The sequence below is a fragment of the Pinus tabuliformis genome, chromosome X (genome assembly GCF_031772625.1).
Source record: "Pinus tabuliformis cultivar Carrire ecotype Pingquan chromosome X, CPIR1, whole genome shotgun sequence".
NCBI classification, from domain to species: domain Eukaryota; kingdom Viridiplantae; phylum Streptophyta; class Pinopsida; order Pinales; family Pinaceae; genus Pinus; species Pinus tabuliformis.
Window position 1 is genome coordinate 1,198,803,283 of NC_142308.1, and position 72,089 is coordinate 1,198,875,371.

General features: G+C 39.0%; 2 protein-coding genes across 3 annotated transcripts in view; both read left to right on the top strand.

The window, feature by feature from the left end:
• The first annotated feature begins 12,915 nt into the window (after positions 1 to 12,915).
• LOC149144262 (aminopeptidase M1-like) lies at positions 12,916 to 14,835 on the top strand. Its single transcript, XM_089447592.1, has 2 exons — positions 12,916 to 13,372; positions 14,695 to 14,835. Exons 1-2 carry the CDS (start codon positions 13,019 to 13,021, stop codon positions 14,776 to 14,778), a joined length of 438 nt encoding a protein of 145 aa, XP_089303718.1. The 5' UTR covers positions 12,916 to 13,018; the 3' UTR covers positions 14,779 to 14,835.
• Positions 14,836 to 57,977: 43,142 nt separating this feature from the next.
• The window catches only part of LOC149144263 (aminopeptidase M1-like), a 126,639-nt gene continuing 112,527 nt past the window's right edge, over positions 57,978 to 72,089 (top strand). For both annotated transcript variants that reach the window (XM_089447601.1, XM_089447602.1), the window contains exons 1-2: positions 57,978 to 58,300; positions 58,526 to 58,616. In XM_089447601.1, the coding sequence (XP_089303727.1) occupies positions 58,283 to 58,300; positions 58,526 to 58,616 (109 nt within the window). In that variant the 5' untranslated portion in view covers positions 57,978 to 58,282. The remainder of the gene's footprint in view (positions 58,301 to 58,525; positions 58,617 to 72,089) is intronic.

The following is a 72,089-nucleotide window of genomic DNA, read 5'->3' on the forward strand; positions in this document are numbered from 1 at the left end:
TGCAACAACTCCTGAATCTACCTCTTGATCTCATTGTTCTCCAGAACAGAGCATCGATAGATCGGTCCATTGCGTAGCGGCGCACCCAGGGTCAGATCGATGGAGTGATTGACATGACAGTGCATAGGTACCCCTATAGGTGAGGAAAAAATGTCCCTGTACTCCTCCACGACCTTGTCTATCTGCTGCTACTGTGCAGAGGAGCCTTGTCTAGAAGTCGTGGCCACAACCTTCTTCTTGCTTTGAGGGTGAATCATAAGGAAAAAAAATTCCTGGTATGGGAAATGATCTTACTGCATTTCTTTTCAATGATCAAAGAGATGGCAGTGGGCGAGGCTATGTCTGGTATCCTATACAACTTATTGCCCAAAGTAATAATCAAAGAGCGAGGTCTAGATTCATATACAGCATGTCACTTCCACAAGTATGGTTGTCCTAATAATAAATCACAAACTTCAAGAGGAGAAACATCACACAGTAGCTCATCTGTGAAGGGCTTGATGTTGTAGGGAAGGCGACATTGTTGGCTGATGCAGAGATCTTGTACTTGGGGAAGCCACCCGATGGTGTATGGTTGCGGAATTGTTGGCATCGGTAGGCCCAACTGCTTCATGACCTCTGCTGAAATGAGGTTCTTTTGGCTCCCGCTGTCGCAATGAACTGCAGCGCAGAAACTTTCACCCACATCTGTGAGTGGAAGAGGCATTACCCCTCCTCTATATCTTTAGGCTCATTCTTTTGGATCTTGGTGGTGACCACGGTGGCACTGGGCTCCGTGTTAATGATCTGCTTCCCTTTGTCATTCCCCTTGTCAAGTTCCGACTCAGAGTTGGAACATTTGTTTGATTCGGAAGCCTTCAGCTCGGCCACCAGTGACTGCTTGGCACGACACTCACTTGTGTTGTGAGTGTAGCTCTTATGGAACTCACACCATTTTCCTGTGTCCTTCTTTATCTTCGTGGTGTTGTTCTTTGCTTGTGGATTCGACAGGTTGTCCTAGGTCGCCCTGCCTTGGCTTTGGCCTTTGTTCTGTGGTTTGGGGGCACCTTTTCCTTGCTTCGGATTCATAGATCCAAATTATTGTTTCGTCTGTTTAAACTTTTGCTCAATCTTGATAGCGTATTAGTATGTCGTGCCGAGCGAGGAGATGTCTAGGAGCCCCATCTCGTCATGGATGTACTTGTGTAGACAGTCACGGTACTTGAGTACCAAATGCTGCTCAGAATCCTTGATACCCAACTTCGTGCGGAGGGTATGGAAAACATTTGTGAACTCCGACACATCTCAGTCCCTTCCCTGCCGTAGAGTGGTCCAATTTATGTATTTATCTTCATCACTCCTGACAGGGTAATATTGTTCCTTGATGGTGTCTTGGAAAGAATCCTAAGTGGGTGCAGTTGAAAACAGTGAAGATTCCCTCTCGTCCTTTTGTTCACAGTAGGTTTGGCACCAGCACTTGACGTGTGGAGCGGGTTTGTGAAGTGAAAAATTAATCTTTTCTCGATTGGAAAAGTCATGAACTAAAATATCGAAGTTAACTTGTACCTTAAAAGGCGTGGTGCCTCCAAAGTGGCTGCTGGATGAATATGTGTTGCCTATGGGTAGTCGTCGAAGGATCTAGGCAAAGTTATCCATCATCACATTCCTCTGTTGCTCGAGGGCTTCCTCAAGCAATATTTTGAAAGGATTTCTTGCCCCCTTGTCTTTATTTTCTTCGGCCATGGGAGGCCATCAATGTTTGTGAGGTTGGTCTTGCAAAGGTTCAACCAGATCGAGCCCTAACTCCTTATACCCTAACCTCGTTGGGGACATGCAAAGAAAAATAGAGAAAGAGCATACCCTCTCTAATACCACTAATTCGTACCTAAACAGGAACGCAACAAATTACACATATAACCATAAATACAGAAATGCAGCAAAAATAACACTTCATTTCATTAATATTAGAATATTGAAATATACTTACAAACAGAATGCAAATAAACTAGCTTAGGCGATGGTAGCTTGTCTCTAAGAAGAGATGTGGTGGCAACATGCCTCTGAACTACGTTATAATGAGGCTCAAAGGCCTATTTATTATTGAGAAATAATGGACAACCCTAAACATCCAAAAACCTAACCCTAGGAGATGAATCGCTAAAATTGTGGGCCTCGTTTGGGTAAATTGGTACATCCACTTCCCGGGGTCGTAACTTTGGCATACGATTTCCGTTTGGCTATCATAATACCTCATTTTGAAGATCTCAAAGAGGAGACAAAAAGAAAATAGGAAAACTTATTTGGGATGTTTTCAGTCTCTCAGTTTTCCCTAAAAACATCGTTTAGGGCCTCAAAACAACTCTAAAAGTCTAGAACACGAAAAACTGCCAAAAATAGTAAATTGTGCTACAATTAAGGAAACTGAAAAACTGAAACAGACAGTGTTGGGGGTCCAAGTGGAATAGGCGGGTGGCCACCAATATCCATCTGGATCAGTTGTGATGATTTGACATAACCTTTTTCTTAGAGAAATTTGTCAACACCTCCCTAGTTAAGAGGGAGTGTTGAATTTGTAACTATGGTCAGTCTTCATAATGTATATTTGGTCACTTAATGTAATGTTATTTATTATTGTAAAGCATATTTTAAATGCTAGAGTCGAAAGGAAAAATATTTTGAGTCAAAGTCCCATTGCGACTTTTAAAAGAAGAAAATTGTAATTTTTGGCTCCAAAAGTTGTCAAGTCGACCTCCCTCCAAGTTAAGTTGGTCCTTGTAGAAGACACACCCATTCGCCCAAGACATATCACTATATAAAGGCAATTCGACCTCCTCTAGTTGGGCAATTCACATCTCCCACACCAGATAGTTTTTGGGCAAGCGGGGAAAGGACAAGAAGGACAAATAGGACGAAGAAGAATACCAATTGGCTGTCCTTCTCTCTCTCATCAACTTGCACGTGTGGACATAATTTCTCTCTCCTGGTTCACAATTTTTCTGGGAATTTTGTTGTGTAGGGGCTGAAATTTCGGTCAACTACAGGGGCCAAAATTATGGGGCAGCTGGTACCTTCGAGGCCAAAATTTTTGCGTCAAATTAAGCAAAGCATATTTCTGGATTAGATTGGGTGGCTTGACTAGGATGAGAAGACTAGGTTTGACCATAGGTCTAGGTGTGTCTTTTGTTGAACAAAATAATTTCTCTATTGAAAAGGTCGATGGGTTTTCCTAGGGTAAATATTGTCTCTTCTTTGCACATTGGAGTGGGGCGGGGGTGGAGTGGGGGGGCGACTTTTAATATACCTAGGGTGTATTATGACTAGGGCTATAATAAATTAATCATTGTGTATTAAATATAATGAAGATTATTAAGAAAATCATTAATGTGTGATAATGATAAGTTGTGTCGTTTTCTAAGGACAAAACATATCATCCACTATGTCACTATATATACATGTCTATTGTGCTCTCTCTCTCTCTCTCTCTCTCTCTCTCTCTCTCTCTCTCTATATATATATATATATATATATATATATATATATATATATAAATGGATATTAGAGTTATTTGCATATTTATGATATTTCCATGATGTAGAATACCATGTCTGCTTTAGTCAACAATTCAATGGGGGAGAATGCAAGGACCTTACTTTAGGTGCCATTTTTAGTTGAATGATGGAGGGCATGCATGGAAAACTTGGTTAAGGGTGTGTGGTGAGTCTATAAGTTTGATAACCTTGTTGATTAACTCATGGTGATCCATGGGATGGCTAGGATGATGTACAATTTTGTTGTGGACTAGAAGGGCAAAGGATGTCTAGCCTATCAAGGGTGGATGATGGATGAGGCATTGCAATGCAAGCTTGCTGGAAGATGACATGATTTGGAAATATGGTGGACCTTGTGTTATTCATAGAAAGGAAACATCATTGATGAGTGTACCAAAGGTATGTGAATGCTTGTTGCCACGAGGTACATGACCTTTAAAGGACTATGAGGAATTGGCCTAGATGTATGATAACATGATCCTACATATGATAGTTAATTGTTTGAGTGAAAAGGCTCAAGATAGGCATTAGAAGGAATCCCATGGTTGGGCGGTGATAGTGTAGTATCACCTATGGTGAAAGGCACACTCCAACATTTTGCGCACTTTAAGGTGCCTAGTTTGGGTTTGGTCAGACATGTTGGTTAATTGTAATTCAAGTGATACTTGCAGTTGATGGCCATTCCTTCTACCAAGGTCATGCTATTTCCATGCGACGACTAGGGTTCTTTGGTGGTCTAAGATGTTTAAGTGGAACAAAAAATGCAACTGTGTGACAAAATCCTTAAAAACAACTACCTAAATTAACTTTTATTTCACATAAACTAACCACGATATCACCTACCCAACATTGATGTGGGGTGGAATCTCCCCTATAAATTGTTGACACTTAATCTTTGGGATTAGTTAAATCCATGTAAATATTGTAAATAAAAAAATAAAAAGAATCGGAAGACGAAGAGACATTGGGAGATGAAACCCAATAGTCTCCCCCTCCTCTTATATATCCAAGCTTTCTCTTAATGAAAAATAATTGTGGAGTTACTCCTAGCCTGACATGATATCAGAACCAGCTCCCAAACTTAGTTTTTTTCTCCATGTAACTCCTCTCTCCCTTGACAGAAAATCGAGCTTTGATTCCCTGCTCTATGCATTGAATACTCTGTGGATTCTCTGTCTTAGTAGTAGGCTCAGATCAATCTGCATGTTGTTGGCATAGCTTTTTGTTGGACTACATACCACAACGTTGTAATTGATATGTTGTCACTGTACATTGGTTTTCTATGGCCATCGGCTTTGATGGAGCGGATAGACTGGTATGAGTAATGCAGATTTTCACAGAAGGAGCAGTTTGATTTGTGATAATCGGTTGCTGCTCTATAAGATGTTTAATTTCTATGTCGTGGTTATGAATTCAATCTCGCGCTGAATATTTTCTATTACATTTGGTTGGTGCCTCCACGCATTGAGTTGGAGACTCTTCATTTGAACGCTGGTCAAAACTCTTGAATTCTGGTCAAAATTCCTATTGAGTCGTATGGTATGCCGCATTGAAATTTTTAGGGGTTGCATTGAGCTGCGTTGAATAGTTGCATTTTTTTATGTGTTGTGTTATTGGATAAGTCCGTTATGATGTTAAGTTTTTAAATAAAAAAAGGCCATGATGCATGATATAAGGGTCGTTATGTTAGTGATGTTAATTCCTTTTAAATGCTATGATACATGTATAATTGATTTAAAAATAAAAATAAAGGTAGTGGCATATATGGATAAGTAAGTTATGAAAGTATTATGGTTCATGGATACTTAAGTTATGAAAACATTATTTTAAATGAGCATATGTTGTGATGTGATGGCATATAAATTTATTGAGTGTTTTTTAAAAGGGGTATATATAGTTTTTTTAGAATGCATTCACTTATTTCTATAGTTGGAGTGGTTTTCTCCAACAAAGAGAACTACCATGAGTGGTTCAGAAAGATAAAGCACACCTTAATTTTTAATGAGTTGTGGAAAGGAGTTTGTGAAGGAGAAGGAGACAATGCACCTAAAAAACCCACTTCAAACAAGGAGCTTGCCATTTGGGAAAACAAGAACAACAAGGCCTATTCCTTGATTGAAACGTTTGTAAATGAAGAGGTGAGTCATCATATTTCTCCATTTTCAAATTCCTTTGAAGCATTAAAGAAGTTGAAGGAATTGTATGACTCACACTTTGAACTTGAATTTGTTCAATTGATGATTAAGTTGTTCAAAGTTAAGTTGAAAAATGATGACCCTCTTGCCTTAGCATCAGAAATAAGATCCATGATACATGACATAAAGTCCACCGGTGTTGAAATATATGTTCCTATCACAATCTATGTCAAGGAACTATATCCCACTTATTCACATTATCTTGAGTCATTGCAAGCGAGTGGAAAACTTAAGGAGATTTCCTTTGACTCCCTTGAGAAGAAATTTGTTGAAAGAGAGAAGGCTTTTAGAAGAAGACAACTCCTCAGTATTCTAAAGAATTTGTGTGCCTTGCACAGAAAGAGAAGAATCATGCACAAGATTCTTCTAGAGGAAGAGGAAGGAAGAATTTTAGAGGCGGGGGGGTCAAACATTTCCATGGAGAAAGGTTTGATTTTCATTGTATATGGTGTAACAGATATGGACATGATGCTTCCACATGTAAGCTTTCTTGGTACAGAATTGAGCAGGAAAGAAATGAAGAAAAGGGTAAAACACCTTGTAAAGGGAAAGGAAAAGCACTCGAGTCCACTCATTATGTTGTGGCACATTGCAACATTGGAGTAATTGAAGACTTATTCAATGCTTCACATTCTTCATGGAAAGATGCTTGGTTGCTTGATTCAGGAGCAGCTTTCCACATGACTTTCATAGGAGATTTATTTGAAGAATTCACTGACAATGTTGATGGATCAATATACTTTGCAAATAAGTCAACTCTCAAGCCAACAGGCCTTGGCACCATTATGCTCAAACTGCCTAAGCTTCCAAACTTTATTCTACATGATGTTCTATACCTCCCATAGTTGAGGAGAAACTTGTTGTCTTTGGTCCATATCTGCCAACAAGGACACTCCATTCACATATATGATGGCAAGGTTGAGGGCATAAAAACATTAGATCACTCACTTATCGTGAATGGGATAGAGGAAGAAATACTTCTGAAGCTGCAAGGACCTTTGCTTGTGCACAAAACTTTTCATATAGTTCTCACTATGATGAAGGTACACTTCCATCAAGTCTTTTATGGCATGCTAGATTTGGACATCTAAACTATAAAAACCTTCGTTTGTTGAAGAAAAATGGTGTTACTGGTTCGCCAACTATTCCTAGGAAACTTAAACAATTTGGCGCTTGTATCTTAGGAAAGCACAACAAACAATATTTTCATGATTCTCATTCCAGAGCACAACAGAAAGCTTGAACTCATTCATTCTGATTTATGTTCCCCAATGCATGTTCCTTCTACAAAAGGAAATAAATATATGATGACATTTATTAATGACTACACCAGAATGTGTTGGGTTTATTTATTGAAGAACAAATTTGAAGCTTTTGAAACATTAAACAACTTTCGTACATGGATTGAAAATGATGCACAACCTCATATTGGCTCTATTCATACTGATAATGGAAAAGAATATACTTCAAATGAATTTGAAAACTATCTTCGCCAGCATGGGATCAAACATCAAACAACCGTGCCTTATAATCTCCAACAGAATGGAGTAGTTGAAAGAATGTATAGGACAATCTTAAATATGGTACGCCTGATGATGTTTTTCAAGAATCTTAAGCTAATGTTTTGGGTTGATGAAGTTCTATGTGCTGTGTATATAAATAATAGTTGTCCATCTCATGCTATCAAACACAAGACTCCATATGAAATGTGATATGGCTACATTCCTTCGGTGAAGCATCTCAGGGTTTTTGGTTCCACTTGTTATGCCTTGATACCCAAGGAACAAAGAAACAAACTCGGTGCAAGGAGTAACAAATGTATCTTTTTGGGGTACTCAAATACCTCCAAATCATACCGTCTCTATGATGAAGTGACTAAGAAGCTTATAATATCTAGAGATGTGATATTTCTTGAATATTCCAAGACTAACAATGTTTTTGAGCGACAACTTGATCGCTTGGACAGATTCATACATGCAAATTATTTTCGAGAGTTTGATAATGAGATTCCACATCTTGAAGGGGGGTTCCCTGTACTAGATAAATCTGTGTAAACTTCTTCTAAAGCACTCTCCCCCTCGTATGAAGCTCTAGCCATTGATGACACTTTGAGTGATGTGATTGACAAAATTGGGAGACTAAATCTTGATTCAACCCCACTCAGTCAACTAAGCAGTCTAGGCCATCTCAGAAAGGTCCTCCAAAATGGTTGACAAAGACACTTGAAAGAGTTCATCTTGATGAGGTTGGAAAGACAAGAACAAGAAGCTCAACCAGACAGAATGGAGGTGAAGTAGACGATCTTGTTTCACATGTTAATATGAATGTTTGTTATGATTGTGAACTAAATTTGTCTACAAATTTCGAACCAACTTCCTTCAAAGAAGCTACTTCTCATGATGAATGGAAGAAGCGATACATAAATAATATGATGCTTTGATAAAGAATGGCACCTGGAAGCTGGTTGATCCTCCATTGGAAACCAAACCAATTGGCTGCAAGTGGGTCTTCAAGAATAAGTATAAAGCAGATGGCTCACTTGACAAGCACAAAGCTAGGCTTGTGGAAAAATGTTTTGCACAGAAAGAAAGGGTCGATTATGAGGAGACTTTTGCCACCACAACAGAATGGGCTATCATCCGTACACTCTTTTCCTTGACAACTAAAAATGGTTGGAAAGTCCATCAAATGGATGTAAAAACTATTTTCTTGAATGGAGATTTGAAAGTGAATGTTTTTATGTCCCAATCAGAAGGATTTGTTGTGAAAGGTTAGGAACACAAAGTATGCAAGCTTGTAAATCCTTGTATGGCCTCAAGCAAGCACCGTGATTGTGGTACAAGAAATTGACTGAGCATCTTTTGAAACTCAATTTCAAACATTATGATCTTAATGATGCAAATTTGTTTGTCAAGAAAGCTGGAAAAATAGTTGTATATCTTGTGGTGTATGTAGAGGGTCTTATGATGACATGGAACAATGAGAACTACATTGCATCCATAAAGAAAGAATTTAGGAAAGCTTTTGAAATGACATATTTGGTCTATGTTCACTACTATCTTGGTATTGAAGTAACTCAACATCTGAAGTTTATATTCCTCTCTCAGAAGAAGTACATTGGAGATTCATTGAACAAGTTTGGCATGGCTGAGTGCAATCCTTTGACCACTCTAATGGAACAGAACCTAAAACTCACATCCATTGAAAGAAAAGAATTTGAGGATGTAACAAAATATAGAGAACTTGTAGGAAGTCTCAACTACTTGACTACTACCAGATTGAACATTTCATTTATTGTTGGAATCCTCTCCAAGTTTATGCAAAAGCCCTATGAGGGTCATCAGCTTGTTACAAAAAGAGTTCTAAAGTACTTGAAGGGAACTCAAGACTTTGGACTCAGGGATACACAGGTGGATGACTTCAACTTGATTGGATACTTTGATTCAAATTTTGATGGAGATAAAGAAACCAAAGTATCTACTTTGGGTTATGTTATGAGTCTTGGATCAAGAGTTGTCTCTTGGATGTCACTCAAATAATCAGTTCCAACAATTTCCATAATTGAGGCAGAATATGTGGCAGTAGATGAAGCAATAAAGGAAATTGTGTGGCTCAGGAAAATTCTAGAAGATTTGTAGAAGAAACAAGCACATTCAACTCCTCTTTTGATTGACAACACTTCTGCAATAAAGTTGGCAAAGAACCCAAACTTCCATGATTGAACAAAGCACATTATTTCAAAATACCATCAAATTAAACATCATGTTGAGGCCAAGACAATCCACATATGACATTGTTCCACAAATAAGCAAATTACAGACATCTTCACCAAAGCGCTTGGAAGGGAAAAGTTTGAAAGATTCAGAATGATGCTTGGACTCACCAACATCCCTTCATATTAAGGGGGAGAATGTTGACACCTAATCTTTAGGATCAGGTAAATCTATGTAAATAGCAAAATAAAGGGAATTGGAAGATGAAGAGACATTGGGAGATGAAACCCAATAGTCTCCCTCTCCTTGTTTATGTCCAAGCTTTCTCTTAATGCAAAATAATCACATTCTTGGGAGATGAAACCCAATAGTCTCCCTCTCCTTGTACATGTCCAAGCTTTCTCTTAATGCAAAATAATCACATTCATGGAGTTACTCCTAGGCTGGCATAAATAAAGACATCTACCACTTGAATTGTTCATACTCCAAAAAAGAAAGAAGAATATTAATATGAAACTAAATCTTGATAAAAAAATATACAAAAATAAAAAATCATACTAAAACTTAAACATTACCACGTTTATCATTTGTTTTTCCTATGTGGTTCAAGAACCTCAGAAATTGGTGAACACTACGTCCACAAGATATGGTACAATTGGCGGCTGCTACATCCACGAGATATGTGTACCAGGTAGATCCATTTGAAGGGTTCACTTCTTGCCGGTTCAACTATAGAGCCTGACCCAAGAGTGTCGAGAGAATTGAAGCTGTGGTCTTTCAATAGTAAAGGTAATTTAATGGCGAGAACTCGACCAATTGAGCTAACCCTCGAGGTTTTTTACCATATTTACTTAATTATTACAACTTTTTTTAAACAAAATTCTGAATTATGATTGAAAATTATTGATTGGTTGACAAATGTTTTTCCTTGTACCTAAACAAACATGTTAATGGCCTAAATACCCAAAAAAAAATTGCAGAAGTGAAAGCATGTCTTTTTACAAATCAGTTTAAATGACATGTTTTTTTGAAAAAATTATAATAAATCTTGTTAATAATAATTATCCCCACCATCCATTACTTTAAAAAAAAAAAAATTATCATAAAGTCTCAAAAAACCCAAAATGTATTTATTTATTTTCATTTCAAATCATCCATTCTCTTTAATTGATACTAGTCTATATGATAGAAGAACAAATTTCCTAGGCCTTTTTGTTGCGTCATTGTGGATCCTTTAGTCGTAGTCCGTTATATCTATAATAACAAGTGTAAATTAAAATGGCATGTACACAAATATAATTAGTAAAATTATCCTCTCCTTTATTTTGTTTAATGATAACGATTGAACCATGAAAATTAATAACAATTGCTTAAAGTTTATAATTTGTTTAATAGAAATAAATGTTAAAACTATGAGATTTTTATGGTAAGAAGATTGTCACCTAACAATTAATAATTAATATATATACAATTAATTATAACATAAATAATAATTTTTTTAAATATTTTGATATAAATTTATCGAATTATATTTTTTATTTTAATAAATTAAAAATAAATTAATTGATAAATTTGATATTATTTATTAAATTGAATAAAAATAAAAACTTATGATAAGCCAATGACCTTTATTGGATGAGTTTATAACCAAATTAAGTAATGCCGATAGCTAAATAAAATAAAATTTAATTTAATGGAAATGGAAACTTCTATATCATGACTCTCCCACTTCTACACACAATAAACTGCTCGAAACTATAATAATATTACTAGGTTTTGACTTAATTTATATAATATAAATTAGCTCAGATTCTTTGTTTTACAATTTAATATGTAAAACATATGAAAAAACCTTCTATATTATTATATTTTACGGTTAAAAGTGGATTGGAAACATTACCAATATGTAAATTCTAAAGCTGGAAAGTATTTGTCACGGGTTGCAAACTTGTATGTTAATGTAGAGTCATGTTTATCAAATAAAAACAAACCCGACTTTATGAACTTTTAGCCTTTGCATTGTTGTCATGCTTTGATACGATGTGATTCATGACTTACAAACTTGATAGGAGACTTAGGTTCATTATCTAATTATTATTATTATTATTTTTTTTTAATTCCAATTTGTTTCTCCATTCACATATTTTTATACTTATAAGACATGAAGGTTAAATTAAAAATTTATTTGATTTATAACTTATTTTTCCATGTCCAATGTACTAATAAAAATGATTGTGAAAAAAAAAATAAAAATATTTTAAGTGTAAGAAACTAAAAATAATTTATTAGACAAATCGGCCTGGAGTATGCCGTAAAACTGCTTCTGGTTGGCTAAGAATTCATCTTCCTCAGACGTAAGGAAACAGGTTAACGGCCTAAGACCCAGAGGCATCTGGCAGGAGTGAAAGCCGGCTCCCTTAGCGAGTTATTACAGGTGGCATGGTTTTCCTTGATAACGGTGATGAGTCAAACCGACATTCTCGGATAGCAGCGAGAGATGGCTGTCCTCACTGTTGGTTTGACACCTGAGTTTGATATGTTTTGCTACCTTCAGAGAAAAAATAAAAATAAAAAAATAAAATAAAATAATTTACCAGACAAATTGTTCTTGATGAAACACCCCTGCCATCAAAGTCAAATCATCAACCTATTATTGAAAAGCATTAAATTTTAAAAAACACTGAATTCTATAAAATAAAGACAACAACCAGTACTGAGCTTCCTCGAATCTCATTCTTATGCGTATATCAGAAGGTATTAATCAAACATCAGAGATTTTCTTTCATGTTATTGGAACAATTATATTGTCGGGTATAATAATTGGCAATTCCTATTTCCAACCCCATTGAAACATAAATGCAGCCTGACATGCAAGGGATATAGCAGTTGCTTTGTTGCTAAAATGCCAAAGTCAACCCCATTGAAACATAAATACAAGAGAACTGCTATATCCCTTGCATGTCACGCTGCATTTATGTTTCAATGGGGTTGGAAATAGGAATGGCCTTCTTAATTGCGATGGGATGCATCATGCGTTAGTTCCTTCAACCGTTCTTTAGGCAGAATAGGCAACAGCACGTCATGGCCTCCGGCGCCAGCAAAGAGTTTTTTAGGCAGAATAGACAACAGCACGTCATAGCCTCCGGCGCCAGCTATATACAGATCAAGGTTTCACCGTGAAGGATTCCGTTTAACATACTCAACACCCTGGTCTTCCAACAATCGGAGAACATTGTCTGGGAAACATTATCTGGGGAAGATGATAACTCGCTTACATTCATTTTAATTTTGAATTTTCTGAATGCTGGGAGGAATAAAATCTTTTTATCTCTGAAATTTATATTCAAGATCTTTTTATATCTGAAATTTATACTCAAGTACAAGAAATTTTAGTAAATTTTTAAAAGAAATTACAATATCACTGAACCTCTGAACCTCAATCCAAAAGAGCCTCTCAACCCAAACATCACAGAACTGAGTTCGCACCCCCTCTAATGACCTTGATTTTATTGGATTGTCAAACAGATACAGGTCTTCGTCCACATAGGTTTTACCAGCAGTGTATTGTTTGATTTGAAGGTTTATGATTTTGTTTTTTTCTTTTGCACGAATTTGTATAAATGCTGGTTTGGACTGCAGCTGCAGCGGCGTTGTTGGTGATCGGGGAGTTCTTCGTCATAAGATCGCTGCTACGGAAACGCTGGCAAAAAAATCCCAAGCTAACAAGATGTTTAAAGGCTTATCGAGATTGCCTAAGTTTGCAGTTCCGCGGCGTTATGATTTGGAGCTCAGGCCTGATTTGAATGCCTGTAAATTTGACGGCAAATTGACCATCACGTTGAATATCATTCAAGATACGAAGTATCTCGTTCTCAATGCTGCGGATTTGGTGATTGCAAACAACTCCGTCCATTTACGGAACACTGCCTCGTCGATGGTAAATAATAACATCTAATTAAAGCTTTGTCGTTTCATTATGTGGTACCATTGGTGTCATTGTTCAGTAGCGGTGGCGCGTTTTTTTTCCCCCACCAAAATTCAATTATCCCAGAGAAGAATAAAACATAAGTGTTTTAAGCCATGTCCAAGTATTGGGGAACTTGATGGAATAGGAAAGATGCAGGGGCAGTTATGGGGTGAATTTGATGAAATAATAAAGCTGTAGGGGCCGGTAAGGGGTGAATTTGATGGAATATTTCAGCTACAAAGGCACTGTTTTTTATAGAGTTCTCAGTAATGATTCTCTTGAGTGCAGTAATGCTTCTCTTGAGTTTAAAGGAAAATAAAGCAATAGGATTAATTTGTGAAAGAAAAAAAACACAATGTGGTATTTTTATTTTGTCGATATTATTTGACATTCTGTAATGTTGTGATGGATATGGTTTGCAAGGGTTCTTGATTCACTCCTGTAATGGGTGGAGTATCAAGTTCTAAGTTGTGGTTTTATTTTTGTGTGATCTATCACACTGGATAGCATGTTAAAAACTGATGAGCCTGGGTGTAAATATCGTACTATTTTGACATAATAGATGCTCCTGAGCTAGCATTTAAGTCAAAGGAAGTCCACGCGCATTTGTATTTGTAGAAGAAACTTAAAAAGTAAAGGGTAAATATAATGGAAAAAAATATAATTTTATTGTTTGTATTTGTTGAAGAAACTAAAGGCATACTTCTTATTATAGCATTCCTGTGCAAAAGTATGAAAATCAGATTATATTCCAAATGTTGATGGAATTGTGTCAAATTTCTGTTTTAGTTTTCAAACTTGATCCAGTTTCATTTGGCTGAAAAAGAAGAAAAAGGAAAGAGGAAGAGAAATGATTTTCCAACTGTCGCCATCCTGTCTTGGATTCAGTTTGAAATTTGAATTATTGTTTATTGGGCAGAATTATACCTAATCTCTCTTATAGTGTGGAAACTTGATCAAGCGTCCTTTGAGTAAGTGTTGAGCAGTAACCACCTTGGCAGGTAGTTCAACCTATAGTTTAATTTTGTATGGTATCTTTCGTGAGCTCTTTAAAGAATTGGCATTTAACATAGCATTCCAGTCCATGGATTTCCCTTCACCTCAATAACCTTTAATAAGGATTCCCTGCCCTGTAGTATTGAAATGCTGATTTGGACTGCAAGGGAAGTAAAAAACCATTGTCTATATTATTGGGGGTAATTAGGGTTCCGATGTTAGGATATTTATGATTATGTATGAGTGCTATGAACATTGTATTCAGGGACCCTTGCTGATATGTTCTCTTTATGCAGGTGATAAATCCGTCCATTGTCAGTGTTCATGCAGAAGATGAGATTTTGGTGTTGGAGTTCGATGAAACCTTGCCACAAAGATGAGACAATTATGGACATTGAATTTCAGTGTACTCTGAATGATCAGATGAAGGGATTTTATTGAAGGTATATGTGTTGTCTCATTTTTTTCCTTCATATTTTTTGATTTTGCTTTTTTTTCAAAATTGAATTTTTTTTGAAAGATAAACTGTTATTGTTATGAAAATTTAATGTTCAAATTTATTTGAACACATGCTCCTCTCGCAATGTATTATTTTTCCACGTTAGGCTAAGGATGCTACAAACTTCCAACCAAAAGTAGCTTAATTGACTTGTTGACATGAAGACATGCATGCTTCAGTGCATATGTGGTCAATGGTGAGAAGAGGAATATGGCAGTTACTCATTTTGAGCCAGCAGATGCTCGAAGGTGTTTTCCTTGCTGGGATGAACCTTCATACAAGGTATAATATTAAAAATACACATGCTTTTGATATTGAAGTAGTAGTTTTTGTAAGTGCTATTGTGATAAATTTGTTAGCTAAGAAAAGGTACCAGTGGAAATGTAAAGGTGTATGCAACTAAAGTGCAAACATAGTAAATATGAGGTTGGTCTGTACATCGAAGTTGAATAGAGAATCCACTTTTTTGTTCTTGACTTGTATCTTGATATGAAAGAGTTGGTCATTTCCTCCTTTTTTCTATGATAGAGGCTACACATGTTCACCTCACTTTGCATTGTTGTATAAACAATATTTTTGTCTACATTTGATCTTACCTTTTTTTGTTTCTCGTATCTATGCCTACTATGATCTTTTTCTTAGGATCCTTTGACAACCCTCGTTGTTGAAATTCTGATGTTTTATGTTGTAACAATTACTTATTTAAAAAAAAAAAAACTTCTTTGTGCTGCAATATTAGTTAAGCAATTGTAGATAGAACATAAACCAAATGCACAATAGAAGAAATCGAAGAACATAAATGAGATAGAGAAAATTTAGGTTCAATGACCAAGGCAAAACCCACAAGGGGGAAACCCAACCAAATTCTTTTTCTATTAAATATCAATTGTTCAACAAAGATACAAAGTACAATGAGAGATCTAGAGAATGAGTAAGTTCATCCAAATCTGAACAAACTGTAGCATGAAGATCACTGATAGTAGCAACTGATGCAAACACTGAAAAAACCTTCAAGTTCTGCTCTTACTCTCCAAGTCTCTCTTCCTCATAATTTTCTTCAAGTCTCTCCAACTCTCTCTCTCAATTTCGAATCCCTCTCTCGCAATGCACAAATAGTAAGGAGATGAGATAATATGAGATACATATATAGGAGGAGCAACAAATTCTGGTCATAAAGAAGGAGCAATACACATGCCTTGAGGAAGAGTAACATATGCCATTTAGCGAGAGTAACTCATGCCATTAAGGAGAGAAACACATGCCTTAGTAACATATGCCATAAAAGAGATCAACGTATGCCTTAGTAACTTATGATATAAATGAGAGAATGTAACATATCATTAGAGTGCGTAAGAGGAATCTTTTATGATATGTTTTAATGTGTGTAAGAGAAATATGCCATGTTTTTAATGAGTGCATAAGAGAGAGTCTAACGTATCCATTAAGTGAGAGAGAGTAACATATGCATTAATTGAGGGGAGTTACATATGACATGATTGAGTGCCATGATTGAGAGACATGAATTTCCTTTTAATAATAATATAATAGTATCATAAAGGATAATAGTAATAATAATAATATTGATGATTAAGTCAAGATTGAACTATTAGGATTGATTAATGATAAGTTAAGTGATTTTCCATCAACTATACTTGATTACCAATTGATGCAAGGTGATTTACTATTTTTGAAAATTCATACTTGAGATGCTAGACATGACTTTCTATTTTTAGAAAGTCACTCCAAAATTGTCAGAAATGAGATTTTAGATAAGGAAATTCATCCCTGAGCTGCCAATTTTCAACACTCCCTCTTAGCCAAGGAGGAATTTCTTTCTGCATCAAAGATCTCTACTTATCTTTGTTCATCTCTGCTTTGTATAATCTGGAACAATGATGTCTCAATCTACTGAAGAAGAATCATCATAGGGGAGATTCATCTATCACCCAGTTGACCACTACGTGTCAACGACCCCTAGCAGTACCCTCTTTTTTTTCGCAAAGGGGATAGTGCCTGATTGATGTGTTAGTGTCGTCGAGATATCATCATCAGCTTGATCATCATCTTATAATGTAAACCCAGTCTGCATGTGTATAATGTAATCCCGGTCTGCATGTGTCGTGTATGTAATTACCTAGGTAAAGTTACTTTTCTAATGACGATCTACATTCCAGGAGGTTTTTTGTCTCACCAATCCATTCTCGGATGGTCGACAGGGTTTTCTTTTAGCCTTACCCCAAAGCCGGAATGGATTTTGTCACTGGGATCTTAGGGGAGTCCTAGTGTCCTAGATCGAGTCTATGTAAAAGTGATTTGGGTATAATTTTAACTATTTGGTTAGGTTATTTTATTACAAATTGTTTGATCTGTTAGATTATATTTTGTGTCACAGAACTGGGTAGTCTCTGAGGGTCTTCCCCCCTTGAGATGTAAAAATGTAAAAATCATGAGATAAAGTGTCTTGAGGGTTAGAAAAATAATTTATCCCCTCATAGGTTAATTAATTAAATTTTCTGGCCAAAATTAATTAAAATCATAAGTCAGAAATTTAATTAATTCTAGGTCCTAGGTAAATTTAAATTTTCCGAAGGCAAAATTCGTTGGTCCTTAAAAATCAAATTTTAAGAGGTCCAGGGACTAAGGTAAATTGATTATTTTGCTAAATTTTAAGCCTTTGGTCCCTGGGGTTAAGTCAAAGTCAGAATTTTGAGGAAATTAATTCAAATAAATCGTTCAACGGCTAGTTCGAGTGATCCTCTTTAAAACAATATTGACTGTTGATGAGGATCAAAATTTATTTTAATCTCATCCATCGAAATTTTAAATTATTGAGGAAATTCGAATTTTTCAATTAAATGCATTTTAATTAATTCAAAAAAATTTCCTCAATAATTTAAAATTTCGACGGATGAGATTAAAAGAAATTTTGATCTTCATCAACAGTCGAGATTGCTTTGATGAGGATCACTCGAACTAGCCATTGGAGGATTTATCTTTAAATAGGAAGTCATTTGTCAGTCAATTGATCCAATCTCTGGATCGTGTACTAAGCTCTCAAGCTCTCTTGTATACTTTTTTGAATTAATGCAAAAGTCTTTGGGCTTTCAACTTGTCGTAGTGTTCCTCTTCATGAATTTATGGTAACATTATTTTAATTTCTGCTTAATATTATATGAAAACTATCAATCTATAGCTTGATTAGAATAATCTAAATATAGTTATCTTATTCAGTTTGTTGGATCTAGGGTAAGATTTTTTATTTTGATTGAAGTAGCAGTTATCTCTATTCTTTCAGAATTTTATTGTTATTCTATTTCTCTACTTGATTTGATGGTTGATCTAGTGTTTGCAGAATATCTCTCAAGTTCTTATTGAGCGTTTGGGGATAGTTCTCGTTTGGACCAACCAACTCTCAACACATATTTTCTCAAGAACTTACTTCATATAAGCCTCGAGATTTATCTAATGATAATATTTTTTCTGTAGGGTGTTTTTGGGCTAGTACCTCTCTAAAATTTCAAAATATTTTAAATATTTTGTGGAAATTTTGATAGATCTGATTATTAAGAGCCTTAGATTATCAAATCTGGGAGCGGAGTTGAACTCATATTTTTCAGATCTGATAGATCTGTAAATTATTTATATAGATCTGTAAATTATTTGTATAGATATGTTATTTACTTGTGTAGATCTGAAATTTTGTAACATAATTTTGAATTTTAACACTTGGGTTTTTTGGGATTTTCTCTATTTTTGTATATATTGGGTATTGGGTTTTTCTCTTTTCAGTTGTGCAAAAATAGATCTGAGAAATCAGCCAAGAAAATCTTCAGATCTGAGCTAGATCTAGATCTTGAAGGGGAAGATCTGAGTTCAAAAATTGTTTGCAGGAGTAGATCTGAGAAATCAACCAAGAAAATCTTCAGATCTGAGCTAGATCTAGACCTTGGAGGGCAAGATCTGGGTTCGAAGATTGTTTGCAAGAATAGATCTGAGAAATCAGCCAAGTAAATCTTCAGATCTGAGATTTTTCAAGCAAATCTGGGGGTTTTGAGACAGATCTAGGCCCTGGAGGGCAATATCTTATTCCAAATCTTTTTACAAGGCCAGTCATTAAAGATTTTGCAATAAATCTGAAGATCTAAAGCAAAATAAATTTTTTCAGAACAAGGGTTTCAAGTTTTGGGACTCCTAATCCCAGATCTGCCTTCTCCTAGACCAATGCTAGTTCTGTTGGGCCTAGTGCTAGCTCTCATTGGCCCTAGATTCCCTTTTCCATTTCTAATTTGAATATTTGATTTTCTGAAGCTAATCATTGGTGGGTTTTGCAGAAAATTTGGTAAAAATTTGTGTTTCAGATATTGAAATTTTTTTGGCAACTTGGGCAAGTGATCTTCAAGGCCTAGGGCCTAAGGGTTTGATCTCTAAACCATCTTTTTCCTCATTGTTTGCTACAGCAGTGATATACCTTTCTAATAGTGGTGAAAAACACATCTAAGTGATTTGAAATTAACTAAAAATTTTCTAAATACATTAATAAGTCATTTATGTTTGATGTGTATCAAGAATTTGGCCTAGATTTTGCATTTTGGATTACTGTTATCTCTGAATAATTCTATTTCTGAAGTCTAAAATATAACAGTGGAAAAATTTCATGTGGGTTAGCCTAAAATCAGTTCCTAAGTTGTCTAATACATTAAGGAATTAATTTCTTAAGTTGGGCATTCATCATTAGGCTTATTTCACGTTTTAATTATTGGCTATAATAAGTATATCAGATCCGATATAATTCTAGAAATCACATCATAATAGGTTGGAAATTTTTGATAATTCATGTGGGCAAGTTTGGAAAAATTTTGGTAAATTTTTGACATAAAGATATCATTGATAGCTTACTGTTTTCATTGTCATATTGCTATTGTCATAAAGTTTTCTGTTGTTCTAAAAATTAATTTCTGAAAATTAAGTACTCTGTCATGGAATTGTGATAAAATGCATATCCTTTGTTTCATAAACTGAGTATTTTTTGAGCATTTGTTGATATTAATTGCAAAGAAGTTTTTGTTCTCTTTGAGCTACAGCTGTATCACAAAGATTTGAAATAAGCTTGTGTTCTAATTGTAATATCGTCAGGGGTTAAATTTTAACTCTTCATTTAATAAAGCGAACATTTCATTTGGGTATTGGAAGTTTCTACGACATAAGCATCTTTTCATCCTTGAATCTAACTTCATCTCATCTTCTCATCATCTGCTGCATTTGCATATAAGTTAGTTTTGCATAAATAAAATTTACTTCTAAGCATAAGTTTGGTCAATAGAGATAGGTATCCATCCATCTTTGCTTGAGTAGCCTGCTTTTAATAGTACTTAAAACGGTGACCTTGCAGTCGTCGGACCCATAGCTCTCTACAGTGCCGGAGGCACCGGGTATGTTAGATTTTCAGGGGAGGTATCGTTAATCACACCTTAGTGTACTTCACTTCACCTTATCTTCTTTCTGCCAATTACTACGAAATCAGACTCAATATAGAAATGATTGAAGGGTTAAAACTTAGATAGACATTTAACTAAAATTAACCAATATTCTTGCATCTCACATTAGTTTTAGGGTCTGTATTTCATATAAGATAGTCATTCATCTAAGCAACAATTGTTAATTGATTACTTGGTCTTCATTTCCCTAGCAATATCATTGACTCCATAAGGCACTGGTATCAATCGTTAGAAATCTAATCAAATCCTATAAGTCTTGCTAAATCTTAATCAAGTACTTGATCACTTCACTGTGTCTCCCGGACTGGTTGGTTCCCAACTAGTTCTTCTTCATTCCATTTTTCCATAGGGTTTACCCCCTTAGCCTGCTATAGGGAGACAGCTTAAACGAAGAGATTGGGGATTAGGGTGACAATCCCCGATCTGAGTCATTGCCGCGGTGCCTAGACATTCTGTGTGAAAACACACCCTATATCCACGGATCTTCCCACCTTGACACGAACTTGGGGGGATTACCACTTGTTAACACATGAGAAGGATCGCGCACAACCAAACTTCACCTCAAGAGTCAAATGGTAGAACACCTACATCCACAGCCTTTTGGGGGGATTACCACTTGTCAACACATAACAAGGATCACACACAACCAAGTCTCATCTCTGCTTAGGGGGATTACCACTTGACAAGGATCGCGCACAACCAAGCCTCATCTCTGCTTGGGGGGATTACCACTTAATAAGGATCACACACAACCAAGCTTTACCACACCCATTGGCCAGATGGGTGGCAATTCCAACAAGCCCAACTTGTGGGTAGGATGCATACTAGGGTATACTCTTGGCAAGTCCCAGACTTGATGGTAGGGGGGATTACCACTTGTCAACACATGACAAGGATCACGCACAACCTACAGTCAAGAGTTCCCTCAACCCTAGGAGCTCTCCTGGCTCCATTCCCAACTTGTGAGCTCAAACAAGAGGGAAGAGCATAGCTCAGTGTTCTCGATCATCCATGACCGCCCCCACCAGGAAGGGTCACATCCATCAGTCCAAGCTGCTCTCTGAATACCAAGAACTTCCCTTTCAGCAAAGTCTTGGTAAGTATGTTGGCTATCTTATCATTAGTCGCAACATGATGTAGCCTCATTGCTCCTCTTTGCACCATATCCTGGATATAGTGATATTTAATCTCAATGTACTTGGACTTGTCATGGAACATGGGATTTTCTGCAAGTCGAATCCTGCTCTTATTGTCATAGCATATTATTGTCGTATCTAGTACATGCTCAAACAACTCTCAGAAGAGCTCCCTCAGCCATACTGCCTCACAACTAGCCATGCTAGCAACAATGTACTTGGCTTCAGCCATGCTAAGAGCTACAAAATTTTGTTTTCTACTCATCCAAGATACCATGGCAGATCCAAAGCTAAAGCAACATCCAAATGTGCTCTTGTTGTCAACAAAGTTACTAGCCCAATCGACATCAGAGTACCCATGTAGTCATACATCTCCGTCAGTATATCTCAATCCAAGATCAATGGTCCCATGCAGGTATCTCAACACATCCTTTACAACAATCCAGTGTGTATGTGATGGCTTAATCATATATTGGCTCAGAGTATTGACCGTAAATGTTAATTTTAGATAACAATGGTATGTTTTATGCTTAAGAGCAATTTACTTCAATTTTTCTTATTAGTCCAATATCAATTTCCAGATTAGCAATCACATTAACATTGATAGTAAGTGCAGATGGAACATAAGCAATAAGCAGAAGACAAGCCAAGACAAGAGGACATAATATTTGGCGGATGCTAGGGAAAAACCACAATGTGGGGAAAACCATTTGATCAAATCTTCTTATTATTCTTCAAAAGTTTAGCACAGAGAGAGAGTACAATATACAAAATTCACTTGGCCAAACAATTATAAAACAGTCCAGTAAAACTGCAGTCAACAAGATGCCCTAACTAGAAAGTCAACACTGGCCAAACCAGCAAAAATTCTCCTCCAATTTAGCTTAGTCAAACCTAGTCAACTCGACCTCCAAAGACAGTCCAAATCAACCCAAAACAGTCCTGAAATTCTTGGTCAAACCTAGTCAACGCATAGTCAACTCTATGGTTAACAACTCTGCAGTCAACGTTGGTTAAACAACTACAAACACCTCAATTTTTGTTCCAGGACCTTCGGCCTAAGAAAAACTATTTTTCTTCCTGAAAACGCAGTCAAAAGATGAAGTTTGACCCTTGGTCAAAATTAGTCAACATTCATGTAATAGCCCAAAAACAGATCTGTGATTTCCAGCTTGTAATTTCCAGTCAACCCAAATCAACGCATGAAGAAAGAGATGCTCATGTTTGATGTACGAACTATTTTATCCATGGTGTCTAAGTATGAGGGACCATGCACTAAAATATTTTTTACATAAGATAATTATATTTTCAATCCTCAAAGGGGGAACACCCGTTTGGTATAGACCCTCAAATTACACACAATTCTGCGACACAACATGATCTAGTAGACCAAATGATTTGTAATAAAATAATTTAGCCAATTGGCTCAAATTATTCCCAAATTACTTTTACATAAGACTCGATTAAAACACTAGGACTCACCTAAGACTTTGACGGAAAATTTTACCCTAGCTTTGGGGTGAGGTTGTAGGGAAAAATTATGCCGACCATCCATGTTTAGAAACACAGATGAGTCAGTGAGACGAAAAACCTCCTAGGATGAAATTTTCACCAAAATAATAGGCTTACCTATGTTATTACCTACATACATGGTCTTACTAGAATCATGTACATTACAAATGTGCAGAATGGGTTTACGATGACACGATATGCTGATGGATGATGATCTTAATCCTTGAAAAATTAGGCACATATCTGCTTCCTTGGAACTTTTAGAAAAAGTGTGCAACATTTGGCTCCATCTGGGGACATGTTGCTTGTATGAAGTAACATGAGAACCTAAGAATCCTGCATCCAAGAAAACAAAAATCCATCAAATAGATATCCATTCAACATCGAAATCATCATGCATACATAGTAAGTTTTGCTGGAATAGAAAAAATCTACTCTAAAAAACTAGAAACTACAAAATATAAATGCATGAAATAAAACTTAGTGAATGACATAAAGTAGAAAAGATTAGGGTTATAATTACTATAAAAACGATTCCCCATGGCATTAGATGTCGTTCCTGTAGTATAGTTTGAGCATCTGCCCATTTGCTGGTAGGTCCAAGGATCACCTTCCAAAGTGTTCAGATAGAAAGAATTTGCCCCAGTGATCCCTCTGATGATGTATGGCCCAAGCCATAGACTATCAAACTTTCCATGATTATCGGGCTTCTCATTTTTGCGATCCCTTAATAACACCATATCGCCAATCTATAAAGATATATTCTGTGATGACTTGTCAAACCCTTCTTCTTTTTTGGCCTAACTCTGACATATTGTTACCGGGAAATCTAGTGTCTATTCATAACTACTAGTCCCACTAAGACGGGTAGCTATCTTAGAAACAAACAAACTAAAGTCATTTGTGTTTTCCTTTACGAGAGAGAGATGAGAAAGAAGCAGAGAGTACCAACCTCAGTCTTTTGCTTGGCTCCTTGCTTGTTTCCTTTCCCCTTTGACAGAATCTCGCTACTGCTTCCTTACTTGTCCCGCTTCAAAGAGCACCTGTAGAACCACAGTAGCATAATACCATCAAAGCATAGAGATCTATCACTGTAAATAATATAGGATCAGATATATATTGACCATACAAATGCATATATCAACACAATATTCAGAGATACACAAGAATATGGAGGAAAACTCAAATAGCTTTATTGATAAAAGTAGTAGAAGAGAGGATTACAACCACTTGGTCTGACCCAGCGCCATCCTCCCAGCTTGAAAGCCCTCTTCACCTCATACAAAGCAAGATCACCCAACAATGTCTTCAAAGAGAAACCAGCAGCACCTCTTTACAAATTACCAAATTCCAACACCTGGATCTCTGGGATGAGGGATCTATATATAGATATTTGCAGTGGGGTGAGTCAGCTTCTGGGATTTTGATTAGTGTCATCTATCTGATAGTTCTTGGTTCCACTTGGAGATTTCATGATCTCTTACTCATCCTTGGGCGAATTCAGGGAGGCAAGTGTCAAATGAGCAGCTTCTAGAAGATTTTCAGGGTCTCCACCTAGCAAACTGCTTGTGCCATTTGTCTACTCTCGCTCATCACACCCTACAGAAGGGCTTTCCAGTATGCATCACACTTTTTGCATGTGGCAGGTGAGATGCATCGCACCCTTTGCACTGGGCAGCTTGTATGGTCCTGCTTTGACCAGTTCTGAGTAGTTTTTCATCGAAAACTTCTGGGAGATGATGTAATCAACTGACCTTGCTCCTTTAGGGTATGAAACAACACTTTTAGGGACTTAGAAGCCCTTGGTTTATGGACATATGTGATTGGGGTTGCAGTGCCCAAATATGTCTATAACAGTTGCCCCCTAAAGCATGAGGTCGTAAATCTTTTGATGTCGGGTGAAATGCTTTATAATGAGGATCTGAGGTTTTTCGAACTGGAAGGTGACCTGTAATAAGATATAATACAATACATTATCTTCATAATATTTTCATGATCTAGCTGAGGCGGGCATTCCCATGCTCAGCTTGATAAATTCATTTTCATGTACATAGGACAGACAACCGTCTGTGTGCAGACTGATGATTCTGGTAGAGCCATCATCCCTTAGTTTGGATGATTATCTGTGCAGCAATGATGTACATTTGATGTCTTTATTTTCCTGAATATATCGCAGCCCGGATGGATGAAACTAGATCTGAGGTCTTCAAAACTCGTTCAATCTTCGCCCGAAAGTACAAGTCGATCCATGTGAAAAATATGTTCTGATGTCGAACATGGAAGGACATCGCCTGATTACCAGCCAATGATGTAAGTTGTTAACAGGCGCGAGAGGAATCACCGATGATGATGATGACCCTCAAGGTACTACAATACAATTCACGTGGTGTGAATACATGAGTCGATGTCGAACACCACGCAAAATCTTTCGGTCGAAGGCCATTAGTGTAAACCTGTCGCCGGAAGTGAGAAACTTGCCATTGAGGCATGCAAGCTTCAAAGTACTGGAAGGGTTGTCCCTAGGTCGGCTTCTTGGATAATGAGCTGATGTCGACAAGAAGTGACCGTCGTAGGAGGGCATTAATGGATCCCACATCTACGACACATAATAGAGCAAATGATTTTGTATAGGTGAAAACAATCTGATGATACAAGGTTCAGGGTGGCGGTCATGAAAGAATGAAGCGTGAAGGTATTGCAGTGGATGAGACACAAGCTGGGTAGGCGAATTCTCTGAGCGACTTCTCTTGAACATATCGGCGACACTGAAATGGATTGGTAGCGTTAACCCCAAAAGTGGATGGTACGATGGACCAATGGTGATATGACCGGTGAACGGAATAACCCAACCCGACTCAATCATGGTGATGGAGTGAAAGTGTCATGTTCAAGAGCGACCTGCTATTAATAAAGTTTCTTCAAGTTTTCTTCCCAATTTTCCCCAGTCATTTCTAACCAGTACCTCTTTATTTTTTTCAAGCTTGAGGAGGATAACATATGCTTGTTCTATAATTTGCCCTTCGGGCAAACTCGTCGCTATGTTTTAACGAGCCTAGCGACAGTGAAACTTGCTCTTGTCTGAATGGAAAAGTTTGTCGCTATTGTTTTAACGAGTTTAACGATAAGGATAACTCAGTCCTTTTCAATTTTAAAGAGTCTGAAAAGAGACGGAAAGGAAACTCCAATATTCATTTTTCGTAGTATAATCCCCTAAGTTCGAAAAAGTATAAAACAATGCAAAAGGGATGACTTTTCGATAGTTTTAATGAGCCGAACAAGACAAACGCTCAATCTTTTTGTGTAATAATCCCTTAGGTCCAAAAAGATTAAAATCTAGAGGAGGGATAGCACTTCCAATCACTTTAACGAGTTGGAGAGGCCAATTGCTCGACAATCTTTTCATATTTTACGAGTTAGATGAAAAGAGCTTAAAGGAGACTCGTTTTTTGAGGAACGAGTGATGTTTTTAGATAGTAGCTGGTTCCAGGTAAGGTTTGGAACTTTCCAATCACGGCAGTGTAAAGAAGGTGGCTAATAAGATCACTCGTCGCAGTTGTTCCTCAAAAGGGGTAAACAATCAAATGGAGGCGAATGATCGGCTAAAACAGAGTGGAGGTGATGGTAAGAACACGACCAAGGCTCAAAAGCTGATGATAATCATTCACAATGGTTATTTATCGGAGGTGGGTTCATTTTTTAACGAGCTTAAACTTTGGTGGAACATATGCTCATTGCTAGGTTTAATTTTTAACGAGCTTGAACTTTGCGTAAAACTGCTCGTGATAATGGTCCTTGATATTCGATTCACCGTTAACACTATGTTCTTTTGATGGTCGTACTACCTGTTCAATTGCTCCATCAAACTAATTAGAAATGAGGACATATGCTTGAAAAATGAGTTAAAAAACTAATACCCTACTTAAATTACGTGAAAGGTAACTTAAAAATAGTTTTTTACCCCTCATTTTACCATTTCATTTGGAGTTGTGACTGTTGGAGCTCTGGAGGTGTTTTCCCCCTTGATTTTCATCAGCTGAATCTAGGAGATTCTGTGGACGATTTTCGGCACTGTCTGGACCAGGTAGGAGCTAAACCTGAGCTCTTCAATTGCATTCTTTCCTTTTTGAATTCTGAGCATGTTTTCCTGCTTTTCTGGGCCCCTGGGGTTTGAACATTTCGTTCTACCCCCATCGCACCTAGTATACATCGAAAGGTGCGATGCATCCTAGGCTGGCCACTGGCCAGTTAGGATGCATCTCACCTAGTACACAGCTAGGGTGCGATGGGTGCAAGGAGGAAAACTTTTGCACTGATTTTTCATGGAAATTTTGCCTGTTTTTTGCCAAATCAGGATCCTAATTCTTCTCTTGTTTGCTTTTCAGAGATTCATCGGAGCAAAAATGGTTGTTACATGGCATGAACGCGAGCATGAAGAAGAGGACATGGTTGCCCTACATGATCCGGGTACGGTAACTGCATTGCAGAACTGTGGCTTGCTCAAGTTCTTCCGCATGTCTAGCATGAGGCAAAAAATCAACTTGTTGCAATATTTCCTCGATGCATGGGATCCTACCAACCAAGTGTTCCAGATAAGAGGCAAATCCATCCCCATGACTGTTGAGGACATCTATTTCTTGACCGGTTTATCAAGGCGTGGCGCCCTTCTCTCACTATCAGGTTCTGCCCGGTGGGGAAAATCCGTGAGGGATTATATTCGCCGATACTGTAGAGAAGGATCTCAGCTGAGCAGGGACGATAAGATCAATATCCGAGATGTCACAGACCGGTCCTTGAGGACTATTTTATTCACCTTTGCTAGATTGGCTGGTAGCGCGGCCCTTCACTTGGCCAACATGTCCTATACGCAGTACGCCTTGGAACGCCTCGAACCCAAGGTATTCAACTGGTGTGATGCAGTACTTTCAGTGATCAAAGAACAGCTTACCAAGGTGAAAAATGGAAGATCTAAGAACTTTGGCTATGGTTCTATTTTGACCGCTATCGCCTTGGAGAGGATCCCACTGATGCATCCCCAGTACATCTCACTCGGCCTACCACCACCGACTAAGCCACGGATGTTGAGATGGGTTGACCTTATGGCCAGACGTGCTGGTCAATCGCAGGTTTCATTCTCTGATGCTTTCTTCGAGTGGTTCAACTGTCAGCAAATGGCTTATGCCGAGTATCCATACGCTGGGATGGATTTCTGGGGTGACCCAGATTTGGTGTTGCCGGCTGGCGAGCAGTGGGCTGTCATAGGTAAAAATCTCTAACCATATCTTCGTTTATTGTTTTTATAATGTTCTTGTGTTTTTCAAATGTTCATCAAGACCAAAGCTGAGTAGAATGATGTGGCTCTTCGTGAGCCTCTCTCTGCCTCTGCACTGGCCCTCTCCTTGGCTCGAAATGATGACGCAGGCCCTCTGCGTTACTTCTTCTCTGCTGCCTTCTACTTAGGAGTAGCTTTGTCTCTCGGGACAAATGCTACTGCTGCAAATTTCCGATATCGTTGGTGCCTTTAGTCCTCCTTTGATCTGCAATGCTTTGATACCATGTTGAAATTTCTAAGTCTGACACGTTATAAATCCCTACTGCATTTTCTGGTTTAATTTCTCCTACTTGTTTATTCCATTAACAAGTTATTTGTAAATATAAATACTGGAAAAAACACAAATGCAGCCTTAACTCATATACAGATCAACAACTGAAATATTGAGACAACCACACAAGGGACACCGTTATTTTTGGACAATCGTTCCTGGAAAAACCCAATGCGGGAAAACCGGTGCAACAAATATGAAGGTTTTATTATTAAGCAGCTTTTGAGTACAACTAGGGTGCCATAAATCGCTCACCCAACAGATATTGTTACACGAAAGTAATACCTCTTATCGGAGACAGATATTCAGCTAGTCTGCCCCACAAAAGAATCATTCGACGCTTCCTCTTGGCTCTGCGTCAACCCTGCTAGCTTCAGCTCAGCCCAGCTCTTGAAGCCTCTGCGTCAGCTCTGTAGCCTTCTACGTCACCCACGCAGGCCCCTCAGCCTCTACATAGTCCCCAGCTGCCTCTGCGTAACTCTAGCTGCCTCTGCGTAGCTCTAGCTGCCTCTGCGTCAACCTCTTCGGTCTCTGCGCTGACCCTTTGGCACTATCCCTGCCTCTCTGCTATGTACTCACTACCCCTCGCTGCAATAGACCACTACGAATTTTCTCAGCAAGTTCGGCTCCATAAAATCAAACTAACTGATCAACTTGGTGTATCTCCAATTGACCCTCAAACCTCTTCTTATACTTTTCTTGTTGAGTCTTCAACGACCGAGATTAAGTCCCTAATCAATGGCTAAGATTAGATTTGGCTTGATCCATGTCATTTAGAAGATTCTCATCCAATTTTATATTAATACCCATTAATATCTTAATTTTCCTAAGTTTAGACTTAGGAACCCCATTAAAAATATTAATTATTTTAATATCTCTTCAACCTGGCGGAATTTCCCCAAGCCATTTCTAGGTCTTGGAGATCTTAAGTGCTTTATTCTCTTCACCAGTTTTCATGGATAGAGAACATTTGATGCTACCACAAATAAACAAGGATCACACTCCTAATTTTATAGAATTTTCTGGGCAGATCTAAGGGGTCAAACAGGGGTCCCAACTCAGCTAGCAACTAGAGGAGCTAAGGGGAATTTGGACCAAAATTCTAATGTCAACATTTGGTCAATTACTTCGTGGGTTATTCTGGGTATTTGGTGGAGAGGCCGGGGTTAATTTCCCATAATTTTCTGAGCACCAAAGGTGGGGTTTCCAGCAACATCTTTGCACTAGACAACACATTTTCACAAGGGCAACACAGGGCATCATTGCAGCAGTTAATTGTGCCATCTAGGCTTGACATATTACCACTTGTGCTTGATCATGGTTGCCATTGAGGCAAGCCTAGGTGCACCACTTCCACATTATTGTACTTTCCTCCTAGATTATAATAAAATGGCTCAGTTGTTGGTTATTCCTGGAATTTTTATGTGTGTGCACTGAATGTTTCAATTTTATGGTGTTGTTTTTATTGTTTTCTTTTCATAGCACTATCTTTCCTAATTTGGGACATCACACATAGCAGCAGCTTCAGCTCAAACCTCTGACCTGTAATAGAAGATAAGGAAGCTCAGAACAGTCCACTCATAGGCTCAGAATTGTCCCTAGGAGGTTCGGTCTTTTGGGTAAAGAATTTAGCCCATCAAACAACCCTGCCAAGACAATAACCTATCCCTTCCTCCTTCGCTGAAAACACCTTTCTCCTGCGGCTATTTCAGAGAGTAAATATTGTGAGATAGATATGTGAAATGAGGCAGTAGACACTTCTATATATACTAGTCGTTGGGGTTGAAGGGACGTGACTATTGGGTTTGATGAGCCGACATAAAGGAGAGGCTGACCTTGATAATTTATATGTGAGAGAAAATAAATTCAAAATTCCATTTCTCCTCCAAATTTGATTATCTTTACGTCGAATTTGGTCCTCTCGAAAAGAGGAATTCAATGCCACAATTATCTTCCCCAAAAGAGTTATCCAAAGTGGAATCTGACCCTAGTTTCCATTTTTAACACTCCCTCTCAACTAGGGAGAATTCCACCTGTCAATCCATTAGCCATTGTCACCTATCATTATGCCATTTTGTCATCATGAACCATCTCTGCACCTCACTTCATCTTTGTTGAACATTGATATAGATAATGAAGAATAATTGATCGAAAGTGAGTCACAAGACCTTACCACTCTCCATAGAAAAACAGGCAGTCCACATAACCAGGGGTCAAACCCCAATCGGACTTGATCCCAAGTGATCAAGTTGTTGAACATCATGCATTCCTAGACATAGGGAGTACGACAATACACGATGCGTCCATCGGTTGCTATATGGTCCCTATCCACTTTTCCCAAATCATTGGCCAGATGAGAGGTACTTCCCATATGTCCCGAACTACATGGGTAGGATGATACTAGAGAAATAGCAGGGAAAGAATAAATCACATCTTGCTCACAACCACTTGTAGGGAAAGGATGAACCCCATTCTACAGTCACATATTACAACTATCGTAGGGAAAGGATAAACCACATCCTACACGTATACAAATCACCAAGAGTAGGGAAAGGATGAACCACGTGTTACATGCGTTCCAACCAGTAATCGTAGAAAGGATCCTAGACGCGGGGAAAGGGTGAACCACATCCCACCTAGATGTCAAGCATCGATAGTAGGGCATGAACATCCTACATGTGGGGAAATGATGAATCACGTCCCACCGACATGTCCACGTGTTGCAAGAAGAAGATGCCTATATGCATCTCTCACTGGGGTATCCGCAGGAGAGGGTGAACCACTCATCGTGCTCATATGCCATAGGAGAAGGTGAACCACTCATTCTATGCATATCTCATCAAATGTAGGGGAAGGCGAACCACTCACCTTACACACATGACAACCACAATAGGGGAAGGTGAACCACTCATTGTATGTGTCATATATCGTCATGAGGTATCACAGGGGAAGGTGAACCACTCACCCTATGGTCACTCATAACATCAAGAAGTACCTTAGGCCCCCAGGAGCTCCCAGAGCTCAATATCCAACTCAAGCGGGACCCTCTTAATAGGGTCTATCCATGACTCCCAACCTCTCTCTGAAGGAAGATAATTTTGACCTTACCAAGAGGTTATGCACGGATGATGGTAACCTTCACATTCAACTAGAAATAATAGAGCTTGATTGATTTCCTCTATACCATATCCAAATAGAGGTATCCAATATAAGGAGCTATCGTGAATTATTTAAAAGATAAATCACAATATACAACGGTATGTGAAAATTCCTCAAACTGGAATCCTATTGCAACAACTGGTATTATTTCTCCTAATTGTTATTAATTTAACAATTTATTTGCTACGACAAATATCGAAATAAACAATTTGTAGCCCTCACAAATAAAATTTTGCGGAAAAATAAAACACTGGAAGCTGAGAAATGCTAACACACACACATAAAAATAAAACAGTTATTTTTGGACAAAAATCCCCAGAAAAACCGGTGTAGCAGCTAAGGGTTTTATTATTAAGCAGCAATGAGAAATTTTGAGTGCAACTGGATGCCGAAATCTATAAATATTACAGAGAAAACTACTAGCAAAAATATAGTGAGGAATTTTCCTCTCCCCACAGGGAAACTCCCAGCGCGACTTGACTTCAGAAATTCGACCCTCTAACCCTCTGCCTTAGCCTCTACGCATCTTGTTGGACGTCTAGCCTTAGACTGGTCTCTGATGAAGTCGTTCTGACTCCTCCTGACTGGAAAGATGCTTCTCTGATACTCTGGGGCTCCTTCCTGGCCTCTGGAACTAAAAACGTCTCCCTCTCCTACCAAATCAATTTTGTGAGGCTCTTGCGCCGCCCCAGTGTCAGCCTCTTTGTGTCTCTTCTGCCTCTTTGCAAATGCATTCGCTGGATCTAGAATGCTTCCTCCAGCCTCACTGTCTTTGCCCCTCTCTCACTACTTTGATCCATAGCTTTCTCTCCAGCAACTGACTGCTTTCTCTAGAAATCAATCTTCTCATAAATCACACTGCTCAAGTGTCTACTACATCACCGCATCGACCTCCTCTTATAATCCTCTGTTGGAGCACCAACGATCAAGATTAAAACATAATGGATGGCCAAGATCATCTATGGATTGATCCGTGTGAGTTTCTAGATGATTCTTGCCTTGATTTAATTAATATTGATTAATTAACTATATTCCCTAAGTTTAGACTTAGGAAATATTTAAAAGTTGGTTAATAATCTAAGTCATTTCTAGGCGGAATTTTCAGAAATGATTTCTGGGTTTTGGAGATCTCATGTATTCTAGCCTCTCCAAAAAATTTCAAGGCTAAAATACATCCGATCCTACAAAAACTAACACTCTCTCTTAGCACGGAATGTGTTGTAGTGCGGCTACTACACACCTTATAGCAGCACCCTGTCTTTGCATCATCTCCTGTCATGTTGTTGATGTCTGGCCATAATGCTTGCCAACCACCATACAACTCTAATATACGCTGCATCTGTGCTATTTTTGACGTTGCTGAACTTCTGCCAACGCTGCATCTGCACTACAACTCCCTCTCATTTGTTGTTGGGGCAACTAAAAAGCATCCAAAATACTGAATCAGTTGTGATTAGTATAATGCATCTGCGACTTGAGTCTCTGGCTGCTGCTAGCATCTGCACTATCACTGAAGAATTTGCGTTGTTGTTGACTCTGCATTGTTCCAATTGCACTGCGCTCCCGAGCATCTCACTGCTACTAGTCTCTACAACTGTCACTTTGGCATTTGACTGCATCAACTATCACTGATCCATCCTGCTACTGAAAACTATGGGCCCTCGTAGCAAGGTATTGATCCATGAGGTGGACTCCTCAAGGATCCTATTCATTTGTAGCGCTCTGCAACTACAACTCCAAGTCACCCCACCTCACTCCTGGAGGTATGTCTTCCTCCAACTTGGAGGACATCCTATCGATATCATCATGTGTTGCAACTTGGTCCTGCTTCTCCTCTTTGTCCTTTTTTCTGAGAGGACACTAGGTACTGTAGTGACCGAGTTCACCACACCTGAATCACTTGACTTTCGACAGATCCTTCTTCTTCTTCCACTGCTCCCCTTGTCCTTGACCAAGACCCTTTGATGCGACGGCCACATTCTCCTCCTCCTTCACCTGCTTGTGTCCGCTGTTGCTGCCACTGATGGAGCTCTTTAGAAGTGCTCGCCTCAATTCCTTCTATTGCAAGTCAGTGCACATCATGTCCCAATCTAGTAGCTTGTCTCTGCCTAATATGCTTTGGACAAAGACTTGCCATTCCTCGGAGACACTATTGATTGCCAATCTCACAAGCTCTATCGGTTGAGGCGCTGTCCCAACCACTGACAACTAGCCTCAAACCTCCTGAATCTTGATGAGGAAGGGATCTATGCCTTCTCCCTTTTGCATCCTGATGCATCTTAGCTTCTCCTCTAAGTACATCTTCCGCTGCTTGGAAGTGACCTAATATATCGTGGCAAAAGCATCCCACATCTCGTGGTGAGACTATATGGTCTTGGACTCCATCCAGGATCAACCGTTTCACCTTTGCCATTTCCTTCCTATATTCTTTAAACTGATCTACATCCTGGGGAAATGCCACAACATTGTCTATATAGAGCTTCAGGCCATATTCATCCAACAGGAAGGACATCTTGGCCTTCTAGATGACATAGTTGGAGGAGCCATCCAACCTCTCCTGATCTCTCAGCCCAGTTGTGGTCTCGAAAATCTCCTTGTTAGTTTTTGTAGCATTAGATGTGTTCTAGCCTTCAAATTTTGTGGAGAGGCTAGAATACATGAGATCTCCAAAACCCATAAATCGTTTTTGGAAATTCTGCGTAGAAATGACTTAATTATATTGTTAGTCAGTTTTTAAATATTTCCGAAGTCTAAACTTAGGGAATATGACTAATTAATCATAATTAATTAAGTCAAGGTGTGAATGTTCTAGAAACTCACACAGATCGACTTCAAGTTAATCCTAGCCATTGATTAAGATCTAATCTTGGCCATTGAAGTCTCAACAAAGGATTGTAAGAAGAAGTCGATGGGGCTTGGAGAAATCACTTGAGTAGTTTGATTTCATGAGCAGATCAATTTCCAGAGTAGCAGTAGTTAGTTGCCAGAGAGAGAGCCTGTGAGATCGAAGCAGTGAGAGAGGGGTAAGGACAATGAAGCGAGAGGAAGGATTCCAGTTGCGGTGAACGTATTTGCAGAGAGGCAAAAGAGCCACAATGAGGTTGACGTAGAGCAACGCAGTAGACTCTAGAGGCAATTTCAAATATGCTACGGAAAAGCAGAGTGTCAGTGTCAGAAGCTAGGCAAGGTTCTAGAGGCCAGGAGAAACATTTTCCCTGAGAGCAGCAGACCAAACGGATTGGGGAGAAGTTGGTTCGAACTGAGTGCAAAAGGGACTGCGGTAGGGTGACGCAGTAGCTGGGCAAAGTCAGTTTGGACTGCTCAATTTGAGCTGAGGTCAGAGCCCAGACTTGCCTGTCGAGTGAGGAAACTCCTCACTAGATTTTTCTTGCTAGTTTTTTCTCTGTAGGATTGCCAGTTTTGACATCCAATTGTACTCAGACTATTTCATTGTTGCATAATAATAAAACCCTCAGCTGCTGCATCGGTTTTCCCAAGTAGGGTTTTTTCGGGGACATTGGTCCAAAAATAATTGTTATTTTATGTGTGTGCACTAGGATTTCTTCCAATGTTTGTTTCTTTCGCAGTTTATTTGTGTAGGTTGCAGTGCGATTGATATAATACATCATAAACAATGTTATATCCCTAGCAAAAATACCCAAAGTTGTGAATATACCTTTTGGGTCACAGTTTTGTCTCTTTTTTGATGAATCTCGACATCATAGGTAATACTCTTGACCTTGGTTATTGAAACTTCCTTGCTTTATCCTTTTGGGAATGAACGACCTTACTCTAGTTATATGATTGGTGTTTTGTCCCTTCAAAACAAGTACTACATCTCTTCAAGTAAGATACCACAGTTAGGTCCCCAAGGTCCTTTGCAAAGAAAGTCAAGACCTTTCCTCGTTGTCTCAACTAGCCTCTGTGTGGCCTACTCTGGCTTCTGCGTTTGCCTCTCTACCTCTGTGTTGGTCTCTCGACACTATCTCTGCCTCTTTGTCCAGTATTGACTACCCCTCACTACAAACTGATCACTAATTCGACTTTTCTTAACAAACCCCGCTCTAGAAAATCGAATGATTGATCACTCTAGTGTGTTCTCCAACTGACCCTCAAGCCTCCTCTTATACTTTTCCTGTTGGTCCTTCAATGGCTAAGATTACATCTCTAATCAATAGCTAAGATTAGCTTTGGCTTGATCCATGTTTTTTGGAACGTTTTAACCCAGTTTTATATTAATACCCATTAATATTTTTTTCTTAAGTTTAGACTTAGGAACTCCATTAAAAATATTAATTATTTTAATATCTCCCAAACTAGGTAGAATCTGCCCAAACCATTTCTGGCTCTTGGAGATCTCATGTGCTTTAGCCTCTCCACCAATTTTCATGGCTAGATCACATCTGATGCTACCCCAAATCAACACTCCCTATTAGTGAAGATCATGCTCTAGTAATACTCCACACTGAGCATCACTTTGATTATATGGCATCGGTACATGTGCTAATGCTAGGCCTCCCCGCCCAACATCCTCTACACTGCTGCATCCTGTATTGCTACCCATGGCTCTGCCACTGCCATTGTTACATCCATAAGGCAGCTCCCTCTGCATCCATGTTGCTGCTGGTCCTTTCTTCCAACACTGCATCTACACTGCAACCCCCTATCATCATGCTGCATCGTGCTACTACTAACCGCCACTGCACTGCAACTCAGTTACTGAGAAGTAAGTAACTCATCCACCCAATTACTGACATCCTTGTCAGGCTAACACTCCTGATGCTGAAGCTCTCTCTGTCGCTATCAAGTGCTCCCTCTATTGCCTTTGCACTGTTGCAACAACTCTTTGCCTCTCGCATCACTGCAAACCTCTTTGTGCCATCTTGCATTGTTGCAACCCTCTTTGTGCCTCTTGCACTGCTACAACTTGCTAGCTCTATGCTTCCCGGGACTCCTGCACTGTAGCACTCTCTGCCACTTCATCCACATCCGTTTCTACCGACATCCGTCAATCCTTCTACTCTCACTTCGGGGCTCCCGTAGCAAGGATCTGATCCAAGAGTTTGGGTACCTCAAGGATCCTGCCCCTCATCACCTGTAGTCTTCCTGACTACAACTCGATGTCTCCCCACCTCTTCTTTAGAGATACGTGAGCACTCATGGCAAACAGAACAAACAGGATCCTGGCCTTCCAGATGACAAAGTTGGAAGCCCCGTCCAGCCTGTCTTGATCCCTCAGTCCATTCATGGCCATCTCTTTGCTCTTCCTTTTGACTCCTCTGAGTCTCTACTTCCCTTTGAAGTTCTCTCTTTGACTCCCTCTGAGTCTCTACTTTCCGTCTGGAATTTCTCTGCTAGACTCCCTCTGAGTCTCAATTTCCCTCCTGAAAATCCGCATGCCAACCGTCAAGTCGTACCTCTCTGATCCCCTTTGCACCCGCAACATTGGTCTGGATTCCTTGGCTGGAAATTTGCCTCAGTTCGACTCCCTCTACCTTGGTATTGCCAGTTAGGTTTTTGAATCGGCAGCAACAACATCCCACCAACTTCACTTCTCGCAAATTGCCCACAGCTTCCTAAGCCCCAACAACTGAAGGATTGAGCCTCTAGGCTCTGCGCAATCCCGAAACTAGCTAAAAAGATCCCCCAACGAACTGTGTCAACACTCCTGGTCTTTGGGTGGCTCTGTGTGAGCCTTTTCTACCCTCTTTGGCCTCTGCGTTGGCCTCTCTTTGGCTGAACTGATGACGTAGTCCCTCTGCGTCAACCCTTCTCCGCTGCTTTCTGCTAGGAACAAATTCTGTCACTCGGGACAACTATTTCTGCTGCAAATGCTCTGCTCCAGCTGGTGCCTGCAGCTCTCTTGTGATATGCAACCATGCTCTGATACCATGTTGAAATTTTTAAGTCTAATCATTAGAAATTTTATCTGTATTCCTCTGGTTTATTTCTCCTACTTGTTAATTACAAACAAGTTATTTAAACATATAAATATCGAAATAAACACAATATAGCCTCAACTATCTACAGAAAAACAGCTGAAAGAAATAGCAAATACACAAGTGACACCGTTATTTTTGGACAACTTGCCCCCGAAAAACCCAACTTGGGAAAACTGGTGCAACAATTCTGAGGGTTTTATTATTATCCAGTATATCCTTGAGTATAACTGGGTGTCAAACTAGCTCACCCAATAGAGAAAAATAACCGGCAGTAATACCTCTCTATTCGGAAGCATATATTCAAAAACTCTGCCCCACGAAACCCTCTCCAGCACAACTGAAGCACTGCATTAGCCCTCCTGGCCTTTGCAACAGCTTCAAAACCCTCTGTGTCATCCCTCTGAGGCATTGCACAGCCTCTACGGCCTTCTACGTCACTCCTGCTGCCTTTTGCGTGGATGATGCAGGCCCTCTAGCCTCTGCGTTGTCTCAGCTAGCTTCTGCGTGGTCTGCTCTGGCTTCTGTGTTTGCCTCTCTGCCTCTGCACTGGTCTCTCGACACTATCTCTACTTCTCTGTCCAGTACTCACTACCCCTCGCTGCAAACTGATCACTGATTCGACTTTTCTTAGCAAACCCCGCACTAGAAAATCGAATGATGTAAGAGCCCTAAATTCAAATACAAGAATATGTAATTTAAATAATTTGTCTAATGAATACCAACTTGTCTGTTCTGCTGCAATTCTTGTTCCAGCTGTGTTACCAAAATGACCAAACCCTCCCTACCGAACTGGGTACAACCTAGGTACTCAGTCTCAGAATGCTTTCCAATCAAAGCAATTTGATCCCCCGTGCCCAAAAACTCCAGTACAATCAAGACTCTTTGTTTGTGCCTCTGTGTTAAAATTGTTCTCCTTCCTCCCTTCAACACTATGCTCCCAAGCAGCAAAAGATCCCCTTTTTAGTCCTACTCCCTTCTCCTTTTATTTCTTAGAACCACCGCTTATTTATTTTTCATTGCCTTAGCTATGTGCCCCTTGTCTTATTACGTGGCACCTTACTGTGAATTAAAGAGGGAGTCATGTTTTATTGACACTCATCACTTACGTAGTGCTTTTGTGATTAATATTTATTTAATATTTTATTATATTATACCTTTTAATGTTTGACCTTTAGTATAAAGTTACTTCTTTTATAAAAATATAACTCCTTTTAAAACTTTAGTAATTTAAATTTAGAACCTTTGGATAATGTTCTATGGTTACTTATTATGATAACGACACATACTAAAATACATATTCTAGTATATTATTTTTTTGTGAGTTGGATATTTATTTAATATCTTCAACAGTTACATCATTTATCCTGTGCTTAAAATGTCTTTATAATTTAATATGACTACTAGTGCAGTGTAGGCGCCATATACATGTTTAGCTATCATATGCATGCATCATCTGCATGCTAATAATTCACATTTCGTTTATACTAGTAGATGGGTCATTACATACACTCCTTCAAAAGACTTCGTCCCGATGTTAGGTTTTTATATAATATATTGGTAATTATTTAATGATTAATATAATTCATGTTTAATGTGGGGACACTATAAAAATTATGTTTTGAACATTTATAGGTTTTCAACTTTAATAGTTATACCCTATCTCAGTTGGGTTCCCAAGCTATTCCAAAATCATCCTATCCTTTCTAATCTCTTCCGCTCCCATCCTATCCGTCCTCTACTGGAATATGTCATGGCATCAGTTACACTGATCTAACCATTCATAAACCTCAAGGGTGATAACGTTGACTATATCGACCTAATTTCCTAGTAGGCATCTAGCAGTGATCATCATACGTCTAGAGGAGCATGATTCGCACAGTCCTCCCATGATTTTAAGTTTTGGAAGATAAACAGTGGGCAATACCTCCACCCCTCTTAGTGGAACTAGGGTCAACACCCTATCATGAAATCTCATTGAGCCTTAATTGTATTGAAGTTTTTGTCATCACGTGGTCATTTTGGTAATGATGCTATCTGCAATGTAAACACTTGGTCATATATTATAACATATGCATCAATATATATAAAATAAAAAGTTTCTGTGTAGCTCATACATGTTATTTACAGTATAACATACTTGGTCATGTCTAGCTCATGTTATTGGCTTTCATATTGAAATTGTAAGCATTTTTTTATTTCTATCTCATTAATCATATCGATATGCATAAATGAAACAAAACTATAGATATCTTAATTCATGATTTAGATTTTGTAGCAAAGTTAATCAAATATTGAACTTCATCTTGGTATCCATAATTCAGTAAAGTTAATTTAAATAATATATTTCATCTTAGTATCCATGTACCAGTATAATTAAGCAGATAACATATATCATATTTCAGTAACATAAAAAATTCACTTTTATATGTGATCCTTCCAAAATGGTTTTGAGTATCTGATATAAAGTAAAGTAAATATATACAAAATATGGCTTAAAGTTTTTCAAAATTGACATAAGTTGGGAAATTTTTTACATATGATTTATGTAGCTTTCCAAGTAGTCGATTCATGACTATACTTGTCCCACTGGATCTTAACTTGGTCTACCAGACGATTCCTGAGCTGTCGAACCCTACGATCTAGTATATGTAATGGTTCGACTGAAATGATTCCCTCGTCTGATCCCTGCAGTTCCTTCCATTGAAGGTTATGAGATTTGTCAACTATGTAATGCCTTAATATAGATACATGAATTACATTATGAAATTTATACAAGTGAGGTGGAAGTGCAAGATGATAGGCGACAGGTCCAACTTTTTCCATGACTTTTAATGGTTTGATAAATCAGGGTGACAACTTTGTCCATTTTCCGAATAAGATAGTGCTTTTATTTGGTTTGATGGGGACGAAAACCAAATCCCCTACTTCATACTTCCTATCAGTTCTGTGAGAATCAACATAACTCTTTTGTCTATCTTGTGCTTCTTTTAACTGTTGTCTAATTTATTTTACCTGTTTCTCCATCTCTTGGATTAATTATGGCCCTACTATCACCCAATCTTCTAACCTGTCCCAACTTAACGGTGTTCTGCAAGGTCTACCGTATAATGCTTTAAATGGAGGCATTCCGATTGAACTGTGGTAAGTGTTATTGTATGCAAATTCGACTAATGATAAGTACTTTTCCTAGTGTGATTGCTTATCCATAACGTACATCCTCAACATATCTTCTAGTACTTGATTTACCCTTTCTATTTGCCCATCAGTCTCAGGATGATAAGTTGTACTCAAATTTAGTTGAGTTCCTAAGGCTGACTGTATGCAAATCTAGAATCTTGAAGTGAATCATGATTCTCTATCTGATATGATCTTCTTAGGTACTCCATGAAATCTGATAATTTCATTTATGAATATTCGAGCCACGTCAACAACTTCATAAGTATTTCTTACGGGAATGAAATGGGCGCTTTTTGTTAATTTATCCACCACAACCAAAATGACATTGTGTCGTTGTGGAGTGAGAGGTAGTCCGATGATAAAATCTATAGAAATTATCTTTCATTTAGTCATAGGAATGTTGTGAGGTTGCAGGAGACCTGCTGGATGACAATGATCAGCTTTCACTTGCTGACATTCAAGACATTTTGCAACAAATTGAACGATATTGCGTTTCATGCCTATCCAGAAGAAAAGTTTATTGGTATCAATATACATTTTTTTTACTCCAGGATGTGCACAATACACTGCTCTGTGCACTTCCTTAAGGATGGTGTCTTGGAGACCCCCATTATCAGGAATATACATCCTTCCATAAAATCGCAAGATTCCATCATCTTCTACCCCTCAAACAAAGGTTCTTTTGACTTTTTACTATCAAGACTAGATCTTACCTTTAAATACCATCTATCTCTTATGACATGTTTTAGTACTCGTTGCATTAAGTCTGCTTTGATAGGTATGAGGGAAAATATTCGAGGTCTTCTGTTTAATGGAAATCATTTAGGAATTCAGTCCATCGTCTTTGTCTAGCATTCAAGTCTCTTTGAGTAAAAAGATACTGTAGACTTTGATGGTCGATTTTAAGCATAAAGCTTCATCCTACTAGATAGTGTCTCCATATCTTTAAAGCTAGTACTACATCGGCTAACTCCAAATCGTGAGTGGCGTACAGTTCTTCATGAGGCTTTTTAACTTTCTTGATGCATATGCTATTATTCTTCTATCCCGCATTAATACTGCACACAATTCTTGCTTGGATGCATCAGTACATACAGTAAAATATTTGTCCATATCAGGGATTCGTAAGATTGGTGCACTGGTCAGCAATCTTTTGAATTCAGAGAATGCTTTATTACATTTCTCATTCCATTCATACCTAACATCTTTACATTGGAGATTTGTAATTGGTTTTGCAATTTTGGAGAATCCTTCCACAAATCTTCGGTAGTAACCAGCTAAACCCATAAAGCTTCGCACTTCAAGTGCATTTTTCGGTATTGGCCATTCCATGATTGCCTTTACTTTCTTGGGATCTCATGAGATTCCTTCACCAGATATGATATGATCTAAGTAATGAACTTTTTTTTGAAAGAAAGAACACTTGGATAATTTTCCATATAACTGATGATTTTTGAGGCAGGATAATACTATCTGTAAATGGTCTTCATACTCTTTCTCATTTTTGGAGTAGATGAGAATATCATCTAAGAAGACTTGTATGAATTGATCAAGATATTTGTGGAAAACGATGTTCATAAGGTTCATGAATACTGTTGGTGTATTGGTCAACCCAAATGGTACCACAGTGAATTCATAATGCCCAAAGTGTGTTCGGAATGCAGTCTTAAAAATATCGCTTTCCTTAATCCTTAGCTGATGATAGCCCGATTATAGATCGATTTTTGAAAAGACAGCAACTCCTTTCATTTGGTTGAAGAGGTCATCAATTTGAGGCATTAGATACCGATTCTTTATTGTAGCTCGATTTAAGTCTCGATAGCCTATGCATAACCGTAAGGAACCGTCTTTCTTCTTAACAAAAATTACTGGAGCATCCCAAGGTGAAATGTTGGGCCGTATGTGTCCTATATCCAATAGTTCCTTCAACTGAATTTGCAATTCTCGAAGTTCTAAGGCTATCATTCTATAAGGTGTTTTAGAGATTGGTTATGTACCAGGTTTCAAATCTATTGTGAGACCTAGCTCTCTTTCGAGGGGTAATCCTAGTAGTTCCTTTGGAAAATATATCTGGAAATTTGGCTAACACCGGATATTGTTCTAAGGATGGTCCATTTTCCTTATTTACTTCTTGAACTGCATATGCCTAACAACCTTTCCTTAAGCAACGCATCATTTGCATTGCTGATACGAAGCGTAAAGATACTTTTCTCTTGATACCTTGAATTTGGATCATCTCTCCTTCATTATTTATACAGAGAATTTCTTTCCTATAACAGTCTACCCAAGCTTGATGAGCTTCTAACCAATCCATACTTATGACGAGGTCATAAGTTCCTAGGGTTGTGACATAAACTTTTAATTTAGTTGAATAGACCCCTAGATCAATTTTGCATTCCTTCACACTTAAGTCTACGGTTTGGAGTTCTCCTGAGGTCATTTCTACCTGTCTGAAATCATTCTGCTTGCAAGCTACCAACCCACATTTATTTAATGCATATGACGAAATGAAACTATCTGTGGCACCAGTATCAAATAAGATTTTGAATTTTATACCATTAATAATACCTGAGGATTCCACTACAATGGATTGATGTGCTACTTGATTGTTGTTGACTACTGCATGGAATCTATGGTTGCCTTGGGTATTTGATGCTGGCTCTTTCCCTGTTTTATGCATTATACTTGATGAAGCTTCCAGACAATCACATTGGAAATGTGGTCCTCCACATCCCAAACAATTAACCTGGGTCAGTCCCCTTGAATCATATTGTGAGTTTCTAGATAAAGGGCTTTGTCCTTTTATGCCACTTCCTCTCGAATTTCTGCCTCTATTAGAAGTTCCATAAGATTTCCATGGACTTGTGTTTGATGATTCAACAGCAATAGTATTAACTGCCATGGAAGCTCTTGCTCCTACTCCTCTTGGGCTAATTCTATTAACATATGGAGGTGGCCTTGAGCTGCTTCCCCTGAAGAAGTTTCAAGGAGTCCTTCGTGGAAACCCTGGTTGTAGAGGTTCTGTTGGCCTGGCATCCCATTTTATTCCTAGTTGTTTTTCTGCATAATAGCCACATTCTATTGCCTTAGCTATTGATGATGGCTTCCACATCCTAACCGTGGCCTTGATGCGAGGGTTTAACCCATATACGAAGTGCTCAACTTGACGTTCATCAGAATCTAAGTAATGAATGTATTTCACAAGCTTCATAAACCTTATTTTATATTGTTCCACTGTTTTGTTACCTTGGATTAACATATGAAAGGCCCTAACTTCTTGTTCTTGAAAATATGGAGGTAAATACTTAGAGCAGAATCTTTCCTTAAACAATTCCCAAGGGACATTATCCATTGTGAGGTGTACTTGTTTTTCCAGATTCCCCCACCAAATCAAGGCGCTTTCCTTTAATTGAAATATGACAATTTTTGTTTTTGAAGTAGAAGAGTACTCTCTTAGTGAAAAACATCTGTTCTTTCCTTCTAACCATGCTACAACATGTTATTCAACTCGTCCTCCTGAAAATTTTGGGAGTTTAATTTTCTGCAGCTCCCTAGAAATATCTTCCTTTGATTGTCTATACTCAGAACTTTTGGGTTCTGCTGGATTTGTTTCTTTGGGTTGAGGTTGCTCTTCTTTGGTTTTAGCCATTGTCAACCCTTTTAATGTTTCCAATATGGCTTCCAATGAGTGCATTATAACGGTCAACTCTAGTGCTGGAGCGATTGGTGTTGATGATGGTCTCGATGGTGGCGGCGATGGTGGTGGCAATGGAGATGCTGATGACAACAGTGGTAGCGTTAATGACGGCAATGCTGCCTGATCACATCATCATCGCTAATATGTCCTTACCATCGTAGTGTTTCTTGTATACATAATAAAATTGTAAAAATTTGAAATATACTTTCAGATTTAACGTATAATTTTGCAATTTCAAGTTTACAAATGGGTATAGTTTTTTTTGCTATTTTTACCTGCTAGGCAGGTCTTACTGGTACCGAGGTCAAGGAGGGTGGTTTCGCGACCTCCTTGTCCTAATGCATAGTATTCTATCCTAATGCCTCATAATTCTTAATAAAATGCATGGGTCGTCATAAACCATAGTATTACTTCATAATTTTATATATTATAGTTTTTTTTATTTTTTTTAACCCACCTATTTTATATATTTTCAATATAATTTCTTATATAATATAAATTCTTAATATAAAATATCATGGAGATGATAAATCACATAATACATATATATAAAAGATATAAATAAATATAAAACCATTATAACAATGTCCTATAATTATGTGTTTATAACTTGATAATAAATTACTTATTAAAATTTAAAGATTTAAAAGATTATAAAAATTGTAATACTTTAGCATATACCTTATAAAATTGAACTTTAGCATGTACATGAAATATGCATAAAATCACATATTTTAGGAAAGGAAACGACTAGGGCAATAGACTGAATACTGAATTGGGTGCCGAAGATGAACCCTACTGCCGCCGTCGCCTCAATGCCCTTGGCCGCCGCTTGGCCTCGGCTCTCTCCCGATGAAAGGGAAGTTGGAATCCAGAACAGAAGGCCAGAGCATTCCCTAATACCTGATAAGCAGGCATTGAGCGGAGAATCGGAGCCGAAGCCGAACCCTAGCTGCGAAGCTACCGCCGCTGTCGCCTCCTTGTCCTCGGCCGCCGCTTGGCCTCTGCGCGGCCATGCCACTGAAAGGGAAGCTCGATTTAGGGTCTTTCCATTCGCTCCCCTGCTCCCTTTCCGACTCTCCTCAGCAGATCGACTCGGCTTTCCTGGGCAAAACAACGAGGAGGAGGGCGAACCCGAGATGAAGCTCCATGCGGATGTTGAGCCGAAGAAAGCTGCGAACCTCCATGCGGTGTGCACAGGCGCGCATAGCCATGGCAGCTCAGGCCCCTCCACTGATCAATGGCCTCTCTACAGATCTGTTGCCCTTCCCTTTGCAGCGGATCTGAGTTGGAGCGAAAGCTACCTTAGGCAGAAGATTTTTTCTCCCCTTCGGCCTCCTCTGCGTCAAGAGATGGGAGACCCAAAAGACTCAGGCCCTGTGCTGCTCCAGAAATCTCTTGAAAATTCCTCTGCCCCCTTTCAGGTTCAAATCGCACAGATCTCTGGCAAGACCATTCTGCAATGGGTATACCCATCAGATCTGGTGCAGAACCTCAAAGAAAATCTGGAACACCGACTTGGGATCCCCTCAGCCCTACAGAGACTTATTTTCCAAGGTAAACAACTCGATGATCCTCTTCCTCTCTCTTTTTACAGCATAAAAAACAATAGCTCTTTAGTGTTTTCCTTTCGCTTGAGAGGTGGAGCTGCAGGTCAATCCTCTTCTGCTCCTCCATACTCCTACAAAGCTGCAGTCTGCTCTGAGATACCCATTTCCCCTGAACCTCCCAAACCCAAGCCTTTTTTGGTTGACAAGTTGGAGGAGGTTCCCTCTGTTGAGATCTCCCACTCTGACCTTGCAGACGACATTCAAAAATTCGCTTAAAGGGCCATCATCTGCAGATTCAATGGGCTCTGGCCTCGCTCAAAGGATCTTTATGACTGGATCAATGACAACTGGACTCACCACTGCAAGGTTTATTTCTATGCAAAGGGATATTTTATAGTTCTGTTCGACAATCCCAAGCACTACGAAAAGGCCTTAGAAGAAGGCCCTTGGTTCATGGGTTCAGCAGGACTCTTCTTAACTCCATGGTTCCTAGATTTTGACCCAGCTTCTGCAGTCATCACTAAAGCCCCTGTCTGGATCAGACTTCCAAATTTTCCAGTACACCTGTGGCAAACAGCAGTATAAAGGCAAATAGGCAACACCTTGGGCAGCTTTTTAATGGGAGATTACTCGAGGGAACAACAAGGTCTTTATACATATGCTAGAATATGTGTGGAGCTAGATTTAAGCAAGGGACTGCCAGAGCAAATCAATCTCAAGATCAATGACACTGTTTGGACCCAGATCCTAGATTACGAAAACACTGCCTTCCGATGCCGTCACTGTCACCTAACAGGGCACCTGCAGAACTCCTGCCCATCGCTGACTGCAAGAACGAAAAAAGGCAACTTCGCAAAATCCAAACCCAAGCGTTGGACCCCCTGTTCTTCGTCGCCAGCAGGGAGCTCTGACTCCCCAAGCTCGGAGGATGAGGAAAGCGATTCAGAACCGGACCAGGTGCCTCAGCCGATGGATCCGTCCACAGATGCTCAGGGGCACACCTCTGTCACAGAAATCTCCCAGAAACGCGCCCATGAGACTTCCTCCTCTGAATCAAAAAAGGAGATCCCGAAGATAGAGAATTCCAGTCTTCAAGTTGTTTTAGCTCATACTCCCCATGATGGCTGGACAAAAGTCAATAAAAAGAAAGGGAAAAAACATTGTGTTGAAGTTTCTGCCCCTGTGGGGTAAAAGTCAGTTAGTCAGTCTTTGCTCTCAAGTTATTTGATGTAGCTCCGAGATTGAATCTCTTTTTCTCCGGGACCGAGGTTGATGGTTTCATCATTTCCGGTCTGCCGGTCTCTTGTTTCTCTTGATTGTACTATATTTTACTCAATAGAATTAGTCTAAATTCAGAAAAAGAAATATGCATAAAATCTTATAAATTTTAAACTAATTATTAAAATCTTAAACTAAACTTTTTGATACAGATTGGTTTAATCATAAATTTCAAAATCTTATTATACCTTTACACACTAAGTTTTCAATTAATATAAATTGAAGTTGTAATATCTATATCATATATACTCCTTGCATGATTTATATCAAGAAATGTCAATAGGATATGAAAAACTTTTAACATTTAACTATATATATATATATATAAATTAAAATCAATAAACAATGTTTAAATAATGAATTATAAGTTACAATAAAACACAGTAACGATTCACATTTTTTTTTGACATAATCGGTTGCTGTATTATATTTCAGAAAAAAAAAAAAAAAAAAAAAAATGAGGCTGAACTCCTGTGGTACAAAATGTTATGCCAGGAAAGCAAAGTGAGCAAGTGTTACAAGCTGGACAAAATTCCTCTTTGTTCCTGCCTTTTGGACTTTTGAAAAAAACTAAACAAGAGTAGATCCTAACAAACTGGAACAACAGAAAACAACATTTACAAAACATGTTTAGTCTATGTTGATGTGGCTGATTCGCTGAGCTGTAGATTCTTTAGTTTTGTTATCAACGTCGGCTTGCTTGATGCTTGACGAGCTTGTGTGAACTGCATTTCTGTTTTCCATCATATATTTCAGAATTTCAATGGATTCCTCTGCATGACTACACCTGTTGGAGAGCTGATTGAACTGCTCTTGCAGCGAAGAAATTCTGTGGAGGAACAAGTTAAGGTCAACTTCATATTTTTCATTGATGAGACGGTTGTGATTGTCTATCTTGGCATCTAGGATCTTTTGGTGGGCACGAATTTGCTCCAGCTCGGCTTGAAGGTCAGCGCAGTGGAGACAATCCTCGCTCCTTGCCATTACTACAAATGGAAGATGATACTTGGAGTGCTGCAAATACCAGGGAGCTGACAAAAGACGCTGCACTTGGAAGCGCGTTGCGGGAACAAGAAAAAACACGAAGCAAGGAAGAAAAGCCAGAAATTCGGGGGGCAGCTCAGAGACTTTAGCGCATGTTAGAGAAAAGGGCAAATGCAAGGAGGAGAACGCAGAACGAGGTCTCAGGGCGACAGGAAGGGAAAATATCCAGAAGCAAGAATGGATGGGAGAAGGGGGGTATAAGAAGAGGAAGGAGCGTAGAGGGCCCGTCAAGGGAATGGAAGGAGGAGCAGAGGAGAAGCGAGGGAGATCACGGGTGAGAGAAGGTCGAGGCAGGAAGGGATGGGCGAAGGGAAATAAGATGGCTAAACAAATGATTGCATGCGGATTTGTTAGACATTCTAAGTGTTGTCGGATCTCTAAGCAGATTTTGGCAGGTAAATGGATCTGATGAATCTTTGACCCATCACAGATGTCAGAATTCTCAGAATTGCTGCAAGTCTGATTGTAACCAAAATAATTTTTTGTCATGGTAAATAGTGTTGGGTTTCCACTGCATTGCAAAGGAGGCTACCCAATGGTCTGGTACAAGCTCTGTTGGCATGGAAGTCGGCTTCCTTGTTGAGGGTGCAGAGGACGTGGAGGAAACGCAACTCTGTCATTGATTGGCCCATAATTTGACATCGGCTAATGGTCTGTTGGAGGAGAACATTGGGAGATTTTCTGTTATGTGCCATTAGGCTGATGACTACAACCGAATCACCAAATATCAAAGTTGTACCTATGCCAATTTTACTGAGCTGGACGAGTCCCTGATATAGAGCCAAAGCTTTGGCCCTATTATTGGAGATCGGCCCAAGTCCCCATTCATAAGTGACTATGCGTTTCCCATTGGCGTTGAAGATGACTCCTCCTACTCCTGCAATTCCGGGATTTGATTTTGAAGCACCATAAAAAAAAAGATAATAACTGTTGCAATTTTTGAGCCATGTTGAAACTCTTCTTCCTTTAATCTTATTTTCCAATTATGGCTTGCATTGTTGTGCCTGTTGCTAGTGATGTTGCCATTCTGGTTACTATTGTTTTTATCCAGCAAGTAACCAATGAAATTCCGCTCTTCAACGCTGAGATCAGTGATATCAATATTTCTTTGATTATTGGCAGAGGTGGCTTCTAGTGTGAGGCTTCTTGTCTTGTTGCAGAGTTTTCTTGTGGTCGATTCCTTGTTTTTGAAAATTTTGCAATTTCTAGCCAACCAAATGTTCCACAACATAGTATAAGGAAGGGTATCCCAGACCCTTTTAACTATGTTATTCTTCTTATGCTGCCATGGATAATTCTTTTTCCATTGATGCAGAACTTCTTCTATGGAGTTCTAAGTGTTCCAAGGAATATTGTTGGTGTAGGATAAATTTCTCCAGCAGGTGGTAGCAAAAGGACAGGCAATGAAGAGATGCTGAATGGATTCTTCAGCAGCTTGACAATTGGGGCAGCGAGAAGGGCCACTAATGCCTTGCTTTTGCAAATTTTCTGCAGTAAGGATTTTCCCCTTAAGAAGAGTCCAGAGGAAGAATTTGATTTTAGGAAGGGCCTCAGATTTCCAGACAGTTTTCCAGTGAGTCCAGATGGGCATGGGATGGTTACTGTTGCAGATGTGCTGATGGGCAGCTTGGATAGTATAATTAGATCCAGATGGATCCCAGCGAAAGCCATCTAATTCATTCTTTTTTATAGGAGCTATGTTATGAAGATGAGTTTGGAGAACAGAGAAGCTTGCCTTGAGATCATTGGGGATGGCTGGAAAGGACCATCCTAACCATAATTGGGACTGGGGATCCCACTGGGAAATCTAATCCAAGTGTTGGATGCCTATGTTGTCAAGAAAGGAGAGAATTGGATTGACTCCATCATGACTGTTTATAGGTTGCTGGCCCATAATTTTATCAGATCCAATTTTAATATTAGCACCTCCCTTGGGGACTTTAGAAGTGTTCTGAGCCATGAAGGGAATTGCTTTTTTGCACAGTCTCCAAATTTTGGAGCAGTCTTTGTTAGGAATGTCGTGGTCGAGAAGATGCTGCCTTGGGAAGTTTAAATATTTAACTTCCAACACCCTTTTCCACCAGGCAGAAAGGCCGGTGATAAATCTCCAAGCAATCTTGCCTCCGAATGCTAGATTGAGGAATTTGGGAGATCTGATTCCAAGACCTCCTCGGTCTTGGGACTGTATGATCTGCTTCCAATTAACCAAATTGAATTTCTTTTTGTCATTTTTCCCTCCTTGCCAGAGGAATTGGTGGAGGATGACTTCCATTTTATGATGAAAAGAGGCTGGAGCTTGAAGGAGAGTGAATTGGTATAAGGGCAGAGAGGAAATACCTGATTTTAAAAGGATGAGGCGACCAGCTGGATTGAGCCAAATGGAACCCCATTGCTGCACTTTTCTTTTCATCTTGTCAATTACGGTATCCCAAACTTCTGCCTTTAAAGGACCTGCACTCACTGGCATGCCCAAATAAGTGAAGTGTGTCCAATCATAATTGCAAGAAACTCCAAAGGTATTGGCAATATTGTGAAGGACTTGAGCTATAGTATTCCATCCATAAATGCAACTTTTCAACTAATTAACCATTCCTCCAGAGTATCGCATATATTTATCTAAAAGAACTTTGAAGCGCCGAGCTATTATGGTGGAAGCTCCTCCAATTAGCAAAGTGTCATCAGCAAATTGTGAGTGATTTATATTCTTAACCCCATTCCCAAATTTAATGCCTGTGATGAGGCCAACCCTCCGATTGAAATCCAAAGCTTTGCTAAAGGATTCAGCCATCAAAATAAAAAGATAAGGTGAGAGAGGGCACCCTTGTCTTAGACCTCGAGATGATTGGAAAGCATTTCCAGGTCTGCCATTGACAAGAGGGGAGATCCAGGGCCCAGAAATGCAAGCTTGGATGAGGTTTAAAAAGACCGCATCAAACCCCATCTTCTTTAGAACAGCCAGGAGGAAAGAGTGCCTTACTCTGTCGAATGCATTAGCCAAATCAAGTTTAAGAATAAACCCTTTCTCATTTCTAGATTGACTCGAGTGAATAGCTTCTTGGACGAGGAGGATAGAATCAGAGATTTGTCTATTGGCCAAGAACCCCCCTTGGTTTTTAGAAATGAGTGAAGGGAGGAGGGATTTAAGGCGGGAAGCAAGGATTTTGGTCAGGATTTTGTAAGAGGAGTTGCAAAGGGAGATGGGCTGAAATCGAGCAAAGGATGAAAGTCGATTTTTTTTGGGAATGAGAGCAAGGTGAGTGGCATTGGTGAAGCCTCCAATTTTACCTTTGCGTTGGACCCATTTGAGCATTTTGGTTAAATCTTTTTTAATAATTTCCCAATAAGCTCAATAGAAATAGATGGGGAAGACATCTGGGCTTGGAGCTTTGTCAGGTTGGAGGGTCCAAATCATTCTTCTTATTTCTTCCTCATCAATCTCCTTGTTCAAACTGTCATTCATTTCCTTGCTGATCCCGCTGGGAAGATATTGTAGCAGATCTGAATAGTCTTCCTCTTCTTTGGTTTTGGTTAGGAGAGCTCTGTAGTGATCTGTGGCTACCTTTCGAATGGCATCTTGTGTGCTTTGTCGATTGCCCTCAGCATCCAAAATAAAATTTACATTATTCCTTATTTTTCGAGCGGTGGTATGCTTATGAAAGAAGGCTGAATTCTTATCTCCTCCTTGCAGCCAAAGCTGCCGCGACTTTATCCTCCATTTAAGTTCCTCTTCTTTGTTTGCACGACACAGCTGTAAATAAAGATCACTTTCTTGTTCTTTGGTCTCCTGGGAGAGGCCGTGCTCTTCTATTATTCTATGAATGCAGTCTAGTTTGCTCTTGATCTCCTTTTTGATCTTCTCGGGCTCCTTATAGCAAATTTTTGCCCATTCCTTTAAAGCCTGCTTGGTTTTTCTTAGCTTGGTTTCCCAAATGAAACCAGGGGACCCTTCAACATGCTGGCGCCATGTGTTTTGAACGACCTCTTTGACTGCTGGAATGCAGTTCCATAGGGAACTGTACTTAAAAGGAATGGGTCCAAGAGAATAGTGGGTTTCCAGAGTAAGAGTTATAGGATAGTGGTCAGAGGCTGAGAAAGGAAGGATGGTGGCATACCCCACAGAGAAGGAGGAGAGAAATGTAACATTGATTAAGATTCTGTCAAGCCTTTCCATAATGTTGCCTTTGCCCAACCTACGATTGCTCCAAGTATACCTTCGATTTTTTGGAGCTACATCGATGAGATCATGGTCTTGCATAATATTTTCTAAGTGAGTTCTGTAGGGATCAGGGGAGAAACTACCTCCTCGTTTCTCATTGGAATGGAGAATAAGGTTGAAGTCTCCCCCAAAAATGATGTTATAACTTTCTTCTGCATCTATGCTGGCTTTGAGATCATCCCAACAACGCTCCTTGTCTCTGTAGTGATTAGGAGCGTAGATATTATAGATGACTATTATTTGCTTATCTGCTTTGTTTTCTAAAACAGTTTTGATCCAATGCTGATTAATAGTTTCCGTTATGTAACTCCATGTGCTGTGGTTCCAGAGAGTTGCGATTCCTCCGGAGGCTCCTCTTGATTCACTAATGCTGCCATTGTATTGCCTCTGCTGTTCAATAATTCCAATCATTTCCTGTTGACCTTGTTTTGTTTCCTGTAACAAAAAAATTTCTGGTTTCTCGCAATGAATAAGATCTCTTAGGGCTGCAACTTTGGAGGGGTGCCCTAGTCCCCTACTATTCCAAGACAAAAACTTCATCATTGAGTATGTGGGGTACGGGGAGGTGCTCGCCCCCCTTGGTCCTTGTGGACTGTCTCTTTATCATATTTCCCTAGAATATAAGATTCTATGGGGTTCTGGATGCCCATTGCTATATCTTTCTGAGCGTTCTCATCTCTATGTTGCTTAGCAGATTTCCTACCCGGCCCAGGTTTTTTAAAAGAATCACTGGTAGCTCCATGATCTTTGGAGGAACTCCTGGTTTGCCTAATAGGAGGAGGATCAAGGGAAGTCTGAGAGGAGATAACCAGAGGAAGAGAGGATTCAGTGGCATCTGTTTGGATCAAAGGAGGGGAGGAGGAGTTCGGGGGAGGGATTTCGGGAGGGGATAGGACAGAGAAAGGATTGGATGAAGATGGGGGCGGGAGATGAGAGGGGGGGGAGGGCAGATAAAGAAGGGGAGGAAGAGGAAGGGCAAGCTGTATTGGGGGCTGAAGGGCCTGCTTCCGGGGGGACTTTGGCCATGGGGGCTGGCTTCTTTTTCTTCACTGTTTCCCATTGTTCATCTTGTGAGCCATTCTCAACATCAACGAGTTTAGTACAGTGATTGGAAAAGTGGCCATATTCATGACATACCTTACATTTGAATGGGATTTGCTCGTAATCCAACTGCTGAATATGGCTCCAGTCGTCCACTTTGAGTTTTATGGCTTCGGGAAGGCCTTTGCCTAGGTCCACTTTGACACAAATATGCGCACAGGCTTGCATATTATCTTTTGGCTCGCTGCAATCAATGAATCTGCCAACTGCGTTCCCAATAGCTCAAACCGATTCGTCTCCCCAGCAATGAAGAGGGAGGTGAGGGAGACGAACCCAAACCGGAACAGCACTAGGAACGTCCAGTTTTGGGTCAAAATCTGGGGTCCATTTATTGAGATATAGGCCTTTGGAATCCATGAAATAGGGCCCATTCCTGAAGATTAAGTCCTTGTCTTCTCTGGATTTGAAATGAAAGGTAAAGTACCCCTTCCCACAAAATCTAATGGATATTTTGCCTTGAATTTTATCTGACCAGTTTCTTTCGACCCATCTCTGCATAGTCTTTGGAGATGGCTAGAGGCCCATGAATTGACCAATGAGTCATTTTTCTGCTAGAGAGAGGGCAGCCATGCGGGGAAGGGCTGGATGAAGATTAACTTCTTGTAACACATCCAGCTTTTTGACGAACTTGGATACGGCTGGACGAGGGCGTTGCGGAGGCAAAGATTTAACCAGCTCTGAGAAAGTTTGTTGAGCATCAGCCACCTCCGGTGTAGCGTCCGGAGGGGCCATGGCAGAGGGCCGAAGGCGCAGGCAAACACGCAGCTGGATAACCTAGCGGAGGCAGAGCAGGGTGCGCGCAGTGGCGAAAAAATTCGTAACGATTCACATATTGTAGTGGTGATTTCAGCGTGAAAAAGAGGTTTCAAGTGCCCTCCAAAACTCGGTTAACTCAGTTCGATGTTAACGCTGAGACTGTTAGACAGTATCGTATACTTACAAAAAGTAAAGGCCCCACACAGAAATGCCTCCATGTAAAAATGAAGAGAAGTTAATATTTTCTTCCATCTTTTGTGTTTTTCTTAGAAGACAGGCCATAACTGAGAACTAAAACTATATTGTTATTGACTGTCCATGAATGATGTTTAGATATGGGTGGAAATTATATTATTTTGAACAGATTCACTTTCATGTGGACATGGTTTCAATGCAGCACATTCATCTTATTTTATTTTATCCCGTCATCAAGTCACATAATAATAAGATAACTATGATGACATCTAAAAACTTTATTTTATTAAATAAAGTTGGCTTTGAGGATAGTCTACATATTAAAACGAATTTTCAATTGTCTTTAATAGTTGGTCAGTTTTTATGTGTTGTTATTGAATATTTTATGAAAAAATGACGATTTTGGACGGATATTAAGTAAATTAAAACGATTTTTTTTTTTTAATAAACACGTGTATTATTAAAATCTGTGTTTTTTTTTTAATGCAGTAATTAGCAATTGCTATTGTTAATTTAACATCGTCTCTGTAGTTTCGAAATTAACATATAGTTCGATGCTAGAATTTAAACATAATCCCTGTGGTGGCTCATTCTTTCTCTAATTAATAATGTTAAATTTATAAAATATAAATTTTTACGTTGAAAGAAAGAAAGAAGAAAGAAATTATTTTAACGTCCACGAGGCTAACGATAGCCTATGGGACAGACTGCTTCTTCATCTGCTTGATGTATTCGGCCCTTTTTTTGTGAAGCTTCACAATAAATGCTCCCAACTTCTCGACAAACCCCTCATTAAATAGATTATCCCAAGAGCTAGCTGCCAGCGTATCTGCATACCTTTCCCTGTTGTCTTTGAAGGCCTCACATTCTAAAATGAAATGTTTTTCTGTTTCCACTTTTCCGGAAGAACAAAAAATGCATACCCTTTTCTCCCACACTTCCTTTGGCCTTTTCCAGCGCTCTGTTTCACAACGGAGTTGATGAGAATTAGTCCTTAACTGAGCAATAAGAATTTTGGCTCTCCAAGAGATATTGGCCTCTATGTATGCTTTTGGTTGATGATTATGAGTGGGATTAAACACTTCAATATAGTAATTTTTCTTTCTTCCTAGCTCCTTATCCCAAGTACGTTTGTGGAACTTTTCCATAACAAAAGCTTTTATCTCTTTGCTGTTTATGGGACACGCATTCAAGCAAATACCCCATTTACTAAACCATTTGTTATTTTGTTGCATCCAAGTTTTTTGCTCTTGCACAATCTATCATTAAAGACAACCTTAGGCCATCTACCCTCTTCCATTTGCTCAATTTTTTTTAAATACCTTATGACTCGCACCATAGCAATTGCTTCAATAGGAGCAGTCCCTGTTTCACTTAACAAGATATCATAAGGAACTGCACTTTTAATCTTAAATTTGTTTGTAATCAAACGCTTCTGAATTTTCTCAATTTGTCTCCACTGCATGTCGGAGGTACTGCTAGCCCACAATTCACAACCATAGAGAATCACCAGAATCACTAGAAGCCCAAAAAGAGTTTGAGTGGTCTTCCAGTCCCATAACTCTGCCTCTCTACACCTATTTTGAAAAGCATAAAATGCTTTCCAACCCCCCAAAGTTCTTTTCTTTCTACAATCGTTCCAGCCTAGATTTTTGTTGAAGTCAATTCCGAGGTATTTGTAATCCGCAACTTCTTCCAGAATGTTGCCTTCAAAGTAGAACTTATGTTGGTTATGTTTTCTTTTCTTAGAGAAGACCACTACTTTCGTTTTGCTGATATTGACTTGCATCTCCACACTTCTACAAAAATGCTCAAGGGATAGTAAGTGCCCTTGCAAACCAAGAGCCGATTTAGCAATCAGAGTAAGGTCATCTGCATACAAAAGAAGCCTTATAACAGACTTGCACAAATAGATGCCATCACCCCCTTGCGAATTTAACCACTCCTCAAGCTTGTCGATATATAAACCAAAAAGGGTAGGAGACAGTGGGCAACCTTGCTTGACCTCGATATCGCTTCTAAAACTTTCATAAATGCTTGCTGAAGTTCTAATTTTGACTTTCACCTCTTCATACAGCCTATGCACAGTTGCTCTCAAATGTTTAGGAACCCCAAGTTCCTCCATTCTTTGCCAAAGTTTATCCCTAGGAACCGAGTCAAACGCTTTTCTGAAATCAACAAAGCAACAGAAGACTTCTTCCTTTTTCTCCCAAACTTTTTCAATGATGTGCCTTAAAGTTATGCAATGATCAACTGTGGAATGCTTAGGTCTAAAATCTGCTTGCCCTTTAGCACGCTTATCTCTTTCTTCTGCCCACTTGCTAATTTTGTTTTCTAGCATGCTTCCAAATAGCTTTGCAAACAAAGGGTTTATCATGATGGTCCTATAATTGGAGGGATTATTGACGTCGCCGCTCTTGAAAAGAGGTATTGCCAGACTAGTTGTCCAATCTGTGGGGAGCCCTTGTTGTATGATGTTGTTGAAGATTTTTGTAATGTGAGGTGCAAGAATCTTTGAGCCCCACTTTAGATATTCTGCTTGGAGTTCAGCTAAGTCTTTTGCTTTCCCAACACCCAACTTCTTGATACCCATCTCTACCTCTTGTACCGTGAAGAGTTTAGTATCCGTGTTGACCAAGGGGGGAGGGTCAACCTTGGGAACCTGCTCGTAAAGTTGTCTTGCATAGTCCAACCATTTAGAAGCTGTAATATTATTTCCAATTTGTATCTTTTTCGGTTGGAGCTCCTTCAAAAATAATTTGGGATTATTTTTCCCAAGGAAAATTAGTTCTTCCCTCCTTGAAACCATGAAATCAGTCTTTTTCTTGCTTAGTAAATGCTTGTAAGATTTGAGCTTTATGTTATCCTTGTTTGACTCTTTCCACATTCTCCTTGCCTTTTTGCATTCCTCGTCAAACCAAGCATTAACCGAAAAGCAATTTGTTTCAGACTTCTTAATTTTTGTTCTTTTGCACTTTGCAAGTGCGCATTGAATTAAATGTGTTAATTCGTGACTATGAAGGCTGTGAATTGTAATTTTCTCCTTCTCAAAGAGCCTCTCTAGCGTCATTTTGAAGGTATTACAATTTTCTGGGGTCAAAAGAATTCTGCCCTGTGGGAGATTTTGTTGGACATGCTGAATTTTTGACTCTAATTGTTTCTTTCCAATCCAAGAGAAACATGGGATGAACTAGCCTACATATCAATGTTTTGCCAAATGTAAAGAAATGGCTCTACCACGAATTCAGATTAAAAGCTTAATTGACGCGCATCAATCTTTGGACTGGGTCTGGTTTCACTTGACACAGTGCTACAGTACCTAGCTTTAAAGCCGAGCATTTTCACCATGTGGCTAGTCGACTCACGACATTATTTTACGGAGTTTACCACCTCTGCTTTAGAAGAGAACTAACATTTTAATTGATGCGAAGTTTGAGTGGGTCAGGCCACTATGAGGGCGGGCACCGTGTCCAGTTTCTTTCTGTGTTCAGGAAATTAGGTCGACTCCAAGTCAACAGCAGAAATGAATGCAGTCGTCAATTCCTGTAATGCACTGATGAATTCTTTTTATTTTAATTTTCTCTTACACAATTTTATTGTTGTTAAATTTATTTTTAGTTTCATTCACACAATTTCGTTGTTAAATGTATTTTTCATGTAAAAGGAAGTGGGTTAAGCCCAATAACTGAGAACTGGACTGTCATATTACATATTACTATTATATTTATGAGTTACAGATGTTCAATTTGTAATACAGACAGAACTTACAGTTGGATGACAGCAAGGTTTCTATGGATAGTTCGGGCAGCAAGGTTTCCATGGATAGTTCGGGTACAAGCAAGGTTTCCATGGATAGTTCAGGTACAATTTTTTTTATTTTTAAATTTGACTCTTAAAGGGTGCACTTCTAGACAAACATATACGTACAGTATACCTAGGGTTTCAGCCTTCCAAGGATGTAATTTTGCAGATTTGATATGTGTAATTTTGATCTTTCCATAAATAAATGTCTGAAGCAGATAATGGTGGTCGAATTTTCTTAATATTCTTACTGATTTTAATGTAGAGAATTTCTAGGGACAACTTTTAAGTCCTGTTTGTTTATTTTATGCAAATCTTCTAAACACAGATCCAATCCCCTTCAGTAATCTCCCTTTCAGTAAGCTCAGATTCAGACATAAGTAAAAAAAATCTATAATTTGGTGAAGGGTTTTGGCTTGGGAATAATTGAACAATTATTCTTAACTACTGAAACCTCTTACAAGGAAGAGAGACATCAACACATAATACTTATTCACAATTTTGACAGGAACCGCATATATATATATATATATTTTAAGACAAACATGTTGACAGATTTATACATTTAAATACCGGAATTAGTTACTTCTAGGGCCTGCAAGTTACTTCTATGGCCTGCAAGGTCCCAAAGGTTTAAAAACCGTGCTCTGATACCATAATGTAAAAGCCCTAAATTCAAAATACCAGAATATGTAATTTAAATAATTCATCTAATGAATACCAACCTGTCTGCTCTACTATAAATCTGTTCGCTCTGCTGAAATTCTTGTTCTGGTTGCGTTATCAAAACGGCCAAAACCTCCCTGCCGAACTGGGTACAACCTAGATACTCAATCTCAGAATGATTTCCAATCGAAGCAATCTGATCCCCAGGCCCAAAAACTCCAGTACAATCAAGACTCCTTCCTGTCTGTGCCTCTGTGTTAAAATTGTTCTCCTTCCTCCCTTCAATACTATGCTCCCAAGCAGCAAAAGATCCCCTTTTTAGTCCTACTCCCTTCTCCTTTTATTTCTTAGAACCACCGCTTATTTATCTTTCATTTCCTTGGCTGTGTGCCTCCTGTCTTATTACGTGGCTCCTTACTGTGAATTAAAGAGAGTCATGTTTTATTGACACTCATCACTTACATAGTGCTTTTATGTTTAATATTTATTTAATATTTTGTTATATTATACCTTTTAATGTTTAACCTTTAGTATAAAGTTCTTTTATAAAAATATAACTCCTTTTAAAACTTTAGTAATTTAAATTTAGAACCTTTGGATAATGTTCTATGGTTACTTATTATAATAATGACACATACTAGAATACATATTCCAGTATATTATTTTTTGTGAGTTAGATATTTATTTAATATCTTCAACAATTACATCATTTATCCTGTGCTTAAAATGTATTTATAATTTAATATGACTACTAGTGCAGTGTAGGCGATGCATGTGTAGCTATCATATGTATGCGAATAATTCACATTTCGTTTATACTGGTAGATGGGTCATTACAAATAACTAATCACTCTAGCGTGTTCTCCAACTGACCCTCAAGCCTCTTCTTATACTTTTCCTGTTGGTCTTTCAACGGCCGAGATTACATCTCTAATCAACGGCCAATATTAGATTTGGCTTGATCCAGCCTTTTGGAACCTTCTAACCCAGTTTTATATTAATACCCATTAATATTTTATTTTTCTTAAGTCAACTCCTTTAAAAATATTAATTATTTTAATATCTTCCAAACCGGGTAGAATCTGCGCAAACCATTTCTGGGTCTTGGAGATCTTATGTGCTTTAGCCTTCCACCAATTTTCATGGCTAGAGCACATCCGATGCTACCCCAAATCAATAATGGAAAAATCAGCAAGATAAAATGTATATGTATAATTATAATTCACAAAAAGCTAAGCTAAGGAGTGAGAGTAAACTCTCGTCTTTGCTTAGCCATCTTCAAGCTCTTAGATAGCAAATGAAAGAAATGAAATAGAATGTTTTTTAAAAGAGATTTAAATTTAGAATTACTCGGCTTGTGTACAAACTATGTTCCAAAAACCCCTGCAAAACCTCTTTGTAAGATAAGACTATGAAGGCTCAAAGAATGAATGAGAGCTCCTTTAAGAACGTATCAAGAATGGATTGGTCTCTCCAAAGTCTTCCCCTCACGCTTGATTTTGTGATCCCAACAAGATGTTCTCTCTACAAAACTTCAATAAAAAATTAGTTCCATATAGATTCAACAATAAACAATGATAATAAATTTTAGAGATTTATTTAAAAGCAACTAGAGCATTCTATACCTAGAACATACTTCTAAATCAAATATCAATCCAAGATAGATCTATATTAACAAATCTACAAAAGCATATGAAAACAAATTAGATCAAAGCATGAGTAAAAGAAATTATATCAATGATCAACAATTCATCAGACTCGAAAAGGAAGAACACCTCATGAATGAAACCCCAAAGTCTTTATTGATATTTCTGAAAGTGTACAAGGCAACAACACTTCCGCAAGCACAATAGCTAGTAACAATATGATACAAATGAAAGCTCAAGGCTCTCTCATATAGAACTATGGGAGCCAATCCCAATGTGGAAGTGATTAAACAAGTAGCATGAGGTGGAAATTCCAAAGAGAAATTTGAATTTGTTGAATAGAGCTCCAAAGCCAAGCGTAAAAATCGAATTCTGGTAAGTGGACATCATTTTCTTCTTCCCTTATGTGTCAAATTCGAATTTTATGATGGAATGACAAGTGTATATGCGTAGTAACCCACGTGGGCACAATTTCCCACAAAAATCTCCACCAAATATTCTCCCAAATGCTCTCAAATGTGCATTAACTTCACAAATTCGAATTTTCCAAGTAAACAACTTTCTCATTTAATGCAAAAAAATTGATTTTATTTGAGCACATGTCCTTTCCTTGATTTTAGGAGTCCACATCACCTTGGGACTTCATTTTAACTCCTCCATAATTTTCCACCTCATTTCCACAACATTTATCATGTGTGGATATTTATTTTTCTTTATTTATTTAATTTCTGGCTTAATTAATTGCCTGATTTCCCACTAAACTTAGGAAACGTGGGTTTTGAGGGTTCAAAACACATTTTTAACCACTCAAAGTGTCTCATAATAGAAAGTTGAGAGTGAAAGGTGCAAATTTTATTACTCATACCCCATACAACTTCTCTCGACATTACTTATTACATTACAAATACAATTTTATTAGCAATTTCTGTAGTTCGAAAAATCTAAAAATTTAAAAAATTACTACCTAAACCTAACCAAATTCCATGAAATTTTTTGTGTGATGTAGTATGGTAATATACATTGATTCTAGACACTAATATGTGTTAGGGGCTCAATCTTCAAACTGTCACCCCCAGCTTTGGGATAAAAAGTGAGTGAAAAACCCAGAAAATTATCCGCCTTTGAAAAAGAAGGGATAATTAACCAGATAAAAAAAATACTCCAAGGTGTATTCGTTTGTTGATCGAGTCCCAACATCCTAGGCCTGTTACATACTCAAAAATCATCATTACTAGTATCACTTATTACAATTCCCCGTAGGGTGTGGAATCTGGGTACAAGAAAGATGATGAGGAAATAGAAGTAGAGTAGAAAAACTCTGTTGACTGATAATATCGGATGGTGCAAGTGTCCTCCGAATCATTTTTGGGCATGAAGTTTCATATAATCATCAAGTGCCACTCTAGTGGTCAACATGTTCTAGCCACCAAATTTGGTGGAGAGGCTAGAATACATGGGATCTCCAAAACCCAGAACTCGTTTCCGGAAATTCTGCTTAGAAATGACTTAATTAGATTATAATCAGGTTTTAAATATTTCCTAAGTCTAAACTTAGGGAATATGGTTAATTAATCAGTATTAATTAAGTCAAGGCGAGAATCATCTAGAAACTCACACAGATCGATCCAAAGATAATCCTAGCCATCGATTATGTTTTAATCTTGGTTTTTGGTGCTCCAACGTAAGATTATAAGAGGAGGTTGATGTGGTGATGGAGAAGACACTTGAGCAGTTCGATTTCTTGGCAGATCGATTTCTAGAGTAGTAGCAGTCAGTTGTTGGAGAGAGTCAGAGATCGAAGCAACGAGAGAGGGGCAAAGACAGTGAGGTTGTAGGAGGCATTCCAGATCCAGCTAGTGCATTTGCAGAGAGGCAGGAGAGCCATAGAGAGGTTGACGCTGGGGTAGCGCAGCAGCCTCTAGAGGAAAGATCGATTTGCTAAGAGGGAGAGACGTCTTCAGTTCCAGAGGTCAGGAAGGAGTCCCAGAGTAACAAAGAAGCATCTTTCCAGTTAGTAGAAGGCAGAATGACTTCATCAAAGACCATTATGAGGCTAGACGTCCAGCAGGCAGCGCAGAGGCTAACGTAGAGGGTCAAATTTCTGAAGGCAAGTCATGTCAGGAGTTTGCCTGTGGGGTGAGGAAAATTCCTCACTAGATTTTTTGCAGTATTTTTCTCTGTAGGATTGTCAGATTTCGACATATAGTTGTACTCAAAATTTCTCACTGTTGCTTCATAATAAAACCCTCAGCTGCTGCACCGATTTTCCCAAGTTGGGTTTTTTCTGGAGACTTTTGTCCAAAATAATTGTGTTATTTTTTTGTGGCATAGCATTTCTCAGTTTCTAGCGCATTATTTTTCCACAGTATTTTAGTTGTGAAGGTTGCAGTGTATTTATTTCGATATTTGTCATAGCAAATAAATTGTTAATTAATTAACAATTAGGAGAAATAAAATCAATTGTTGCAATAGTATTCCGGTATTGGAATTTTCAAAATCTACTGTATTTTTCCATTTAGAACATTACACAAATTTTCCAAAATCTGAAGTAGAGAAAGGTGTTCGAATTATTCCTCTTTTAGATTGAGCCATTAAGAAGAGGAGGCCGAATTTTCATTATTGAGGAAGGTCGAATCTTATCTCTTGCTGCAAGAGGTGGAATTGGTGTTTCCTTGATCCAGTCATTCATCTATAACTCAAGAAATTTCCATCCCTCTTATTTCAGAAGGAGTAGGGGCTGATTCTTTGAAGAAATTGTGATCCTTAGAGCCAAATTTATTGAATTATCTAGGGGTCAAATTACTTTCTCAAAGGGGTGCCTCACATGGGCCAAATTTTCTTAGGCTTTAAATCACTCTTAGCGAGGCTGAGAACTGCCAGCACCAAGGGTCGATTTATATTAGGGAAAGGCCAAATTATTCTAACATTAAGTTTAGTATTCCAGGTGCCATCTACTCATCCAAGGACACAGAGCATCAGGGCCATTCATACTTCAGAAAAAGAGGCTGAATTTATTTTATTGATAGCATTGGGATTATGATCATTAGGAGGGAAAAGTTATTAAAATTTAGAGGGCCATCTCACTTCCTGAAGATTAAAGGCATTTCCAACAAGATTACGGTCACATTATCACTATTTGAAGAAGGTAGAATTTCATCCTATTAGATGTTGATTTCTACTTGGCACTAGTTGGACATTTTCGTCACCTTTAAGCTTACCAGTTATCAAATTCGAAAATGAATACAAGTGTTGAAGTTGATTGACCAGAAGGAAGTATTGATTTAATGTATGTTGAAGCAAGAATTTCCAAGCATTGTGATATCATAATTTAATAAAATAATTTTCCTCTTGTTGGGTGGAGCGATTTCCAAGTCCTGCTCTCAAATCTTGCTTGTAATCCTTGGAGTCCATTCTCAATAAAATCTAGATTCGCCCCAAATTCTTGGTTGGTGTTATTTCCATTATTATGTTCATGTATTGTTTGAAAATAGTTTGAGATATCTTTGCTAAAGGTGTTTCCACAATTTGCATGTTAATTGTTTGTAGAAAGGCATCAAAGAAGAAATTTCCAAATTGTTGAAAATTTGCTTGCATTTTTTGCTTGGTACATTTTAGTGGTATTAGAGCATGGCCTTGGCCAGTTGCAGTATCAACACATATGAACTAAGATAATTTTCAGAATGTGACCTATAGAAGGCACAAGTACAGGAACAAAGAGAGTTGCAAATAGATCGAGAGCCAAATTCACCCTTGCAAAAAGAAGTTCTCATTGTATCAAAGGAGGTTTATATGGGAGATTCAATCACCCCATTAAGTAAAGAGGAAGCAACATTTCAGAGCCTTTTGAAATCTCCAAATGAATTGGAAAAAGGGCAGAAGGAAATGGTTTAAGAAATGAGACAACAAAACCAGACCAAAGGCAACAATGGGGACTCATATGCTGGAGGAGTAGGAACATCTCATAATATTGCAATAACCAGTCCTCGAAGCCACCCTCAAATTTATAGTGGAGCATCTCGACCCACTAAGCCTAAATTTCTACTCGCCAGTCCAATAGAACCAACAGATCAAGAGGATATGCCATTGGGAGATTATTTTCAAGAATATCAATCCAAGGGTGTTAGTTTTTGGTTAACATGTTCTTTGCTTAGGGCAATTACTTCAATGTTCCACTTGAGCCCAATTTCAATTCCATTTCTTTTATTAGCAATTGCATAAACCATTATCACATTGACATTAATTGAAGTAAGAACATAAATAACATATGCATAAGACAAGCCAAGACAAGATAACACAGGAATTGGCTCAAGCCAGGGAAAAACCCTTGATCAATTCATCTTATTATCAAATATCAAACATTCAGCAGAGAGAAAGAATACAATCAAAGTCAATTGATTTGCCAGAATGATGACCAATATCACTGTCCATATGACAAAAAAGTAGCCTAGATAAATCTTCCATTCTACCTCAGACAACAGTAAACAAACTCTGCCCTAACCGATGATTAACAATACTCAAATCAGTCTACAAAATAGTTTCCAAAAGGAGGTCGGTCCTGGTTCAATTCGTGTGGCCTCCTTTACTGATTATAATGAACCCAAAACAATTCAATACTAGGCAGTCAAGCCTGGTCTATGTGATGATAAACTCTGCGGTCAAAGGTCTGCGATTAGGGGTTGTAGTCAAAGAGTCCAGATTGCCCAAATCATGTGCTAAAAGTTGCGGCTTTCCTTCCTAGGCAAGTTGCTCCAACAAACAAGAGGGTAAAGGCCTGCGGCCTAGCTGAATTAGTCTCCTAGTGTTGTGGCCCACCTGAGGAAAAGAGATCCCACAAAAAACAGTCCCAACACACCTTCTGAACTACCCTAAAGCCTGCGGTAGCCTATCTAAAGCTTCTCGGTCCTACAAAAGACAAGTAGATTCACCCAATATAGACCCAAGCTCCATGTCTTGCCTCCTTCCCTACTTGGTTTTCTCAGAGATGCATTGTCTATGGAATAATGCACATAGGATGTGTCTATTGTGGTTGGAGGTCACCTCTATTTATATAAGATGGAGAGGGGTTCAACTTGACAAATTAACCCCAAGCCAACCTCGATAAATTACACGTGTGGGCTTGCTTTCAAAAATATATTTTTCCTTCTCAAAATTTAGTGATCTTTAGGTCGATTTTGGTCCTTTCGAAAAGAGGAATTTAATGCAAAATTTATCTCCATCAACTTAGCTGTCCAAAGTGGAATTTGGCCCTAGTTTCCAATTTTAACACTCCCTCTCAACTAGGGAGAATCCCATATGCCAATAACTTGAACATGTCATCTTGTCATCATGAACCATCTCTACATCCCATCTCAACTTTGTTAAACAATGATATCGATAATGAAATAGAATTGATCGAGAGTGAGTGACAAGACCTTACCACTTTCCACTGATAAATGTTAGTCGATATAACCAAGGGGAGAACCCCAATCAGACTTGATCCCAACTGATCAAGTTGTTGAACATCATGCATCCTAGACATGGGAATAGGACAGTACATGATGCGTCCATCTATACTGATATGGTCCCTATCCTCTTTTCCCAACTGATTAGCCTAATGAGAGATACTTCCTATGAGTCCCAGGCTACATGGGTATAATGTATATTGGGGCATCCGCAGGAGAAGGTGAACCACTCATCCTGCCCATATGCCATAGGATAAAGTGAACCACTCATCCTATGCATATATCATCAACCATAGGGTAAGGTGAACTACTCACCCTACACACATGTCAACCACTATAGGGGAAGGTGAACCACTCACCCTATGTCATAATGGGGTATCACAGGGGAAGGTAAACCACTCACCCTGTACACAACGTACGTATAGGGGAAGGTGAACCACTCACCCTATACACAACGTACCTATAGGGGAAGGTGAACCACTCACCTTGTGTCATAATGGGGTATCACAGGGGAAAGTGAACCACTCACCCTGTACACAATGTACCTATAGGGGAAGGTGAATCACTCACCCTGTTAGAAAATCAGAAAGGCAGAAAGATTTTCTTATTCTTGATAATTACTTGTGATGTTTCTTATTATTATGATTCTTTATATCTTATTTCTTTTAGTTCATCAAGTAATTACCAAAGCAGCAACACATAAAACTATAGACACTAGATGTAGGCACATCCCAGGGAAAAATCCCCCCTCGAGGGGAAAACCCAGTTAAGATAATTCTTCCTTTCAATAGTATTCTTTGAGACTCTTCACCCTAGACCAAGACCAGATCTTCCCTCTAAGCTTAGTCATTGATTAGGGACTTAATCTTGGTCGTTGAAGACTCAGCAAGAAAAGTATAAGAGGAGGCTTGAGGGTCAGTTGGAGATATACCAAGATTGATTAGTCAGTTCGATTTTCTGAAGCGGGGCTTGCTGAGAAAATTCGAATAAGTGATATGTTGCAGTCAGTACATAGAAGAGAGGCAGAGATAGTGCTTGAGGGTCAGCACAGTGACTGAAGAGGCTGACGCAGAGGCAATCAGAGCTACGCAGAGGCAGCAAGAGCCACGCAGAGGCAGCTAGAGATTGTGTAGAGGTTGAGAGGCCTGCGTGGGTGACGTAAAAGACTAGAGAGTTGACGCAGAGAGGTAGAAGGCTGATGCAGAGGGTTCAGGAGCTACGCTGAGGCTAGCAGGGCTGATGCAGAGCCTAGGAGAAGCCCCAGAAGGATTTTTCGTGGGGCAGACAAGCTGAATATTTGTCTTCAAGAAGAGGTATTACTACCATGTAACAATCTCTGTCAAGTCAGCCAGTTCGGCACCCTAGTTGTACTCAAGAAATTTTCTTAATAATAAAACCCTCAGAACTGTTGCACCAGTTTTCCCTCATTGGGTTTTTCTAGGGACGATTTTCCAAAACTAACAGTGTCCCTTGTGTGCTTGTCTAGTATTTTAGTTGGTGATCTGTATATGAGTTAAGGCTGCATTTGTGTTTATTTTCAGTATTTATATGTATAAATAACTTGTTAATGGAATAAACAAGTAGGTGAAATAAACCAGATAATGCAATAGGGATTTCTAATGGGTCACATTTAGAAATTTCAACATGGTATTAGATCATTGTAGATCACAGGAGAACTGAAGGCACTAGCAATATCAGAAATTTGCAGCAGTAGCAGCTGTCCCGAGAGACAGAGTTGCTTCTAAGTAGAAGGCAACAGAGAAGGAGTGACGCAGAGGGCTTGCATCATCATTTCGAGCCAGAGAGAGGGCCAACACAGAGGTAGAGAGAGGCAGAAGAGGCTCATGAAGAGCCACATCATCCTACTCAACCAGGTAGCCTTGACACAGTTGGCCAGAGGAGTGATTCAGCCTTTGAGGGATTGCGCAAAGCTAGAAGGCTCAGTTTCTTCAGTTGCTGGGGCCTAGGGAGCTGTGGGCAAATTGTGGCACTGGTGGGGTGTTGTTTCTGTCGGAGCAGAATAGTACCTAACGGAACAGAATCAAGGTAGAGGGAGTTGTTGCCTTGACGGATTTTTAGCCAAAAATCCAGATCCAAGTTGGAGTTGCAAAGAGGATTGGAGAGGAGCGGTCAACATTTGGCGGGAAGATTTCTAGCAGGGAAATCAAGACTTAAAGGGAGATTTCCAAGAGGGAAGTCGAAACTCAGAGGGAGTCCAGAAGAGGAACAGAGATGGTAGTAAATGGACTGAGGGATCAAGACAAGTTAGACGGGGCTTCCAACTTTTTCATCTGGAAGGCCAAGATCCTGTCAGTCCCGGATAGACATCACATCAAGGGCTTCGCGTTGAGAACCGTGGTTATCCTAGTAGACCCAACTGATAATGAGAAGTATGAGGATGCAATGGCGAGGGAAAAGTGCATAATCCTTGATGGGGTCAAGGATCATGTCATACCACATATCGCCGAAAAGAACACGGCAAAGGAGATGTGGGATATTTTGATGACATTGTATCAGGGCACTTCCGTGCACCGGAAATGCTATTGGAGAATCAGCTGCGGCGTATCAGATGCAGAATGGGAAGAAGATAGATTTATACCTCCTCAGGTTGCAGGAGATTCGTGACCAACTTACTTCCATAGGGGCCACGTCGAATCAGGTGTTCATGGTGAGGACTGCCCTGAATGCAGTATCCGAGGAGTGGGAGACATTTGTCCAAGGCTTTTTGGGCAGAGCTACTCTTTCAAGATGGGAAGATATGTGGGAAACTCTTCACCAAGAAGAGATCAAACGGTTAACCAAGGCGGGGAGTAGTGGAAAGGGAAGTCGAATCAACAAAGAGGAGGAGGAGGATGCGGCTCTGGCATCTGTGGGATAGCGGGCGAAGAGGAAGAAGAAGGATATCTCCAAGGTGAAGTGCTTCCATTGTGGGGAGCTGGGTCATTATGCAACCCAGTGTCCCAAGAAGAAGAATAAGGGAGAGGCTTTTGACTCCAAGGCAGCTCCGACTAAGGCGGAGAAAGAAGTCGAGGCTGATGACGATTATGCCATGAGTGCTCATGCACCTCTAGAGAAGAGGTGGGGTGACATCGAGTTGTATTTAGGAGGACTACAGAAGATGAGGGGAAGGATCCTTGAGGTGCCCAAACTCTTGGATCATATCCGACTACGAGAGCCCTTAAGGACAGTAGCAGGATGACGGATTTCGGGAAGAAGAAAGATGTGATGGAGCAACAAGGCAGTGCTAGAGTGCAGAGGTTTGTAGCAGTGCAGTGGGGGTTGCAGCAGTGCAAAGAGGCATAAAGGTGTTTTGCAGTAGTGCGAGAGGCACAGAGGTGGTTGCAGCAATGAGAGAGGCACATAGGTGTTTGCAGCAGTGCAGAGACAGTAGAGGGAGCACATCATAGTAGCAGAAGTAGCTTTAGTATCAAGAGGCTTCTGGACTAACAAGGATGTCAGTATTTGGGTAGATCAGCTACTTACTTCTCGGTAACTGAGTTGCAGTGCAACAGTTAGCAGTGGCAGTGCTATGGGCAACATGGGCAGCATGTTGAGAGAGAGTTGCAGTACAAATGTAGCAGTGGCAGTGGTAGAGCCATGGGCAACAGTACAGGAAGCAGCAGTCCACTGAATGTAGGGCAAGAGGCCTAGCATCAACACAAGTACTGACGCTGGAGGATCAGTGTGATGTTCAGTGGTGGAGCATTACTAGAGCACATTCCTCGCTAAGAGAGAGTGTTGATTTGTGGTAGCATCGGATGTGATCTAGCCATGAAAATTGGTGGAGAGGCTAAAGGACGTCATATCTCCAAGACCTAGAAATGGTTTGGGGAAATTCCACCCGATTAGAGAGATATTAAAATAATTAATATTTTTAATGGAGTTTCTAAGTTTAAACATAGGAAAATTAAAATATTAATGGGTATTAACATAAAATTGGGTGAGAATGTTCTAAATTACATGGATCAAGCCAAATCTAATCTTAGTTGTTGATTAGGGACTTAATCTCGGCCATTAAAGACTCAACAGGGAAAGTATAAGAGGACGCTTGAGGGTCAATTGGAGATACACCAAGATTGATCAGTCAATTCGATTTTCTGGAGCGGGGCTTGCTAAGAAAATTCGAACAAGTGATCTATTGCAGCAAGGAGCAGTCAGTACATAGCAGAGAGGCAAAGATAGTTTCTGAGGGTCAGAGCAATGACTGAAGAGGCTGACGCAGAGGTAGCAGGAGCCACACAGAGGCAGCTAGAGACTACGCAGAGGCTGAGGGGCTTGCGTGGGTGATGCAGAAGGCTAGAGAGCTGACATAGAGAGGTAAAAGGCTGACGCAGAGGGTTTAGGAGCTACGTTGAGGCTAGCAGGGATGACGCAGAGGCTAAGAGAAGCACTGGAAGGATTTTTCGTGGGGCAGACTAGTTGAATATCTGTTTCCGAGAAGAGGTATTACTGCTGTGTAACAATATCTATTGGGTTAGCTAGTTCGGCACCCTATTTGTACTCAAGAAATCTGCTTAATAATAAAACCCTCAGAACTAATGCACCGGTTTTCCTGCATTGGGTTTTTTCGGGGATGATTGTCCAAAAATAACGGTGTCCCTTATGTGTTTGTCTAGTTTTTCAGTTGCTGGTCTGTATATGAGTTAAGGTTGCATTTGTGTTTATTTTCAGTATTTATATGTATAAATAACTTATTAATGGAATAAACAAGTAGGTGAAATAAACCAGATAATGCAGTAGGGATTTCTAATGGATCACATTTAGAAATTTCAACATTATAGGTACCATCAAGCTTACTTGCTAACCATCAATCCAGAAATTCAGGTGTGTATCCAAAACAGATCTTAATAACCAACACCACCTTTTTCAACTTCGGGGTCAAGATATCAACACAAAGTGTCGACCAAATGTCCGCCCAGATAATGCTTCACTCACAAAGCCTCAACACCTCTTGATCCAGTAGATCAAGAATGTACAACGTCTCCCAATCAAATTGATTGGTAACCAGCATGCTATTAAATCCTACGAGAGATTCACTTGTACAAACACAACCCCAATGAATAATATACTTTCAAATTTACATAATCAAAATACAAACCTCTAGGATCTTCCAGACAACTTGATGTTGCTTCTCAATTTTATTTATTTATTTTTAGTAGGACTATCAACTGAATCTTTGATAGAAGACTCCTCAATTATATATTTTCATTTCCTACTTCTCATGTAGCAACATATCCTCCAAAATTCATTAATCAAAACCAAGCTATGCCCTCCCTCTCAACCAAGAAGAATTCCTTTATCCATACTCCCTCTTAACCTTAGGGAGATCTCTTCTATGCAGGCTTCCTCTGGGAGATCAACTTCTTTTTGACATCGGAAAATCTTTCACAGCTTCCAACCATTTCATCAGAGTTATTATCATCCTCATCATGCTTATCACATCAACGAGCATCTTTACCATATTGAATATTGTGTACCTGCACAACTAAAATAGCAAGTACAACCAAATATATAGAAGCATGCAGTTAGCTATATCAGAATCACAAAAGCATTTCAACTTATAACAATTACAAAGAAATGCTGGTTGGATATACTCTATAACATTGTAAGTAAATTTTGATGTTATTATTCTTGTTGCTGCACACTGCTAAAATTAGGGCGAGTTGCTGCATAATCGAAATGTGGAATTGAGCATGTTTTAGCTAATTTAATGTATAGGCCAATGTTATATGAATGAAATGTCTTGGATATTATTTGTATCAATAAGCTTGCATCGTTTT

Coding starts and splice junctions, on each gene's coding strand:
- LOC149144262 (XM_089447592.1), top strand. CDS start 13,019: ATGATTTTGTTTTTTTCTTTTGCACGAATTTGTATAAATGCTGGTTTG. Junction 13,373..14,694: donor GGAACACTGCCTCGTCGATG/GTAAATAATAAC, acceptor CTCTTTATGCAG/GTGATAAATCCGTCCATTGT.